At 62.3% G+C, this 68537-nt stretch overlaps 1 protein-coding gene across 4 annotated transcripts; it reads right to left on the bottom strand.

Annotated features, from left to right (window-relative positions):
* Positions 1 to 20372: 20372 nt before the first annotated feature.
* Positions 20373 to 57841, bottom strand: TNS1 (tensin 1). 4 transcript variants are annotated; one of them, XM_032189604.1, is made up of 31 exons: positions 57764 to 57841; positions 51112 to 51150; positions 49684 to 49725; positions 48030 to 48079; positions 47680 to 47851; positions 47426 to 47476; positions 47161 to 47283; positions 46904 to 46968; positions 46705 to 46788; positions 46481 to 46593; positions 46176 to 46236; positions 45240 to 45315; positions 45022 to 45151; positions 44685 to 44750; positions 44219 to 44380; positions 35538 to 37235; positions 31180 to 31358; positions 30862 to 30937; positions 29019 to 29111; positions 28361 to 28396; positions 25888 to 26062; positions 24903 to 25771; positions 23842 to 23928; positions 23309 to 23440; positions 22837 to 22929; positions 22491 to 22568; positions 22086 to 22151; positions 21833 to 22001; positions 21563 to 21631; positions 21263 to 21295; positions 20373 to 20648 (listed from the first exon to the last, which is right to left on the bottom strand). In XM_032189604.1, exons 1-31 carry the CDS (start codon positions 57788 to 57790, stop codon positions 20504 to 20506), a joined length of 5259 nt encoding a protein of 1752 aa, XP_032045495.1. In that variant the 5' UTR covers positions 57791 to 57841; the 3' UTR covers positions 20373 to 20503. The 4 variants fall into 4 exon arrangements, with proteins under 4 accessions (XP_032045495.1, XP_032045494.1, XP_032045496.1 ...); XM_032189603.1 differs by having other exon boundaries at positions 22080 to 22151; positions 57764 to 57840; XM_032189605.1 differs by lacking the exon at positions 28361 to 28396 and having other exon boundaries at positions 22080 to 22151; positions 57764 to 57840.
* Positions 57842 to 68537: the final 10696 nt, after the last annotated feature.

Here is a 68537-nt window from a genome sequence, read left to right as displayed (position 1 = left end):
AACCAGGCACATGAGATCACAGCGTCTTTTAGCCTGCCAATGCATTTGTCTGGTCCTTCTTCATAACTTTTTAACTTACAGGCCAGTTTTAAGAAAATATAACCAGGGTCTCCAAAATAGTATCTTTCTATTAGTTTCATGAAAATTATTGGCCAAACTGAACAAAAAATAGAGGTCTAATAAAAACACCCACTGCTGTGTGAACTCAAAGCTTTACAAGGCATCAGAGAACCCACAAAGATGCTCACCTTCAAGGCAGATGAGAAACAAAGCTTCCTTTTCCACACAATGACTTAGGGCATCCTTAAGCAGGAGATGAATAAAGAGGTGCCCCTCTCATCTCCTTTATCATGCAGTGCATCTGTCTGTTCAGATCAGGCCAGAGATGGATTAAACCTTCCCAAAAAATGTTACAGTGCAGGACATGCAAGGTCATAAACAGGTGAGGCTTGTGGAGCCCATGCTCAGAAAGGAGCAAGGGAAAAATCCATATAATTCTTAAACTCCAAAAGAACGATGCAGATTTGGGCACACTCATCTCATTTTTGCGTTTGAATTTTGTTTGCTTTTCATCCCGCAAGCTCTAATGTAAAGGAATCTATTTGCCTAGAAAACATGTACTTACACATGCAGTGCAATTTCCTTTGGAACAAAAAGCAGTATTTAAAAAAAAAAAAAAAAAAAAAAAAAAAAAAGAACTTAAATAAGGCTGAAAAAGAGATCTCAAAATGGATGCTGCCATCGTTCTTAGAAGCACCGTGCCATCCTAACACAAGCACACGTGTGCACGTGCACACCAACACACAGCTATTGGTACAAATGGTGGCCTGGGTAGTGAGGAAGGAAACGTGGGAAACTGAGCAAAAGCTGCAAACCCAAGATGACCAGAGCGGTGTTAATGACTGTAGCTGGTGCTAACACAGGAACACTGAAGCACAACTCTCATGGTAGCATCTGGCATGATATGTCTGGGGAGGTGCCAGAGCACTGATGCCAAACAAAATTCTTTCCTAGCTTTTAAAGCAGGCACAATCCCCCCTCTCCCCTTCTTGGCACCCCTTTTTCCACCAATGAGGTCGTTGGCGTGGCAGACAGGTTCAGCTTCCCCCAGTTTCCCCTCCAGAGTCTGATGCAAGAGGAGACCCACCAGAATTAGTGTGTGGCCATATACAGCAGAGGACTTGATCCCCTTTTTGCACCTGCTGCTTCTCATCACAAACCCGATCCTCCTCGCGTGTTAATGTCTGGAATGCCACCTCTGCTACTTTATCCTGGGCTTCCTCGTGCAGCTATGCCAAGTGCGACAAGCCTTTTCCTTCCCTGATCTCCTTATGGACCTGGAACATATGGGTGTAAAGAGAAGGAGTGATGGGGAAGGCTTTTTTCTTCTTTCTTCTTTTTTTATTTTTTTTATTTTTCTTGCCCTTTGCTTTGTATCATCTAAAGATTTTGATGATGAAAGAAACTCTGGCAATGTGTGCTGTGAGTTAAGAAGTGTAGTGTAATCTGTGAGCAGAGAGCAAGCTGTGGTTACTGTCCCCTGCCAGCTGGGACTTGCACGTCCTATCCTATTTATTGGCCAGCCATCCTCTGTCATCTCCCCCTTCCTACTTGCCCCATCATCCAGCTGCTGCCTCTCATCTTTTAGAGCTGTGGGACACAGAGATTCAATCAGGATGGTTATGGCCATGTAGGAGTGCCCGGCTGCCTCCTCATATACATATTAGTAATCATGTTTCTGTGCTCTTTTCTACTCAAAGGCTCCATATGCTGATATATGTAAGTGGAAAGTTAGAGCTCTACCCAGGGCTCAACAGCCCAAGGAACAAGGAGTTAAAGAACTGTAAAGCACAGCTTCACACCACCACCAGTGACGTACCCTGAAACAGTTTGGGCACATCTTGAGTGCCTGAGGATGAACGGGTCAGCCTGCATATGCTTTAGAAAACCCTTTGAACCTACATTAAAATATTCTAACGATGTTATACATCAAAATCAGATGTTAGTCTTTTTCAGTAAGGAAATTCCTAGAGGAACTCCTGGCAAGTACTCATTCAGATTGTTACAAGAACCGTAAATAAGATAGAAAAGCACTTTGCATATTGTTTCCCTTTACACTGAAACAATTAATCACGTGGGGGGCCTTTTGTGATCGTCTCTGAGCAAATAATGAAACAAGAGCAGTTTGTTCTAGATGTAAACTTCTGATTTATTTAAGTATTTATTTTTCTCAAACCAGTATTTAAGAAGCTTAGTTTCCCATGATGACATCCCATTTGATTGCTGGAAATTTCCTATATAAATTCTTTATGTTCCGGTGAATTTTGTTTCTAGAATAATACACTTTCTTTGTTCCTCACACATTATATCCTCACTGCACGGGTAATTCAGAACTTGTCTCAATTTTAGCTCTATCTCTATTCCATTTCTACAGGAAGAAAGAAAGAAAAATGCTTCTGGACATTGATCTGGAGATGCCTTGAGCCTGCACAGATACTGCTGGCCTGAGGCATTCAGCAGGGCTCTACAAGTTTGCAGCAGGTTATCTAGCAAATGTTTTCCCACAGTTGGTCCTGAGGGACAAAGTTCTTCTGAAGTGAGCACAAGAGGCAGGAAAGGAACCATAGCAAAGAAGGCGGTGGGGATTCAGCCCTCATCATAGCTGTGAAGAAGCAGGGGTAATGTGAGTGGTATTTTGCGGGCAATATTCATTTGAAAGAATTTTCCCAAAGGCAGCCAGCCTTCTGATATACCCAGATCTCCACATGGCCAAGAGATGTAGGCTGAATATCTGAGAGCTAAGGGGTGATACAGCTCCACAAGGAGTCCACGAGCAGGAGATGTTGATAGCTGTCAAAGGAGGTCCTCCACTCCGTAGTTGGGAGATAGCCCAACAGGGCACGATGCTGAGTCCAGGGCAACCCAGAGATCTCAACCTAGGTATTGCTCTTCAGCTTTCTTCATTCCAAGAATTCACGTCACCAATATAGACCAAAGACAGGTAATGAAAAAATAAAATAAAATAAAATAAAATAAAATAAAATAAAATAAAATAAAATAAAATAAAATAAAATAAAATAAAATAAAATATAAAATAAAATAATAAAATTAAATTAAATTAAATTAAATTAAATTAAATTAAACTAAACAACCCCCACCACTTTAAATGCCACATCTTGCAATACATGCAAGAAACAAAGCAGCTGATGACTCAACCTTTACTGGAGCACATAAACCTGGATGTGTCTGAACACTCAGGAGTTTTTTGTTTGTTTTTTATGTCCACAGAACACCCCACATGCTGCTGGACCTCTTCTCCCACATATCAGCTCATGCCTTTCCCTTTTGAGAACTGCCCTAGTTGTTCCTACGAGTTGCCTCCTATTTGCTGTCTTCCTATCCCTTCCCCATCTCTCCCCATCTCTTATTGCCCACGCAGCACTTTATCTCTGAGGGAGGAGGCCAGGCATGCGTGGAGCTAACCCAGGTACAAAAGACTTTTACTTTTGGACAGCCTTAATCCACGTTTGGGTCTCGGGGCACAGCTTCCCCTTTCTGCCTCTGGACCCGCTGCAGCGCCTCCATCCCGGAGGAGGCGGAGGAGGAAAGGGAGGTGTTTTCCTCCCCGAGTCATGCTTTGGAAGACATCCTGCACCCATTCACCGTGCTCCCCTCCTCCCCGCCATCCCTCCCCCAGGGTTGCTCCTGGTGGCCACAATAAGAGGTTAGCCAGCCTATTTCAATTAGTGGCAAACCATGTGGCGTGACTCCAGGGCCTCCATATGTTCATAACTATATGCAACCGCACTTTCCTTGACGCATTCCTCATTCCAGGGAAAGGCCACATCTCCGCAGCGTGCTGGCACAAGTCACACAGGCAACTGCAGAGGGGACGGGATAATAAATACACGCTCCCATACACATACACACACACATACGTCGGAAAACTTGGCACCCTCCCACCCTCTCCCGTGTTGACTGCCACATGGTCCCCATCAATTTTTGTCAGAGCCAGCCAGCCAGCCACTCGTGGATGCTGACGAGGCAGTTTCAGTAACTGGAGGGACTTCTCTGCTTTCTTCCCCCAGCCTGTAGGATTTGGGTTGGGCTTGTTTTGTTTTGCTCATTTTTTTGTGTTTTGTTTTGTTTTGTTTTTCTTTAAAGGCATCTGCTGCCGGGAGACATGTCACAGCCGTGACTTTGCCAGCTTCCCAGGTACTTCTAGGCTAGGGGGTGCTTCTCTGAAGCTGGGCACCAACAGCTCCTCTTTGTCCTATGTGGGGATGGGATGGGTTTTGAAACAAAGAGGCGAGGTCCTCGCAATACACCACCTCTACCATCCCAAGCATCCCCAGAGGAGACTGAAGGACTCCCAACCATTTTTCCCATATCAGCTATGAGGGAGGACTGCACATGCCATGTACTCCCTCTCTACCTTGATCGTGACTGCTATCCTCACTCTTCCATCCGCAATATCCTTAGCACCTATCCCTCTGTCCTTCCTTTGACACTGATCTTTCTATCATTTCCTGACTGCTAGTTCTCCTTTACACCATGCTGTGCCCTGAAAATGTTGCTTTTACCCATGACCTCGTTATCTTCATTTACATTTACGTCTCGTGATCTTTCCTTAGTTTATAGTGGGGTTTTCAACAATGCCTGAGAAAGTGATGAAAATAAGATTTTCTTCAGCCTTTTGAGCACTTGGAGGCACTTCACACCACTTGACTCTGAAGCACCCTTCCCAACCTGCCAGGAGCCTGCTGTACTGCCTCAGCTCAGGATAAATGGGCTGTGCTCGGCACCTGCCCCCTGAAGGGCTCGCACTTGCCCTGGCCATGCAATCAGATGAAGAGTCTAAGCAGGAAATCCTGATTCCTTTTGCATTAATAACTTGAATCCTTGCCTCTTGGGGACTGTGGAAAGATTTCCCCAAATCTCTTCTTTGTCACTGTATTGATGCAACACTCAAAGACTTTGGTGGGCACTGAGGACACACCTCAGTGTTTGGGATCTCCTCCTGTGAGGCCCTCCTCCCTCCATGTGATGTTTTTAGGACTTACTGTAGGTGATCAGCAGTTTCTGTCTAGAGTTAAAGTCAGGCTTGAATTAATGCAGGTCTCCAGGAAGATATTTGACAGATGTCGATATATTTGCTAATAATTAATGACACAACACGTGCTGCAATGGCCTCTAGGCTAGGCTGGAAGGGCAGAAACTGTGCTCAAGGGAAAGGAGCACAAAAAGAAAAGGAAAAAGAAGGAGGATAGCAGAACCGGGGTGACTGGACTTCCACAGAAGCAGGTCTGAGTGCTAGGGGTGGAGACCTGGTTAGTTCAGGGCCTGCTCTAGGGACAGCAATTGATGGAGGATGCAGGGCTCCCCATGAGACACAGGGGGAGTCCCAGGAGGTTTCATACATGCTTCAGTCTTGTATTTCTCCGTAGGCTGCCCTTGTAATCAAGGAGGCAAGAGAGAGAGGGGGTAGTGCCACCTCCTAGCCAAATAAACCATCTGCTCTGGCTTTGATTGAACGTGTAGGTTGTGGCTGGGGGTTACTGCTACATCTATCCTGGGAATGAAACTTTTCTACCAAGTATCCATGAGTTTTCCTGCACTTTTGAGACAGGGATTCAGACCACTGGTCCCAGCTAGAGTTTTGGGCAGGCCATCACACAAGCCACCAGCACGCTGGGAGTCAGGCTTCGGTTGCAGCCTTGGGGTTTGGCTTGATACATGCTCTCCAGGAACTTCCTCACATGGCTGTCTAAGAAATGCCATTTAAAAAATGTCTCATCGTAATAACACAGAGATGCCGCAGGAACACAGGCACCTTTGCAACCGAGAGGCCTCAATGAGCAGCTCCTTCACTGCCAGGTTTGTCTTCTTCCTCTCTACAGCTACCATGCTTCCAATGGACGGGACAACCCAAACCTCTCCTGCATTGCTAGGTCATGTCCGCCCTCTCCATGCAGCCGAAGGAAACCACATTACTCAAGCAGATCCATTTCTTAGAGCTGGAGGCAGCTGAGCCGAGAAGATGCTTCAGGAAATGTGGAGTTCAGTGAGGTCTCGGGCCTGATCGGGGTCACGGGTAGAGTGAAGGCAATTACGAGGAAGTGCTCTGACCACGAGCCCACACGGCCTGTCAGATCCACTAAGAGGCACATCTTCTGACATGAACAGGGATCCTGTTAGTAGAACAGACCCTGAAAAACATCCAAAGCTGATGAACCTTTTCCAAACCACTAGCCTGGGCTCAAGATGCAGCATCATGGGATTTCCCTATACCTATATTATGGTATTGCTCAATTATATGCATTATAATATTTTTATCTCTCCCTCAGAAGCCCTGGGTGTTGATCACGAGTGATGACAAGAGAGTGAGCAAGGACAAACATCAGCTTGGAGCTTGAGACTACAAGCTTTGGGAAGCAGGCTAGGCAGCCTGACCTCACAAAACAAAATATCACCATGTCCAAGGATGTGCAAAGTGAAAGATGAAATAAGGAGCTGGGAGGATCGAGAATCCTTGCGACACTCTGCATTTGGCTTCACTGCTCTGTCACGTCTTAGCTTTGTGACCCACACAGTCTCACTGGGACTACAACTAGAAAAGGAGCTGGAGGGGGAAAGCCGTGGAGACCTCATCGATGTGCAGGATTTAGGCAGCTTCCTTGAGCCCTCTGTTGGATTGCTTGCTGTCTTTTCAGGCCAAACTCAGGTGCATCGGCTGTGATTTGAGATGGATGAACATGGCACAGGTTTCTGACAGCCATCTCAAAGAGTCCCAGCGAGTCACCATGGGGAGTGTCATCTCCTGAGAATGGTTCCTGCACTGGAAAGATCTCTGGATCACAGCTGACCTCAACAAATATCATCCGCAGGGAAGGAGGCAAAAGGCAAGGAATAATCTGAATTATCAGCTTTGTCGAGCTGATCAAAGGCTGATTGTCCCTGTATCTGCCTGCATCAGAGCTAAACCTCATCACCAGTTTGAAGTCTCAATTTCTGGCCTGCTGGAGAACAGGGGCATGCAGACAGTTGGAAAGGCCTCCAAGCAGAGCGCAGAGAAAGATCTAGAGTTTCACTGCTGGTTGAATGAAATGAGCTGATTTTGCCAGTTGTCGGGCAGCGATCACAGCCCTGACGAATGACAGAATAAACCAAGTTCCTTCCGCAGCCAAATTCCATTGACACCTCCACAGAGCTGGCTTTCACCATCCATCACGACATCTGCTGAGGTCCACGGGAAGGGGAGAGGGTGTAGCTCTCTGTCCCACCCTGGGTTATTTTCACAGCTGGGAAAGGAGGTGGTGAACCTGGATGGGAAGGTTGGAGACTTTTCCAAGGCAGCTCACAAAAGCTGTGAAACCAGAACCAGAGCTTACAAGGCCTCAGATCCCCAGATCAGCAGCTCCAAAAGTGCCCCAGAAAGGAATTTCCCTGGTTCTGCCCAAGCAGGATTTTTCTGCACATGCATAAAATCTCAGAGTACATAAGGAGGACACAGCCTGAGGAGGGACAAGCAGGACAGTAGCCGCAGAAAGACCATGACATGCATGACTTTTCCTTGCCCAGATACAAGACTTTTGGAAAATAACCCAACCAAGCAAGGATGGAGCTATTTTGATTTACATCAGATGACGATGAGTCCCTTGAAAATCAGTTCCAGGTGAGCTATGTGGAGCTGCCCAGAAGTTGCTCGCTCGTTTCTCCCTCCCTCTGCCTCCACATTCCTCGGTGCCAAAACACGTTGGAGCTGAGGATTCACAGGCCACGCAGAACAGCTCCCCCGGGAGGAGCCGTTCCACACATGCCTTCCCAATCAGCTCTCCCAGCAGAGTGGCAATGTGTAGAAACCAAATTGGTCATCACTGGCAATTGCAGCACTGGACAAAAATAGCAGAAAAAAAAAAAAATTTCACAATTTCCTGCACATTTTTTTCTGATTGTTCCACAAAAAAAAAAAAAAAAAAAAAAAAAGATGTTGGGTTGTCCAAAAGAGAAGAATGGTTTTAGCAAGCAAAACAACAGTAATCACCTGCTTTGCTAAGTGTTTGCAAATACCATAAACTGTTTTTCTTAGCCAAATATCATTCCTTTCCGCCACCATCAGCCACTTCACCCACTTACTCACTGTGACTAATGGGAGGGGAAAGAAATTGTTGCCCTTTTTTTTTTTTTTTCCAATGGAAAAAAATTAAAATGTTAAAAAAAGAAAAAAAAAAAAAAAAAAAAAGGACAATTTTAACTCTCAAACTTTCATTTTAGTTGGAAGTGCTCTCCTTGCCTCTTCTTTGCCCCCCACCCCCCGGATGGGTGACACCGTCCCATCTGTGGCATGAAATCATTTGGCTTTGGTCACTTAAACATTTAGCAGTAGAAGATAGCATCTAGCTTTATCCTCTCTGGCAGTCGGTGGTGGGACAGGACCTTTAAGTTCAAAACACTTGTCCAAGACAGCCAATGTTCCTGGGCGCATCCTTCATTACATTCTTAATTCTGCTAATTGAGCTATCAAAGCTGTGTTGGAGGGGGGAATTGTTTATATTTATTTCTTTCTGGGTTGGAGACATTGCCAGTAGAGTCTTCAAAATAAGAAAAGAAAAACCCTCTGACTCGCTGCCCAGAAACTCAATCCCAAAAGCCTCCTCCCAACCTCTGTTTACAAAATTATAAGCTTTCTTTGTCCTAACCATTTTCCTGTTACAATAATATTCTTCATCTTCTATCTGACTTTTTTTTTTTTTTTTTTTGGAGCATGGAAAATATGATTTCATTGTGAAAGGATTTCTTATGAATCAATATAGCAAAGAGAACACGGAGATGTTTGCAGTAAATCACCCTTGAAGCAGAGACATGTAGAAAATGAGTTACAAGAACAAGTAGATAATCCCAAGCCATTTCCAGATGGAAGGAGGTTATATTTTCCATACACTGTATCTGGTTTTTGTGTCACAAAACACACCGGTATTTATTTAAAGTTTGTGTGTTTTTTTTCTTGTACCGTAGGGTTATGATTACATGAAACGAGTTTCCAAAAATTACAGAAATTGGCCTCCTTCAGGTTACAAATGGAAGAACTGAGATACTGAGTTCAAACCAGCTAAGGTTTTTGGAGTTAGGAGCCGAGCCCAGCAGCAGAAGGCTGACTTCCACCCAGCGAGGTTCCCTCTGCTGCTGGAACGGCCACGACCAGCGCAGAGCTCTGATTTTCCAGTGCTTTGAAACTTGGTTCACCCACTTCTCCCTGGCTGGCAGGGACCACGTTTGGAGCTAGGCAGGTTTGCTTCTCCCCTTCTGTAAAGTGAACTCTGTCATCACCATCTCCTCGGAGAAGGCTTGGCAGGACCGAGCTCCTGGCGACCAGAGGAAGCCGCTGGATCGCTGAGTTCTTGGAAGCACTGGACAGGGAGCAGCCTGTCTGAGCCGTGCACCAAACTGGGTGTTAGGTACCGAGCTGTCCTCCTCAAGGGGGGACATCTGAAAGCCATTTGAAGGGCGTCTGGCTGGAATCAGGGCTGGCTGCTACCCAAGGGACTGAGGCACATCCTCCAAGCAATCCACTCCACCTGAAACCTAGACAGGTAAAAATTAGGGAGCTACCACATCACCCTTCCGAGAACTCCCTGAGACCTGAGAAGCTGGTGGAAAATCATCCCATGGGCTCCTTGTTTAACTGTGGTTTATGAACGCTGCAAGGCAGCCGAGAAACCAATGGCTGTGGTAGATGCAACCTCAGATGTGCGAGCAAACAAGCAACCTGTGAAGAAATAAATGTAAAAGCAGACTCCTCGAAGCTGAGCCTAACTGTGGGCAGGCAGCACACAAAACCCCCTGTGCAGACATTTTGGGTGTCATGTTCCAGAAAGGGGAGAGGGGCCCTGAGTTTTACCTCCCGTTAATGCAATGTTCCCAGTAAAACTGTCACCTTCTGCTCACAGTTCTGCTGGGTTGGAGGGGGTCTCCAGACAGTGCCCACGGTCTAATGGTGATCTGACACCTCCTGTGCCCTCACCAGCAGCACAGAGCATTCAGCCCAGCTGCAGGGTGTGCCACGCCAGCCTCTTCCCTTACTCTGTAGATGGAGAGAAATGAGCAAAACGGGGGCTGGATCTGCAGTAAGCCCCCTGGCCATTCCCCTGCTGTGAATTCCTAGTCCTAATTGCACTGACAGCGGGTGGGACCTGCACCTGCTGGAGATCAGGGGTGTCACACTCAGTGCAAGCTCCTGGGGGCACGACAAGAAGCCTCCAGTCCCAACGGGTCACCGAGCAATGGGAATAGCGCAACCAGTGCCAAGACCCCTCTCCATGAGGCTGAGGGGAGACCCTTCACCTTTCCAACAGCTGGGCTGCCAGGGCTCTGTGTGCACTGGCTGACTGCTTGAACCCTTTTATTTTTTTTCTTTTTTTGTTTTTTTTTTTTTCCAGGAAAAGCTGGCACTCCAGTTATCCCAGCGCTCCCCTGCCCTTCAAAACCTGCCTTTCTTCTAGCGTGTCAAATACACCGCTCTATATGAGGAGCAGCAGCAAGCCTGGAAAGCTGGCCTGGGGCCGGGAGAAATGTCAATAGGAGAGGAAGTATCTGTCACACACACACACACACACACACACACACACGAGGCTCCATCAGCCAAGTCATCTTTGGCCTGCTGCTCCCTCCTCCTGCTCTCATCAGTCCCATCGGTAGGGACCGGCCGACCTCTAGTGGTGTGAGCCCACAGTGCTACCAACAGCACCCAGGAGGCTGGATCCACAGCACAGCACCTTACAAGTGCAGGGTTTTCTCCCCTGAAGAATGCAAGGTCCCACATGGCTGGAGATGTATGGGGAGAAGCAGGAGAAGCTGGCACTGGACCTCCAGAGACAGCAGCAAAGGGATAAAATGGGTGGGAGAGGAACTGGGGGAAACAGCCCCAAGGGCTTGGGTCACCAGCGTTGCCTTGGGACCAACCCCTCAGCATCTCCACCTGGTGCTCCCCAAGGTCTGGTGGCCCTGAGATGACTTTTGGTGAAAATGATGCAGGAGAGAGCAGAGACTGGGTGGCAGGGTGCTGACGCTGGAGGGGGGTTGTAGGCCAAGTGGCCTGGTCATTGGTGCCCTTCATTCTCGTCCTGCGCTGCGCGTGGTCACTCTTCTTCTGCTTGGGCAGCAGTTTCTGAAGTGGCTGCAGAGGGGAAGTCCCCCTGCTTCCCAGCAGTGTGAAGAGGAAAAAAAATCCAGGAATGGGTACCAGGGCCCTGTTAAATCTCACAGATGAGCTCTTTTTCTTGCTGGAGAGTGATCACCCTCTCGCCGGGCTAGGGCTGGAGCCAGGAGCCCTTGGGAACGAGGGACAGACTTTGCTGCAACCCATCAGGCTGAGGTGGAGAGCAGCCTGCTGCCTGAGCAAGGCTGAGGTTTCTCTCACATGGAAGTGTGAGCTATAAAGATGTGTGAAACCCTATCCCCAGCACTATCCATATCAAAGGGTTCAAGGGGGGTCTGCTTTAAAATAGGACCTTGGCACGGGTTCCTGCTTCTCCTCACGTCTTACTGAGCCAACACCGTGCCAAAATGTCAGTTTGGCTGCTCCACATGTCCCAGGCATCCCTGGCATCTCCTGCAAAGCTTTCCGGTGTTCCCAGGGAGATTGCTGCCTCCACCACCAGCCTCTCCCCGCTCCTCTCAGTGAAGGCCCTGAGCTCCATCTCCACAGCCGAGGAGCGAGTCTTGGCTGAGGTGCCAGGAACAAGGACTGGGGACACGCACGTAAAGGTATTTTGAGGACAGCGTTGGCCAAACCGTGGGCTCAACTCAGGTTGTCTCAAAGGGAAGGGACTGCAAAGACTAAATCCTGAGTCACCACAACCATTTTCTCCCACCCCACCCAGGATTTTTTTTCCTTGGTTTTGCCCATCTGATCTTAGTGCACTTGCAAAATCCCAGCCCGGAAAGGGAGCCCACATGAGCCTTTCCAGATTGCCCCGAGGCTGGTGGACGAAGTTGCCCTGTGCTCTCCCAGCGGGAAGGAGATGCTCAGCAGAGATACCTGGCAGCCCTGAAAAAAATATATATAAATAAATAAAAAATAAAAATAATAAAGATCTCTTTAAAACCAAACATGGTTGCCAAGCATCTCCAAATAAGACAGACCGCTCTCACACAAGCCACCCCACAGGCAGCAAGGAGTCTGGACACCCAGTTCCAGCCAGAAATCACTCTTTTCCTCTCCCCCCTATCTCTGTCAAGCAGCTGCAGTGTGTCCCGGCAGAGCTCTGCTGCAGAGGAGCCGAGGGCGCTGCCGAATTCTTGCTCCGACTCAAACGCCGGCTCCCTGCCGCATGCGGATCTCATTAGAGCCTGGCTCTTCTGGCAAGGGCTCTGTGCACAGTCACGAGAAGCTGCTCACTGGTGACTCGTTTCATCCAGTTGTTGGAGGCTTGAAATAATGAGCTTGCAAATATTGCATTCCTCCCCTTCTCCTTTTCTTTCTTTCTCGCTCTCTTTAAAAAAAAAAATAAAAAAATTGGGGAATGAAGGGGGAAGTCAAGAGTGGGTAGCACTGGAGGGTGGTGTTAGCAGAGATGGGAGAAAAAAGATCAGAGGGGTGTTTCTGCCCTGCAGTGAGTAGAGATGCCTGTGAGTGTACCTGTGAGTGCCTCACAATGTCCCTTTTTGGGAACTGTCACCATTACCAGCTCCTCCTATAATTACAGACTCCCTGACTCAGGGAGGAAAACCGGGAGCAGGACCCCCAGCACCACCACCAGAAAGCTGCCACAAAGCACATGGCACGGCCACACAGCTGTCCCACTGTCCCCAGGACAGGCACATCCCCCCTTCCCTTCAGCCCTTTTTCTCTCCTGAGCGTGTGAATGAGGCTGCCTTGCTAAGACACCCCCCTGATTTCACTTTGCCTGCTGGATAGGTCAGCCCCCTGGGGACTCCTCTGGGCTCCAGCCCTGAACGTGCACCCAGGACCTTGTGTCTGTCCCCCTCATCCCCAATGGCCAAAATCGTCTGCTGGGAGCCGTGGTCCTGCGGGATCCAAGGCTGCACGGTGCTGCTGGAGGGGTGCAAAGGGTCTCACAGGGACATTTTGCTCAGGTGAGAGGCAGGCAGGGTCTGGCAGAGGCTCTGAAGACCATGCAAGCCCGGGGCCAGCACCCTCAAGGTGCCCCTGGGGCTGGGACACGGGGCAAGCTCCAAGCCCCTTGACCCCACCAACACCCAACCCCACCTGCACCTGAGCTTGCCCCAGCACCGCCGAGGAAGAGGAGCAAAATCTGGAGGTGGGCTGCAGGAGGTGAGCTACGGGAGAAGCTGGCTGCAGGCGAGGAGGCCTCACCTCCTGCTCGGCCCTCTTTGGGCATGCGTCAGTCCCAGGCCTCCATCACTTGGAGGCACATCCCTGTAGATGGAGCCAGAACCTCACAAGGCAGAAGGACAGACCCGTCCTGCCCTTCTCCAAGGCACAGCCCAGACCTCCTCCAGGCCACCCTGCTCTAGCTCAGCCCCTCTTTCCCCTCCAAGACCTCCAGGGTTTCCACTCCGCTCTCTAAGTAACCCCATCATGGCACACCGGCCCTTTTTGTTCACTATTTAACCCCAAATCCCTTTGTTGCCTTTCTCCGTCCACCGTGGACATGGAGAATGGGAAAGTGCTGCCCCACAGACCTCCCACCAAGCAGCAACACCCCCCCGAGATGATGACCGTGCCCCATAGCTATTTCTGGGGTGGCTTTTCCCACCCACAGCCCCGTGATGGACCTCCCCAGGCCCTGCTGGGATGGGTGGTGGCACTCAGCCACGGTGTCTCCGGAAGCCATCCTGGTCACCTCCCAGGGAAGGCCACGGGGCATTTTTGGGGTGCTGTGCTGCTCAGACCCAGTCTGTGTGTCCAGAGGAGCCCCGTGCACTTGGGCAAGGACGCAGTGCCCCTCTGCCCGTGGGCTGTGGTGTCACCATCACTCACATGTGTGCACGCACACATGTGTTGGTGCCAGGGCAGGCTTTCTAGCACCTTCCAGTGAACTCAGCACCCCAAAGCTCCCCAAAGCACCCCAAAAGGTCTTCGGGTCGCATCCCAGTTCATCCTGCCCGTGACACCGCAGAGCCTGGGCCAGGCTGGGAAATGGGATGTGGGTGCTTGCAAGGCAAGGATTTGGCATCATCCCTGTGGACAAATCCCTTTCTTTACCGTGCTGTGTGTGTTGGGTGGCAAATGCAGGCTCAGGCTGGCAGGGGATGCTTGGCTTCAGGGGTTGCAACAAGAACGGGGACAGACAGGGGCCACTCTTTGCCAAGCAGGGTGAGGACGTGAGCGTGTTTGCCCCAGCCCGAACTTGAGGTTGGCTTTTGCCTGCATTGGATCCTTTCCATTCGTCCCACCCCAGGGATGCTGGCTGGCCCTGGCTTTTGCCCATACACGATGCTGATGGAAAGCTGGACTGTCACACCTTCTGTCCCCTCGGGGTCACTCCTGAGGGGCCCCAGCACCCTTGGCAAGCCTGGGAGAGGGTGAAAGTGAAAGAAGAGGAGACTGCCCCATCCCCACCACTGGCTGCCCGGTGCCTGACCATGTCTCCAAGCAAGCCAGCTGGAAATATGTGCCCCCTGTGAAGGCTTGGTGCCCTGAGCCCACTCATGGCTTCCCAACAGCTCAGCTGTCCAGCATCAAGCTCTCTTCTGGAGGTGGGTGGGTGACAGGGGGGGCTGAGAGCCCTCAGCTCTCCCACAGCCCCTCCAGAACCACTCCCTGGGTGGCCCTGAGCCTCCAGAGCAGGGACTGAAAAGAGAAAAAAAAAATAATAATAAAAACTTTCTGCTTTAGGTACGTGAAGGAAGGGACTGGATAGGAACAGGGAGAGGCGATGGGGGCTCCTGGCGTGGAGCTGGTGGGACCTGTCCCTGCTGGTGGCACCACTGGCCTGGCCTGGGGACAGCGGCGAGCTGCAGAGAGGGAGCCCCCGAAGCGCCTGCGCTGCACAGCCCGGTGAGGGAGCGCGGGTGGCAGATAAGAACATGTTGAGGAAAAACACAAACCAGAAGCTCCCGAGGAATTTTGGAAAGGAAATGGGGAATTAACTGCAGAAGAAAAGGGGGTGGGTAGGGAGGGGAGGAGGGCAGGCACGGCGTTTTCTGGCTCGCAGCAAGCAGCCTGCCCGTGCCACTTCGGCACCCCTCGGTGCCTCCCGAGGTCCCCCCGAGCAGCCTGGCTCCGGTGCACATCGCCTGGTGCCCACCCACAGCCCCACGGCTGGATTTGGGGGGTCCAGAAAACATCCCCTTTCCTCCCCTTTGCTTTTTTTTTTTTTTTTTTTACCCCTCCCGCCTTTGCGCAAGCCCCCCAGCACGGGGTCCCCTCCGAGCAGCCCCCTCCATCCGCTCCTCGCCCCGCAGCTATTTTGGAGAGAGGCAGGAGGTATTTTTAGTGCTCCCGGCTCCCAGGAGAAGCTCCGAGCCTCTGAGCCGCAGCAGCGCTGGCGCCAGAGAAACTGCCGCTGCTCTGGCTGATATTTCTTGTATAATTAAACTCAATCCATCCCGGGGGCCGGGTCTTGGCCACCAACTCAGCGAGGAGGGGAAGGAGCGGAGCCAGGGAGCTGGGGGCTGAGGGCTCCGCCAGATGCTGGGAATTGCTCCGGCAGCAGCGCGGGAAAAGCCGGGGCTGCAGCTTCGGGGGGGAGTCGCTTTGTTTTAGCAGGCAGGATGGCTCCAAAAGGAGCAGCACGTAGGGTCTGAGGGGTGCAGAGCTCAGCCCAAACCATGGCCCTGGCAAAGGTGAAAGACCCCCGTGGGGTCGGCAGGGACCAGAGAGCGGCTCGCAGGGGCGCATCATCCATCACCCCCTCGGTGCCTGGGACAACCTGGGACGAAGCAGCGGGATGTGAAGAGCACCCAGTGCTGGCAGGGGCTCCCAGAAAGATGGAGATGTCCCTCATGGCTAACGAAGGCCATAAAGCAGAGCTGGAGCCCTGTAGGCAGCCCTCGGGCTCCCCGGTGAAGCAGCATCTGGAGAGCAGCGGCTGCGGCTAAGGCTGATGTGGAGCAGCACAGCCCCATCTTCCCACACCCACTGCCAGCCCCGAGCCTGCCATCGAGGAATGGGGTGGAGGGGCAGAGCTGTCGGGCTTTTTGTTGTTGGTGGTGGGTTTTTTTGTTTGTTTGTTTCCCCCTGTGCAAAAAGAACAGAGCGTTTCTTCCTGCACTCCCTGAAATTTCAGGATATATCCCCAGCGATGCAGACACCGAGCTGGCATTCCAAGCAACAGTATATTTTATATAACTGATTTTCGTTTTTACCACTTTATAAAGCCATACAATGAACTGCAGAGAATCAGACGTCTGTACAAAGGGGAAGACGAAAGCGGAGTCACATTCACACGCAGACACGGTGCGACCGAAGTCACCTTTACACGCGCGACGACATCATGGGCACAGAGATACAAAATATAACGTATTTTTCCATCTATATAAATACACAGAAATGGGCAAGTCTGAAAGTTTTAAACTGTTCATTAACACTGATTAGCAAATAAATCTGTAACGTTCCCAAAGTAACGAAGACAACAACAGGGGGAAAAAAAAAAAAATAACATACAAAACACGGGATCCGCCAACAGAAACATTGGGTTGCTTCCTTTTTTCTTTTCTTTTTTTTTTTTTTCCTTTTTAAGGAAAAGAAAAAAAAAATAGTAACCCCAAACCAACCTCGCAATTTGCAAAACAAACGAACGAAATCAAACAAGCCCCTGCGGGCTCCTTTGCTGTCTGATCTCCCTGCCTGCTCCAACGGGAAGGTATGACTTTTGCTGATGCTGCCGTCTGGGTTTTTGGGGCAACTGGTTTGTTACCTGCCCGACCTGCTGGGTGGGGATCTGCTCAGCGCCGTCACACTTTGCGCTTCAGCTCGGGCTGCTGAACGGGCTGGAAAAAGAAAAAAAAATTGATGCCTGGCGGCTGCAGCCAAATCCAGGTGGGACCTGGGGGCTGGGACAACCCCTGGGGCTGATCCCCCAAAATAGGGATTGGAGGCAGCGAGTTGAATGGGAGCCCTGCTGCAGGTCCCCAGTGCCAGCTCTGCTTGGGGGTCCCCATTTGGGGACAGGCAAGAAGCTGAATCCCACGGGGAGCCTTTGTGAATGGGCAGCAAAAGGGACAGCAAAGGGAGGAGGAGGGGGGGTTCCTCTCCGAAGAACGAACCGACACAAAAAGGGCACGTACAACAAATTTACACAAACAGAAAAAAAAAATTATATATATATATATATATATATATGGGGAAAAGTGCGTTTTTAAGGATATCTTTGGCAAGAATATATGCAGTTCTTTGTGCAGGAAGGAGGGATGTGTTGGTGTGTGTGTGTGTGAGAGAGATAACATCCGGCTGCTGAACACGGCAGTGTGATTACAACGAAACATATGCTGGGCTTAACTCGCACAAGCTCGGCTCTCAAATACCAGGACTGCATCGAAAAGCCAAAGAAAAACCAAAGAACCTTTTCCGTCCCTTTCATAAGGAAAAATATCACCGCGGTGCTGGGTCCCCGCTGGCCCCAGGCAACGTGAACTGGGGACAGAAAGGGGAGCTGCACCTAAAAACATAACTTTTTTTTTAAAAAAAAAGGAGCTAAAAGAAGAAAAGTGCCTTTAAAGGTAGCTGACAAACACCCGGCTACATCATCGGAAGCTCTGTGTTAAAAAAAAAAAACGAGATAACCGTCGGGCGATTTTGTTAGGGTCCGAGGTTGGGATGCGGTGTAAATCTCTGGCTTCAGCGAGTGGGTTAGTGCGGGAGCCGTGAGGTCCCAGCTGGAAGCAGGCGTGATGCTGCCGGCAGGTATCTGCTGTGCTCGACATCTCTGGGGTGCTTTAATCTGCTTCCTTGGACGGGGAGGGAGGGGAGGATGAATGGGAGTTTCAAGCACCGGTTTCCGAGGCAGCAGATTAAAATAAAGTTACAGCATTAGCATCTCTTCTCTTTCTTAGCAGTGAGAAAACGAAGTCTGAAAAATAGAGACTTTCAAAAAATATATATTTATATATCTATAGACACAGTGTTTTCTCTAATTGGTTAACGGCAGGGTGAGGAGATTACGGGTGAGATCGTCTCTCGTCTCGCTTGAATTTCGCAGAAGGAGGGAATCGCTTTTGAAACACCAAAAATAATATATATATATATGAAAAGGTCTCCGCATCCGTGCGGGCAGAGGGGGGAGCCGGGAGGGGGGAGAAAACCCCCCCCTGGCCGCCTTCCCCCCCTTATCCCACCGCAGTCTCGCACCCAAAATCCCCGCTACGCATCCAACGCTCGCCATACACCAGCCTCCGGCCACGCCGGCCCCCTCCGCGCGCCCACGCCGCTCGCTCTGTCACGCACACACACACGCACACGCACGCGCCCCCGGTCACACGCATGTCACCCGCACGCCCCCCCCGACCACCACCACCAAGTGGGGACCCCCCCACGCCCGACCCCGGCGTTTTTCTTCGCACCTGGTTTGCTTTCAACGTGTTGGGTGGTTGTTTTTTTCTCCAGGGCTGGGGGGGAAGGCGGATCTAATGGGGGAGATAACGATGCGCGGAAAGCAATATGGCAAAAATAAATATTTTTTGGAGTGTAAATTTAACCTTTGTTCCTCCTTAAAATTCTGTTAGCTTACAGTATTTCGTCGGTATAGCTCCTATATATATTATAGCTATCAAGGCAAGGGTGGTCCGAGGGAGGCGAGCTCGCCGGGGGGACTGCACTACTAAGTTTCTAAATTTTGCCCCCAACAGGCTATCTGGGCCACTTTGCACTGAAACTTCTCCAAAAAAATACTACAAAAATAAAATGCTCTCGGCTTTTGCGCTCACCGTGCTCCTGCCCCGTGCAGAGCTGGAGAATCAGCTGCTGCCCCGCAGCCCCCCGCTCGGAGGGGATGCTCGCAGCCTGGGGCTGGGACCTCTGCTCCCCAAAACCGTGACACCCTGCCTCAAGGGCACAGGGACCCTTGGCCAGCAGCTCGGCTCCCAGCGAGGGCTGGCTCTCATCACACCCCCAGGCAAAGGGCAGAGCCTCAGCTGCTGCAAAACCCGCTGTGCATCGGGGGGCACGAGCCTTCGGCCGTGGGGGAAGGCGGAGGGTGGCTCTCAGAGGACCTGGGGCCTCCCCACCGAGCCAAAGTAGCCCAGCAACTGCTGGTCCATTCCATTCCTTTCCTTTCCTTTTTTTTTTTTTTTTTTTTTAATATGTTTTCTTCCTTCTTTTTTCTTTTTTTTTTAACGTGGCCTCCAAAATAAAAATGAGAAAAAGCGCCTGAGTTACTTGTAGTCATTCGCCTTTCGTGCAACTTGAACGTCCATGCAATTTAAAAACTGCTTGCACGTCTCCGAAGAGAGATAGGGCCAGCCACGGGTCCGCTGCTCTGCACAGGAAACTGTGCAAGCATCCGCTATTATTATTATAATTATTATTATTACTACAGTATTTTTCTTTCCTTTTTTTTTTTTTTTTGTTGTTGTTGTTATGAGAATGTGTGACAGGCCGCAGGATAAGACTGCCAAAGAGGACTGGTGATGGGAGGGAAAAGGGGAAGGCGGGAGAGGAGGCGACTTTCTCCACCAGCCCGGGATGTCCCTGGGGAGCATCCTCCTGCCCCCAGGCGTGGAGCAGCAGGAGCACCCACGGGTTTGGGCTGCCTGGGTACCAGCACCCCAGGAGGCGTGGAGAGGCTGCGGTGCCCCTCTCCAGGTGGATTCGTGCTGCCTCACCTGTGAGCGGTGCTGGAATCGGAGCAGGCTCTGGGCCAGCTGCTGAGGTCAGCCCAAAGCCGAGCTCCCAGGGCGTAAGAGGGTTTGGGATCAAGCCCTCAGATGCCCCAGCGAGGCAGCCAGCAGGTTTCGGGCTCGGCACAGTGGCTGGCAAGACCCTCCGCTGCAGCACGGCAAGGGAATGTTTCCAAGGGCATCTCCTCCGGCGTCCTGCAGACCTGTCCCACATTGCGGCAGGGCGTTACTCCTACGGGTTGCATCAAACACACAGCAGGCATGCGCCGATGAAGCTTCTTCCGTGGCTTTTGCCGGTTTGTTTCTTCTTTTTTTTTTTTTTTTTTCTTTCCAGATAGAAGATATCAGTCATGATCCCGCCTTCGGTCCAGAGCGAGCATCACCGCTCGGTGCAGCCTCAGGACCTGCGATGCCGAAAGCTGGAACACCTCTCACCGCCGCCTTCGCCTTGGTCACCTTCCCTGTTTGGCGTGACTTCGTGGCTCTGGTACGTAGGTGCATGGCTTTGATTCCTCTACGTGTGTGTTTGGCTTGTGTTGAGTTTTTAGGGGTTTTGTTCTTTTTTTTTTTTCTTCTTTTTTTTTTTTGGTTGCTGTTGTTTGCTGTTTTCCTCCAAAATTCCAACCCTTTCCCCCCCCCCCCCCGATTCACTTCCCTCTTCCACAATGCACTTCCTCACGCTCCTTCTCGGATCAGCTCCAAGTCCTTCTCCAAAATTCAAGAATCACCCGCGAGCGCCGGCTCATCTTTTCTGGCCGGAGCCAAGCATGACCCTGGAGACAAAGTTGACGATGGCTGCAGCCGGCTGCTCCGGGTCCAGCTCCGCGAAGAGGTGGCAGACGTTGTCCGTGGTGCTCCCTTGCTTCCTGGCCACGAAGCCGAAGAGCCTGGGTGGGGAGAAGGCGAGAGGTTTGCCAGCGTTCCTCACCCAAAGGACACCACCACCCTCGCCACCCTCCCCATCACCGTCCCCCCAGGGAGGGACCTTGGGGCGCGCAACTGAGCTGGGAAGGCCACGCGGGGACACGGGGCGAGCAGACCCACGCGCTGCCGCCCACAACCCTGGATGAGGCCATGTGGTTATTTCCGTCAGTCTCACCCCCCAGTAAAGAAAATGCCCTTCTTATTATGTTATTTTTTTTTTTTTAATTAGAACATGCAAAACTCCAGTTATAAATACAGGGGAACAGAATGTGAGACAGGCCCAGGCTGCGGCGTTTCTAATTGGAGAGGGGAAATATCCCGGCAGCTGGACATCCTAATAAAAACCCCTTCGCTAACACAATGGCTAAAATTAGGGGGAATTAACCCCTGGAACTGGGCACAGCTCCTGGGGCTGCGCTCTCGTGCTTGGGTGAGATGTTCCTGCAGCAAGGAGGCGAGCCCACCCCTCGGGTGACCATGGGGCCACCAGGCACGGTTCTCCTGGGGGTGATGCTCACACAGCGGTGGGACCCACCCCAACAGCGGCCGGGAGGAACCGAGCACAGCAAGCACTTACTTGGCTGGGCCACTGCCGTCAGTTTTAGTCCACCTGCAAGGAGAAGAGGAGGTGTGAGGGACGGTGCCTCCTGCACACCGCAGAGACAGGGACCTACGGCTACCTGGTGCATGAAGGTGTTTGGGGACACCAAGAAGTCACCAGAGATGCTGGCGTTTGCCCAGGGTATCCACCAGGACCCTCCATTGCTGCCCTCCTCAGGAGTAAGGGGAGGCAGAGCAAGCAAAGCCCCTGCTCCAAGCAGCCTGGGGGAGGGAAAGGGGCAGGGGACACGCGCTCCCCACACGTTAGGGCACCTACTTTCGTTCCTGGGGGTCCAGGTCGCAGAAGGTGACGGTGTTGAGAGGGTAGTGCCGTCGGAAGAACAACCTGAAACACAAGGCAGGGGTGTTACGGCCAGCGAGCCCCCCACCTCTGCCCACCGCAGCTGCCCCAGGGTCCCCTGGGCACCCCAGGACTGCTCCACGCCCAGGCCCACGCCACCCTGGGGACATCCTTCCAGCAGGACACACACACCTGACGTGTGCCCAGGCTTTGGGGACATGGGGAGGTGTTGTGGGGGGCTCTTACTTCCTCTGGTTGTCAGTCAAGGTGATGCCTTGCGCGGAGACTTTGAAGTGGACGATCGTGGCGGTGGGCGTGGGGTCGGCCACCAGCGTCTCAGCCACAGCCTTGGAGATGGCCTGGGGGCCCGTGAGCGACTCCATCTCCACCGAGTTGATGAAAAGGACGTTGCAGGCTGGAAAAGGAGAAGCAGACGTGGGGTCAGCCACCTCCCCGGGCCGCATTCGCCTCACTGCAGCCTCTCTCTACTCACCCGCACCCTGTTTGAGAAGGTCTGTGGCCGAGTTGCTGGCGGATGCGGCGTCTTTCTTTTCCTCCATGGGATCTAGAAGAGATGGGACGTTACTGCTGCTCCCTGCTTGGAAACCCAGCGGACGGTGGGGGCACACGCACTGTCCCCTTTCCAGCTGCTGAGCATCGTGTGCCAGTGCTGAAGGGGCACCGAGGATAAAGAGTAAAACCCAGCCTGGCTCTCAACCAGCTGAGCACAGGAACCAGCGGGAGGCACAGCCCGTAGCATGGAGAGGAGAGGGATGTGTCCCCAAGGGCTGGCCCCGCAGGGCAAACCCAGCCCCAAGCGTGGCTCCTGGCTGGCAGGGAAGCCCCCAGCACACCCGAAGGTGGCAGTCCAATGCCACCTCATGCTGCTGGCCGTGGCTCTTACCTCGGTCAGGAATGACCAGCTTGCAGGGCAGGGCCAAGGGCATGATGGAGTGCTGGTAGACCAGAGCCGAGAGGCAGCCTGGGGAGAGAGGGAGACAGTCAGCACGGAGCCTGCCCTGTCAGGCTGATGCTCTGGGTGGACAGGACCACATGGGGCTCTTCCTGAAGCCCCTGTGCCCACTGGGGCTCGTCTTCACCCTGCCCAGCATCATTTCTTCTCCTCTTCTCACTCTGCCCCCAGGAAGCTGGGGCAGGGGCTCTCCCAGACACCTGATTGCTCTGCTCAGACAGCCCAGCAAAGGCAAGGCTTCCAAAGGGCTGGGTGGGAACCACACCTGGGCACTCACCGAAATTAGGCTCGTTGGGGCATCCTTTTAGTTTCACACCCCGTGGGCTGGTCTCGATGAGGAAATGTCTCACCAGCTCGTTGGTGATGTCTCCTGGGAAGGGATGGGACATCGTCACACCACAGCCACCCTCCTCCTCCTCCCTAGGCCATCCCAAAGCAATCCTCCAGGGAAACCAGTCCTCCTGCTCACCCCCAGCTCGAGGGAGGGCTCTCCACTGGAATCAGACCCTTTGCACTGGGTCCACCCCAAGCCACGGTGCTGGGGGGCCGGGGAGGCTGTGCCAGTTTCCCCGTGCCAAAGCCCAGCTGCAGATGCCCCCCAGGGGCTGGCAGGGGCTGGCAGGGAGGGATGCTGCCACATCAGCGCATACTCAAGGGCACGTCTGGCTCAGCAGAGCCGCCTGCCCGCTCGTCCAGGGCTTGAACAATAGCAAGCATCCCGGCGTGGGAAGCAGGAGGGCGCACAATACCTTTCTTGTTCTGCTGCATGACCGTGGGAGGCGGGGAGGCTACTTTCATGGCGAGGCCGTAGGCTCCCCGGAAAGAGTGGCTGTCGCGGATGATGAAAGCCCCCGGCTCCCTGTCCTTCAGCAGCGCGATGGCTGTGGGAGAGAAGGGCAAACCTGAGACCTGGCACAGCCGGAGGCAGCGTGCCCTCCCAAACCAGTGACGTGGGTCGGGACGGGGTGCCCACGCTGGGCACCACGACGTTACCAGCTGGGTCGGGGACCCGAGTGGGTCTGTGGCTAGGAAGGGGCACATCTCACCCTTCTCAGTGCAAGATTTGCGCCCCAAAGGGCACAGCCCCACTGCTCCTGCCCAGCGGGGAGGTTTGGGGAGCCCACATTACACGAGCCAGCAGCTGAGCCAGGCTCCATCCACAGTGCTTCACTCCTAGCCCAGCCCCTAAGGAAAACCCTCGCTAAACCCCACAGAGCTGCAGCTCTCTCAGCCCCAGGCACACCCCAGCTCCCGAGTCCTTCATCCCGTGCCATTTATGCACCTTGCTCCCTGGAGATCTCCGGCTTGTACCAGTACTTGGAAGTGTCCTGCACAAACTTGACGTTGGCACGAGTCTCGGGGCTGATGTCTGCAGGAGGAAAGAAGGAAAGAAATCAAAAGAGGCTGTATCTAAAACCCTGCATGAGTTCTCAGCAAATCCTGCCTGCAGAGCAGCACGGCTGGTTGACCTTGGTACCTTCACCTCCTTTCAGCCCCAGCATGCTGTGTTAACCTCAACCTGCTGCTCGGTACAGGGCCAGGTTGGGCTTCACCTGGAGCGCACGGCACCCCTGGGCATGTACAGCTCACCCTCGAAGGGCTGGGAAGAGCCCCTCTGCCCCACAGGCAGAAACAAAACAGGGCTTCAACATTTAAAAGGGAGCTGGCCCTTCGCAATCCAGGCTTATGGCTTCGCCCCAGCGCTCCCAGTTCCGAGGTCCCCACTCCCCTGGTGGCTCCCAGCCACCGCGAGTCACGGGGCTGGCACAGGCGCCGGCGAGCCCACAAAGGGCCACCTGCCTGGCAGCCAAACCGGAGAGGCAGCTGGAGCCACGGCTGCCCCGGCGCTTTATTCCCCGGCTCCTATCAGCCCGATCTTGGCGTCACGGAGGCGTCTCGTAACGGGAGCAGGGGGCAGCGCTTCAGGCGCAGCAGCACGCAGGGCACGGCACCCCTTTGGAAACGAGGAGGGGGCACGGAGCGCGGCCGCAGGGGCTCCCCAGGGTGCAAACACCAGGAACGGGGCCAGGAGGTCGGCGCGTCCCCACGGCAGAGAAAAGCCAGGCGGATGCGAGCTGCCTCCGGGAGCTTTGATCTTCCCTGTACACAAATCCCTGCGCTGTTTACACCAGCACGATGGTCCCGGTGCCGAGCCGGTATTTTTCCTGTTTGGATTCACTGGTTTTGAAAAGCAGAAGAAGCAGGAAATGGCCCTAGCCCCGGCAGTGCCGCGGGCTCGCAGACAGACAGGAGTAAATCAGGACACAACCCCTTCCTCGTGGGACGCAGAAGAGAAGGGGACAGGGGGTGGCGAGGAGCCAGGGAGGCGACGGCATCGCTCACCTGGCATGGAAAACTTGGAGAAATCCGGCAGGGTGTGGGAGAAAGCCACGGCGCTGCCGCTGCTGGGGCTGGACATGCCGCTGGAGAGAGGCGAGGAGGCCTTGCCGTTGACGGTGGCGTAGTTGGGCAGGCTGTTGGCGCGCTCCCCGGCCGACATCCGCCTCTTCTCGGGCAGCGCTGGCTGCGGCGTGGGGCTGCCCTGCCGGTAGGCGGCCGAATCCGGTGAGGAGGAGTGCGGCGTGCTGGTGCCCGGGTAGTACGCCGGCGACACAGGGAAGGACGGCGTGGAAGGAGGCTGGTAGCCGGACGAGCTGCTCTGCCGGGACAACGTCGGGCGCCTCTCCTCCGGGCTGGAGTAGCCGTAAACGGGGCTGCCGGGTGGCACCGCCGCCACCGCCGCTTGGTGCCGGGCGAGGCTTGGGCTCCCTGGTGGCACAGCCAGGTTGCCGTGGGGGGCTACGGCGTGCCGGCCCAGCCCGGGGCTGCCGGGAGCACCGCCGACAGCGGGGTTGACGGCTCTTCGCCCAAATCCAGGGCTGGGAGGCGTGTTGGTAGCCACTGTCCGGTGGAGGGTGCGGGGGCTCCCCGGCAGCGCGTGGACGCCCACCACGTTGACCTGCTGCTGCTGCTGCGGCCGCGTTTGGGGGTCCGGCTGGAAGCCGGCTCGGCCATCGGGGTAGTCGGGGCTGGCGTAGAGCGAGCCCGGGGTGGCCGCTTGGTAGGATGAAGGAGACGGGGTTTGGTAGCTGCTGTGAGCAGAGGGCATCTGGGAGGCGACGGGCGAGCGGTAGGCTGGCTCGGCCGCGGCGTGGGGAGGCGTCACCGTGCCGTGGGGGCTGCCCTCGGAGGGGTAGCTGTGCAGGGAGGCACTGGGGAGAGATGGGGAGAGGAGGATTCAGCCCCACAGCGGTTCCCACAGCTGGCTGGCACCCCTCTTCCACGCACACCGAGGGAAACCGAGGCACGGCACCAGCAGGCTGCTTACCCGTCCACGCTGTGAATGGGGCTGCTGGTGGAGACGGGGCTGGGGGCGGTGAAGGAGTTGCCGAAGGCGCCGTTCCTGGTGGGCACCTCCAGGCCCCCGGGCTGGGCGGCCGGCAGGGTCCCCCCCCTGCCCGTCGTGGCCGTCCGGGCCACCGACTCGACATAGCTCCTGGGCTCTGAGGAGAAAGAGAAAGGGAAAGGGATGAGCTGACAGCTCACACCGCCGGCAACGGCATGGGAACGGGGCCGTGCCCTTATCCCCATTTTAGGGGACACTGCCTCACTCGGTGCCACACCACGACCCCCCCCACCCAGCTCTGAATCAGTGTCCCTGCCCAGACAGGACACCACATGGCACACAGCGTGCTCCGTGCTCATCTTCAGCCCCTAAAAATAGAGCCGGCGACACGGCCCAGCCTGCGCTGACTCACGGGGGGACGGAGGGTGACGTCCTGCACAGCCACCTCTCCCAGCCACCTCCAGCAGCGGCGACCAGAGAGCAGCTCCAGCTATTTCCACGGAGCCATCCAACGCCTTCCCCAATCCCTGCTTGGAACTGCAGCCCGTGAGCGCTCCCAACAAAAGCAATTTTCCTTTGGAGCCGCCGAGCTGGCCCGTGCCAGGAGCAGCCGTCACCCCAGCCCTCCCTCCTTGCCTCCTCCCTTTCCCCGCGAGTTTCTCCCCCGTTTTTGGTGCAGAGCAGGGGGGAAAATGATGGGATCCATCCCTAGCAATGCTCCCGGAGCACCCCAAGGGAGATTTGCTGGCACACCTTGCAGGTCCCCAGCTCCAAAAGCTCCTTGCAGGGCCGGCTCCAGGCTGGCCGTGCCCGAGGCGGCTCCGCAGCAGTAATTAGCATTACAAACATTATTATTATTATTAGTCATAACAGGCAGGCTCTGGCTATGCCCGCAGGCAAGACGGCCCCGCTGACAGCCAGCAAGGCCAACGCAAAGCTCTGTGCTCGGGGCTGCAAGGAAAAAAGACGGTCACGGGTCCCCCCTGAGCCTCGCCACGTCTCTGCGCGAGTATCCCCTCCACCTGCAGACACAGGAATCGATCCCGTGGGGCTGCTCTCGCCGCCCAGCCCTGCTCAACCACCCACCCCAGGAAAGAGCTGAGCCAAAAACAGAGCGAGGACATCAGAGGGGGCCGAGCAGCCGGCCGGACACGGGGTGAGAGCGACAGGGACAAGGCGGTGCCCAAGGGGGACAGCCAGGGCAGCTGCGAGAAACACATCGCCCGCTTGGGCAATTAAATTAATTTCACAGCTACTCACATCTCCCACCCGTCTCCCCACCCCAGCCTAAAATTAGCCAGACAGCACATATGAGTCAGCCTGCAAGAGGTTAAGACCAAAACGGCTGCAAAAATACCGGCCCCTCCTGCAAACGGGGAGGCTGAAACGGGGCAGGGGCAGGGGCTCGGGGGCGAGGGCAGCGGGGGGAGAGCCCACGTGTAAGCACGGACGTGTGCCACCGTGGGCACGTGCTTGAGTTGTTTGGTTCAACATGAGGGGAAAAAAAAGTACTGGGAAGATTCAGGAGGGATTTATTTTTTAGGTTGAAAACTCAGATCTGGCCTCCTGGTGTTTTCTTGGAAGAGGCTGCGGAGACGGGAAGACAGCGGGGGAACGGAGAGGCCGTGAGTCACTGGGGGTGCAAGCGTCCTCCCCAGACAATGCCCACGGACTCTTTGACCAGTTTTGGAGTGGCACAGCCTGCCTGACACATCTCCTGCCTGGGGGATCCCCGTCCCAACCTGGGCACCTCTGGGAGCTCCCAGCGAAGTGCCCTGATGGTCACAGGCATCCCCGATTCCCGTGTGTGGAGCAAACAAATGGGAAACCAGGAGGCTGCTGCCCACGGGTAGGTGCTGTCTGAGCCCTCAGGCTCTCCAAAGCTGGCAATCTGAGCTCCTGAGGGGCTGGTGGGAAGGAGAGGGCTAGGGGGAAAAAGCCTGGTTTTATCCCAGCTTTTCTTCCTCTGGGGTATCCAAGAAGCCATCCCTGAAAAATCGGCTCTGGAAACAGGACGTTTGTGCTGTTTTCCTCAAGCAAACGCTCTCCCCAGCGTTACACAACGTGCAGGTTGGGGTTGTTTGCCTGTTGAGGAACTCCGAGGGAGAAACGCTGACTGGCGGAGCTGCAGGAAGCACAGCAAACACCCAGGGAAGAGCCGTCCTCTCCCTGGGAAGGATCTTGAACAAACAGCTCCCCAACCTGGCCCCGAGGGCCCAAAGTTTCATTAAAGAAGAAAGCAACACCACCCAACGACTGCTAGATAGCAGGAGGCACACGGGGGAGCTGGAGGTGCCCTGTCCCCTGGCCAGGGGACACCCCAGAGCTCGCAGCACCCTATGGGTACCTGGGCACCCACGGCCAGACCAGGGCATCCTCAGGTGCTCCGAGTGCTGGGCACGGAGAGCCAGACGAGCAGGGAAGAGAGAGAGAGAGAAGGAAAAGCCTTCCTTACCTTCCGCAGAGGCAGCTCCCGCCTCCCCTTCTAGCTCTGAGAGACGGAGGGGGGCAGAGATGGAAGAGAGGCGTGAGGCAGAGAGAAAGAGAAATCCGAGTTAAGCAGCTTTGCCTGGCTGGGACGGCGCGCAGAGAGCAAAGGAGAGCCCCACGGCACCCCAGACACCTCCAGCGCCCAACCTGGGCACCCCAGAGGTGACGTCCAGAGCCCAGGCTTGGGGTGGGGACGAGGGAACAGCCCAGCGAGGAGCCAGCACGAAGGGCTGCTCCCAGAAACCCGGCAAGCAACACAAAAAAAAGAAGACAGGGAGCGCTTTATGGGATGGAGAGGGCTCTGGATACTGTTCTGGCTGACAGGCCTGGATGGCGGGGCTGCAAACCCAGCTGCGCTGGGAGGAGAAGGGATGAAAGGAGGAGGAAGGGTGAGGAAGAGCCAGGACCTTGACGTTTTCCAGCCTCCACCACCAGACAGCCTCCCCTGCTGGGAGGTTGCTCGGCACGTCCCCGTATCCCGATGGGAAGAGACGAGGTCCCCAGAGCCACCTGGCCAAAGCAGGGAGGCAAAAAGCGCCTCCTCCAGCCACGGGACCCTCCCAAGGGGCTCCTCGCGGATGTCCCCCAAGGAAAACCACCCGCAGCCCCTGCCCTGCACTCACCTCCCACCGGGTGCAGCAGGATCTCGGCCGGGTTATGGGGTTTCAGCCCCAGCGCTGAGAGCGGGGTCTTGGCCAGGCCGGGCGGGGAGCGCACTGTTGGCACCGGGGAGGGAAAGGAGAGCGTTAAAGGGGGGTGAAGCTGCACGAGGGCTGGAGCTGTCGCCGCCCTGGATGCCCCATCCCACCCGCCAGCTGCAGCCGGGGGCTGCCAGGAGGAGGAGATGCCCCCGTTTGAAGCGACACCCCGGGGAGCAGCGCCGGTCCCCATCTCCACCCGAGGACGCACACAGGGCAGCGCACAAGCAGCCTGCCCCGTTTTAGGGTTGGCAGGACGGAAAGTGGGCAATTCCCAGCAGAGCAGGCCCAGCCCCCACCTCTCAAGGTTGTTCCCATAAGGGAACGGTCCCACTGTAGGCACAGAGCCTCCTTCCTCACCCCATTTCCCCCCCAAGCTCTCCCACCCCACCAGCCCCCTCTGGCGATCCCCACACCCAGCTGAGCTGGGCTGTCCCACCGCCCCATAAAAAGGGCAGCAGGGCTGCCAAAAACCCCACTCCACCCCCAGAACAGCTCGACGGGCAGATGAGGATGTTGGTACAGAGCACGTTCCCCGAAGGGTGGCCACGCACAGGTGAGCTCTGTACCCCCGTGCCCATACATACATACCCGGGGAGCCGCCTATGCATGTATGGCGATGGCATGGTTGTAGGGTGACGAGGGTTTGTAGGGCATGGCCGCACCTCCCATCCCCTCCCGCCCCATGGGTCTGACCCATCGCCCCGATGCTGTGTTTCAGCAGCACCGTGAGCAGCCCTGCCTGCCAGCCCCCCTGGAGACACCTCCAGGACTCGTCCTACAGAATTCACCCTACAGGATTCATCCTACAGGATTCATTTCGGGACACCATCAGCCAGGCTGTTCTGTCACCTCTCCGAGTGCCTCATCCCCAAAATGAGTCACTGTCCCTCTGCCAAGGAGCTGCTGCCCCGGCCGGAGCCCTCGGGTCTCCAGGAACAAGGGAGCCACTTTGGGGCTGCCAAGTGCCCCAGGGATGCTCCCACACAGGTGGTTTGTTTTTTTTGGGGGGGGGGCGTAGGGAGGCTGACAACTTTTTGATGGGTTTCCCAGCTGACCGGCGGCTCCGTGGCACCGATCCAACCCGTGAGGCTGCACATCAGGGCTCGCCGCCAGCCCCGGTCACACAAACCCGGTCCCCACAAACCCACCGCGACTGGGGTTAGTCAGGAAGGAGCCAGAGGGGCAGAGACAGGCGGCAAGCAAAGTCCCACGCTGGCACCTCCCTGCTCTGTGCCCCCCCTGGGAACAGCAAGTGAGAAGTGGATCAGCATGCAAGGGGTCACCCCAAGACCCTGCTCCTGTCTGCGCCTCCTCCTGCCCCCTATAACCTGCCCTACAGCAGCAGCGCTGCCCTTCTGCCACGCCAGGAGGAAAGGTGGGGATGTGCCCGAAGGGGATGGGGCAAAAACGATGCAGCCTTTCAGACCCTGCCTCCTCTCTCCTCATCCCGCTCCCTGATCCCTTTTGGAGAAACACCCCAGAGAAAGGAGGACGGGGAAAAGCCGAGAGGAGGGTGGCGAGCGTGGGATGCAGAGGGCGGCGTGGAGAGGTGGGATGCGAAGGAGGGAAGAGGAGGGAGAGGAGGAGTGATTCTCGTGGCGGTGGGTGTGTGGAGCCCGGAGCTGTCTGACCCTTGGCGACTTTCTGGCTGGACAAGAGCCACCCACCAAGCCCCTCAGCCTCCCGGAGCCGCGGCACTTACGGGGGTCAGAGTAAGGGGTTTGTGGCGAGACGGGGAAGGCTGGGGTGGGGGGAGAAATCTCACCGCCGCCGGAGGTTGGGCTGCTGGGGGAGGCACCGTCCAGCTCCTCGAAGGCTTCCTTGTAGCTGTGGAGGTGAGGCTGGGGGGGAGAGCAGGGCGAAGGGTTGGCCCCGTCCATACAACGGGCGCAAACCTCCGGGATCCCCCCCCCCGAGGAGGAAAGCTTTCACCTCCTCCCAGCTATCCAAAAAGCAGCATTCATCCCCAATACCGCTGAGGATGCCACAAGTCCCAGAGCCGTCTCCAAGCCTTCCCCCTCCCCGGAGGCAGCCTCCTTTCCCCGCCAGCCTCCCTGAGCAGCAGCACCCGGTGCGCACACACCTCCTTGGGCCTCCCTCCGGGGTTGGCCGCGATGGTGCTGACCACCTCGGGCGAGAGGATGGTGGGGCTGCGGGGCGAGCTGGGCTCCGGCGAGCTCTTCTCATAGTGGCTGTCGCTTGGGGTTCGCCGTCGGGCGGGGACGGAGCTCTCCTCCGGGGGCTTCTCCCGGGACTGCACCCCTGCGGGCAAGCACAGGGCGGTGAGAGAGGGGGCCAGCGGGATGGGGACCAGTGGGAGATGCTCCGGGGCTGATCCAAAAGGGTCTGGAAAGGGAGATCTGCCCAGCAGAGGTGGCAGCTTCAGCACTCACCTGCTCCTGTCCCGTAGCAGCACCAAACCCCTGGGCCAGCTGCTTTTAAGCTGGCTCAGATCTGGCGCGGGGACAAGGGAAAAAGCAAGCCAGGTTTGTGGCTAGTGGCCGGCTCGTTGCGTTAGCCCTACCAAGCACCACGAGCCCTGAGCTCGGGGACAGAGCATCCCCGCAGCAGCGGGTGTGAGGGGTGCGAGCATCCTGCGAGCATCCTGTGAGTATCCTGTGAGCAGCCCGGGGAGCCAGCCCCGCTAGCGAGGGGAAGGGGACGCTGCTCAGCAGAGCACTCGGGGTCTCGCAGAGCAGACAAAGAGAAGGGAGCAAGTCACCGCGGGTTTGTGCTGGCTGCCTGGGGCTGGGTGGCTCACCCCAGTGATGGGAGAAAGCTGAGGAATGGGGGCAGAGGTACAGGTGACAGCACCGTCCCCTCCGCCTTTCCCATGCGCCCTGCTCAGAGAGGCGTCGCGGTGGAGAAGGGAGAAAAAAAAAAAAAAAAGTGAGAGAAAAGGAGACAAAAAAAAAAAAAAGGAAAGAAAGAGGCCAGCAGCACGCTCCAGGAAATGCACTTCTCAAACACCAACTCCTTTCCCACGGGCTCGCAGAGGACGACCGGCCGTCAGCTGCTCCCCCTGCCCTGCAGGGCTCCGCGCCTCGCACCCGCTGACCTCTCCTCCAGCCACCCCTGCGCCCGCTCAGCGCCGCGGATGCGGCCTCACAGCTCCGCTGGCAGGGAGAGAGGGAGGAGGGGTAGGAGGGAGGGAGGGAGGGAGGGAGGGAGGGAAGGAGGTGGCCCGGGTGCGTTTCGAACTAATCAGCGCAGTTAATGGCAGCAACAATAAAATCACCGCTCTGGGGAGCAGCGGCCCGGCTGAGAGGCGGGGGCCGCGAGCCAACGGGGCTGGCTCGAGCCGCGGAGGCGGCCTGGAAAATTCCACTAAGAGCAGCTTTGAAACACAACTCCCCGATCCCTTCTGCAGGTGCTCGGGGGCCAGCAGCTCAAAGAGACGTTGGTGGGGACGGGGGGGACCCGGAGGGTCTCCGGGAAGCCGTGCGGCAGGCGTGCGTGGTGAAGGGGCACCCCAAACCTTCTGCCCTGCTCCTCGCGTCGCGGAGAGGCAGGGGTTGGGCTCCTCCACTCGCTCACGCCTGCACTGGTTGGCTTTTTTAATTTGGGGAGCCCATTGCTCCCCGGGGCTGTGCCGTGCCGGGGTGTCCCCAGGTCCCCAGGCTGCTGCGGGGGACAAGGGGCGGCACGGGGCCAGCCTCGGTGGCCAAGCTCCTGCCCCAGTGCCCAGGACGCCCGGCAGCTCACGGGATTTTCGCTGCTCCACTCCCCAGAAATGGAAAGCAGACGGGGACGGCGGGGAGGGGAGGGAGGAGGGGAAAAAAAAGGGACTCATTGTTCGGGAGCGGAGAGTGGGAAACTTCACAGGCTGCTCGGAGCGAAGCCTGGAGGAAACCCAGGCTCTGCGCACAGCCTCGCCGACCCCCAGGTGATTTATGTGCTGGAAACTACGCCTGAAAAGTAAACCCTCCTTTCCCCCCACGCTGTGCCCCCTTGCAGATGTACAGCCCGGCTCGGCCGAGCACCAGCTCCCCAAGGACGCCTCGCTGGGCTGCGGCACCGGGGTGTCCCCATCACGGCGCACCCAGAGCGGCCAAACTGGGGGACAGCAGCATCCCCCCGTGCGGCCCACGCTGCCAGCCCTTCCCCAAGCTCCCCCCTCTCCATCCTGGGGTGCCTCATGGATGTGAATGCCCATGTTTCACCCCAAAAAAGCACTGCGGGGCTGAGGCACGGTCCCTGCTGCAAGCCGTGCGCTCCAGGGTGCGCCTTCAATTTCCCAACCCGTCCCTGGCCACGCCACGGACCAGAGTCCAGCCCAGCCAGGGACAGCCCCAGGAGCATTTTGGTCACGTTACTCTATGCCAAGGACTTGGAGGCTTCGAACCTCTTCAGAGAGGATGTGCCAGACACAAAGCCATGGGAACGAGGCACAAACCCAGGGCCAGGGGCTCCCCAGTCCACCAGGGGAGGCGGAGGGGGGCCCTGAGTATCGTCCTCCCTCCATCCCACGTCCATGCAACACACGGAGCACTCGGCATGCGGGGAAGGAGGGCGAGAGGGGAGGGAGGAGGGAGCAGGGAAGAGAAGGAAGAAGGGAGGAGAAGGAAAGGAGGAAGAAGGGAGAAGGAGGAAGGCGTGAGGAGAGGGAAGGAGGGAGGTGGACTGAACGAACCGGAGGAGGAGAAGGACCGTTGCTGTTTCAGAGGAGGACGGGGGGCTTTGGTGCTCTTGTTGAGGTCCCTGAGCTTGGCGTTGTACTCTGCCAGCGTACCAGGACAGGGTGCAAGGAGGGTGGGGGGGGTCACAGGGGACAGACACAGCCCCCCACGGGGAGAGGAGAGGGCAGACAGGACAAATGTCACGAGATACAAAAGGGAGACAGAGAGAGAGAGAAAACAAGAGAAAATTAGTTGGGCTCCGGAAGACGAGCCCGGGGTTGCTCGGGGTCCAAGGGAGCTCAGGCCCCACTTGGACGTGCTGTCACATCACCCAGAGCGCAGGGACATTGCTTCACCTCTGCTTAAACCCCCAGGGGGAAGAAACGGTGGCTCCCAGCCACACGTGGCCTTGTGCAACGCCGCTGGTGCCCTGCCATCGTCCCCCCTGGGCACGGCACCGGGCAGGGCCCCCCCCGTCATAAGACGAAGGAACGGCTGCCTGGCTGAAGGGGACGGGGACATCGGGGTGGCAGGACGGAGGGGATGCAGGACGCTCCTCCTGGCTGCGCCGGGTCCTGCGGGCAGTTTTTAGCAGCAGGGAATGCAAAACAAACCCGGCCGTGCCCCGCTCCCGTCAGCCGTCCCCTCCAGCTCCACGCTGCTGCCTCGGGGACACCTCGTTCCTGCCAGAGGGCAGGCCGGCCACCCGCCCTGTCCCCGCTGGCACAGACGGACAGGCTCCAACGGGGACAGTTGGACATGGGCTGGGGCCATCCCCGCACGCCGCTCCTGCCCGGGACACCCGGCGGCTGTGGGGTGGGACCGAGCCCAGCACCGCACCCAGGACCCTTCCCCGGCCCCAGCACGGCGGGCAGGATTTTCAGCAGACACCAAGCGACCCTTTCCCACTCGTTCCAAAGCCTCTTTTCAGGGCTCTCCTTTTTTTCCATCCTACTTTTTCCCCTCCCCGTAGCTGTTCGATGGGTTTGGGGGCGTGCGGGATCTTCTCCTTACAACATCCAGCCCCGACACCCAGCGCCGTTTGGGCATCCCGGTATCCTTGGGTTTGCTGGCTCGCCCTGGCTCCCTGAACCCCTCTGTGGGCCTGAACCCCCCAAAACGGGGTTCGGATGGATGCAAACCGCCCCCACCGCCCCCAGCGCCCCCCATCCTGCCCCGTGGCGCTGCCCCCCCCTCCTGGGGCAGCGGTGACTCAGCCGCAGCGCCGGGTGGGTTGGTGCTGTCGGATTTTTCCAGCCGAGCCTCTTCCCCCTCCCTCTAATACCGGGCGAGTTTCTGGACTGAGCGCAGAGCTGGAACGGACGGAGCTGCCAAGCCCCAGCATCACGAGCTGGCCCCGAGCCTGGACACATCCCCGAACCCTTCCCAAATGTCGCTCCGCAATTAAACAACTGCTCGCTAAGAGAACGGGAGGGAGGGCACCCGCGGTGCCGCAGAGCCTCAGCAGCTCCTTCCCAGGGAGCTGGGACCCTCCGTGGCCCTGAAAACCCCAAATCAGAGCCTAGGGAGGGCAGGGAGCTGGAACGCAGCCTCCCCTCCGCGGCACGGAGCCATCGCCGCCAGCAAGGTGCCGCTGCCCGTTCCTGCCCTGTTGTAGGGTGAGGGGGCTGCATCATTCCCCCAGAAACGGCGAGCTGCACCGGGGTTCTCCACCAGCCCTCCGTGGGCTCCGCCTGGGTCTGGCACAGCCGAGGTGTCACCGTCCCCCGTCCCTGTCACCACCACGCATGGTGCCACCGCCGAGCTGGCCCCCGCGCCACCTCCCACCCGCCCCCCACCCCGAGGAATCAAAGCGTCCTACCTGCCACCCTGTGGGCCACCAGGCCCTCCAGATTCAAGGGTTCTTCCGCTGATCTCGACAGGTCTTCGTAGCTCTCCAATCCCTTGGGGGGCATCTGGCTTTGTGCGGGGACGGTGGGGGACGGCGGGGAGGAGCCGAGGAGCTGCTGGGACCCCACGGGGCTATACGAGGTGCTGAGCGGGTGGACGCTCGCCGGCGCAACAGCGTGGCTGTAACTCCTGGGCTCCGGCACCGGCTGGTAGCTGTAGGGCGTATAGGTTTCCCGGTACTCGTGCACGGTGTAGTCTGGCTCCATCGCGCCTCGTCCCACGGGAGCCAGCGGGCCGGGAGAGTAGGCTTTGGCCAGGGGATCGGAGCCCACAGGGGTGCCAAAGGACCTCGGTTGGGCCACCTGCGGGGCCGGCTGGGCGTAGTGGCTGGCAAGCGGCTGCGCCGAGAGCGAGGAGAGCAAGGCGGCCGGTTTATCCGGGCGGGTGGCCGTGGGGACGCTCTGCGACTTGTGGACGGCGGGCGCGAGGTCCAGCATGAGGACGTCGAGCGCTTCGATGGACTGCTCGATCTCCCGGCGGGAGGGAGCCCGGGGGAATTCGGGCATGCTGTGGCTGTGCGGGGGCACCGGCTGCAGCGGGCTGGGCTGGGGGCTGCAGCTGGACAAGCTGGGGCTGTGGCTCTCCAAGCCGCCGTCCTGCAGCCGGGAAGGGGGCCGGCTGCCTCCTTGCTGCTGCCAGGAATTCAAGCCCCGCTGCACGGCCTCCCGGCTGCTGGTGCTGCGAGCTGGGGCTTGTGGCAGCGCCGGGTTCGCTTCGTATTTGGCCGTCCCGACGGCTGGGAAGGACTGCGAGCGGTGGGCGCCGGGCAGGTCGTAGCCGTACACGTAGGACTGGGGTGCCGGGGGCTGCAGCCAGCCTGGGGAGGCCGTGGCTGGTGGCCGCTGCGGGTACGCGGCCAGGTGCTCCTGCGCGGATGCCGAGGGCCGCAAGTGAGCCAGCGGGTCGCGGAGGTGGTGGCCCACCAGGGCGTTCTGGTTGCCGTAGGGGTAGGTGCCGTTGGAGAGCGGCTCGGCCTCGTAGAGCCCCTCCTTGAGCATCTTCTCGGCCCCGTTGTAGCTCGCCGGCCCGTTGGGCAGGGAGGAGAGGCTGCCCACCCGCGGCGCCTCGTGGTAGCCGGCCTCGCTGGCGGTGGTGGTGCCGTCCAAGGAGGAGAGCGTGCCCAGGCTGCCCACGCTGTGCCCGTCCTGGTTGGGCAGCTCGTCGTCCAAGATATCCGTCTCCCGCTCGGCCACCAGCGGCGCGGCGCCGCCGTTGACGTGCACTTGGGCGGGCACCACGTGGCGGCCCGGCACGGCGGGCGCGCGGGCGGGCACGGGGCCGGGCGCGTGGTTGTGCATGGGCGCCGCGCTCTCCAAGCCGAAGCCGACGAGGAGACGGTCCAGCTCCCGCTTCTCCTCGGGGCTCAGCACCGCGTGGCCGCCGGGCGCCCCGGGCGCCCCCGGCTCATCCGTCCGGTCGGTTTTGGTGGAGGCGGTGGAGTTGCCCGAGTCGCTGCTCACCGACAGCGTGTGCTCGACGTGGTTGGGAGTAGCCGAAAGAGGGAGGCGGGCGGCGGTGTTGACGGCGCCGGTGCTGCCGTGCAGGGAGTCTTTCTTCTTCACTTTAGCGTAGAGGCTCCCGTCCAGGGGCCCTTGCGTGTGCCCAACCTCTGCAAGGGGAGAAACGAACACGAGAGCCCAGATCAATGGCTGGCTCGCTGCACGGAGCTAATGGGTCCCATTAGCCGGTGGTTTCGATCTCTTCCGTGCCGCCGTAACGCAGAGCTACCGGCATCGCCGTCTCCTCTGCACCCTCCGCAATCCCGCAGGCGCCACCATGCACAGACACCGGGGCCGGACCCCCTCCCCGTGCCCCCGCACGGCCCTGGCTCCGCGCGCCGTCCTTCCCTGACCCCGCAAGCACCGCATGCTCCGCCGCCATCCAGCAAACACCCCCCCCGGGGCCGTGCAAAGTCCGTGCAGTTCTCCTCCTGGGCCCGTCGACGGGGAGGGTCAGGGCTGCCGGTACCGTGGGCTGTTGCCTAAGCGCTGCCCCGTGGCTCTGCGGGGCGCAGCCTGCACCCAAAGGGCCACAGGGCATCGGGGAGGGGGGAACGGGGGCTGTGGCAGCGCAGAGGGTGGGGGCGATGCACGCACACAAGCCTCAGGAGATGGGGGAGCAGTGGGGAGCTGGCCTCACGGGTCTCCGTGCCTCCAGCTGGGTGGATGTTCTCGGCCCAGGGATGGAGGGCAGATGAGCCAAGGACCCACTTTTCCCCTCCCCGCCTGCTCCAACCTCCCACTCCCCTCCCGGACGAGGCAGGGACCCAGCCAGCCACCCATCCTTGACATTTTCTTCCCTGGCTGCAGACAGGCTCCCACCCTTTCTGTTCTTTCAGGGTGGGTGGATCTGCTCCGGACCTTCCCTCACGGCCGGACGCTTCCCCAGAGCTCCCCCACAAGCAGCATTTCTGCCCAGCCCTGGGCACACGGCGTCTCCTCCCCGGGGAGCCACCGGACACCCCACAGCTCGAAGCAACGCCACCCACCAACAACCCCACCGGGACACCCCACAACCAGCTCCGCAGGGCACGCGTCCTGCTCCGAGCTCCCCAGCTCCCACAGCCACTAGTTTCACCCTTTAAAGCTTCCCAAAGGGGTTGCCCAGCTTTTGGGAACGCAGCGAGGTCCCCAGGAGCCCAGCCACCGGGGTGGCATCGAGGACAGCCCCCCCCTCGCCGTGCCCGCTCTTCCCCCCCCCCCCAGCAGCACGCACGGCACCGGCTGGGCTGCAGACTCTTGTTTTTCCAGCTCCCCGCCGAGGTTTCCTGGAAGGGGCTGCGAGCAGCATTAAACACTTTCTTTTGGAGGAAAAAATGACTCTTCTCTGGCCGGGGGCCAGGCGGCTGACTCAGGAACGGAAGACGGCCCTAATGCGATAGTGTGAAATCAGAGCGCTCCTATCTGCGAGCAAAACACTTCCGAAAGCCAGCCCCCGAGCCGGGGTGCGGGGACGGCTTACCGGGTCCCTGCCTGCCCGCGGGGACGCCCTCGCCCCCCTACCACCACCCCTCCTCGCCAGAAATACCGCCCGGCACACCACCTACCCAGCCGGCCTGTTCCCGCCCCGGAAAGAGCCCCCTTGACGCCGATTTTCCGTTCCCGGCTCCCTGCTGGCAGCCCAGGGAGCCCCGGCCTCGAAGATGCCCCAGGGCAGCAGGGACAGCGGGGTCTCCTGCGGGCACCCAGCGTGGAGGGATGAGGAGGTGTCGGTGACTTCTGCCGGGGGCTCGGCGCTCCTCGGTGCGCCCTGCGTAGCCAGGAACCGGCAGCGGTCGACTCGGCCACCCCTCCCGTAGCAGGGAAAGGGAGAATGAGAGGGAGGGAATCCCTTCCAGGGGAGGGAGAAAGGAAAAAAGCAGCGTGTCCAGGGGCCGCGTCAACGCCGGAGAGGCTGAGACATCGCCTGGAGTCGGGACATCGCCCAGCCCTCCCGTCTGATGTGCTGGCCGGTCCCGGGAAATAGGGCAAGAGCCGGGGGGGGGCTGGGATAAATAGGGCAAGGGAATGGAAAGGAAAAAGGGAATAAATAAATATAAATGAAAGCACGTGGCTCCGAGGGGAAAAAAAAATAGAGGAGAAAGGCTTTAATTAGGCTGGAGGCTGGGAACCGCCCCCCGGCTGGGCGAAACGTCTCGAAAGCGGGGTCAGCGTGGGGCACAGCCCGCAGCGGGGCAAAGGATCTCCAAGTGCCCGGCCCTACCCATCCTGGACCCTCCAGTTAAACGGGGAAACAGGGATTTGGTGACCCCCAAGAGCAGCACCAAGCGAGGAAGGGGCCTTTGGTCAGGCCCCCTCGGGTCCCCCGTTCCACGGTTGTTCCGCCCCATACCAGCCTGTGCTCCCCGTCCTTGTCCCCACGCATCCCCTGGGCTCTGGTGACACGAGGTGACTGCCCGCTGCCCCCTGCCACCTCCCCATGCCACCCCTGGGCCACGCTGTGACAGCTGCCCGTCACTGTCACCTGAGAAGTTGAGCAAACTGCCCCAAAAAGCACCAAGGGAAGGGGCACAGGCTGCCACACGCAGTGCGGATGTCCCCAGAACAGCGGGGCACCAGGTCCCCGTTTGCAGCGTGCTTGCAGCTCCCCGCAAGGTCAGGCTCTGTCCCTGAAGGTCAGTGCAGCTCCAGCCTGCCAGGGCCAGGTTTGCCCGGGCTCAGCCCCCGCAGCAGCTCGGGGAGAGTTTTGGGGAGCCGCCGAGCCCGGCCCTATGGCCCCGCTCCCCTCCCCGGCACCCCGCAGCTCAAACCGGGAGAAAAACCCCAAACCCGGTCTACAACAAGTGGCAAGAGGATGGGGGGTCAGCCCAGTGGGTGGAAGAAGGAGCCCAGTTCCCAAATCTCTCACGCATCTCGCAGCAAATCCTGCCCAGGGCTCTGCGCCCTTGGAGAGGATGAGGCTGGGGCACCGCCGCAGCCCCCCTGGTCCAGCAGCATCCCACCTGCTGCCTCTGCCTCCGGGCAGGTCTGTGGGGTCTCAGGACCCTCCAGAGGATGGAGGAGCCAGGTTGAGTCCCACGGGAAGAGCTCAGCACCACCCCCCCAGCTCTGGTTTCATCGTGTGCCCCGATAAGATGGCAAGAAGTAATTCCAGCCCCTGAGCCAAGGGGTCACCGCGGCCATAAATCCCACCCTGCCCCTGCCCTCCCCCCCCCTCAGCCCCTCCGGCTGAAAGAAAAGCAGAATCGGGACTTACCAAAGGGCACAGGGAAGAAAAGATCCCAGGCGAAGAGAAGGAGCGGGCGGCAAAATCCCTTTCCTTCGCTCCTTCCAGCACCAGAGCCTTCCAGGGGAGCTCGAGCGGCGTCCGCAGCCGGCTCCGTGCGTCCGTCCAGGACAGGAGCCGACGGCTGGGGCTGGCTTTGGCTGGCGTTTGTCCCTTTGGCTTTGCTTTCCCTCTCGCCGAGCTATCCCCTCCCCAGCGCCGCGTCCCCGGGGCCAACTTCGGGGCACCCCGAGCGCAAAAGGGGGGGACCGGAGGGGGGGCTCAGCCCCGGGAGCTGGGCGCAGCGGCGGCCGGCGGGGGAGCGAGGGGAGGACGGAGGAGAGGAGGCAGCGGGACGGGGACGGAGGAGGCTGGAGGCGAGGACGGAGGAGGCTGGAGGCGAGGAGGTGTCGGATCCCTCCCCTCCGCCCAGACCACACCGGGGAGAGGCAGCGGGGAGGCGGCCGGGGGCTGCCGGCACCGAGCCCCAGCCCCGGTTAACCCGGCGAGGGGCGAGACGCCACGGAGGGAGGGCAGGGAGGGCAGGGAGGACGGCCGGACAGACAGAGGGCTCCTAGTTATGAATATTAATTCCTAGTTATGAATATTAACTACTTCCTCCAAGGGCAGCGCTGCGTTAACCATTTCTTAGGCACCGCGGACAGACGGACGGATGGACGGCCCCCCCCCAGCCTGGCACAGAGCGCATCACCCCGCTGAAGGGGACCCCAGCCCCTTGGGGACCCCCCAGGCTGAGCCCCCCAGCCCTGCCCAGCTCCCACGCTGTGTCACACCTGTCCCCAGGAAGCCAGGACGCATTTTGGGTGGGAGGGGGATGTCCTTTCGGGCCCCACGGGGTGCTTTGAGGGGGCTGGAGTCCCGAGTTTCTCCGTCATAAACGCCCAGCTCAAGAGGAGCAGAAACCCCTCACGGCCAAGCCCCTCTCCCCTTGCAGTGGCCACGCTCCAGCTCCATCCAAAATGCAAGTTCTGCGCTCTCTTCCCCCCAAAATGACCGTTTCCCACCTTCCCTTTTCCAGCCAGGCCCCCGACTCAGAGCCCCATATCCTCCAGACAGCGGCAGGCACCAAGCTAGCATCCTTGCAAACCTTGTTTGCCCCGTTTTACACCTTTTTCTTCTTTTCCCCCAGGTCCCACAGCCCTGGGCACCCACGGGAGGGCAGGCCAAGGACCCCAAAAACGCACACCTGACCCCAGCGGGTTTGGACTTTAAGGACTCTTTAAAGGAGAAGGAGAAGGGGCTGAGCTTCCAGTGCCTGCCGGGCACCCAGCCCACATCCCTGCTGTGCGCCCTGCTGGCCCGGAGCCCCGCAGTCCCCGCTTCTCCACCCCAAAATATCAGGTCAGAGGACGGCCCCTGCCTCGGGAGCAGCTGCCGGCTCGCCTGCCCAGCCCAAACATCCAGCCGAGCCCACGGATGCTCCAGCATTTCCCCCTTTCGGGGAATAACCCGACAGAAAGGAGGACAGCCTCCCCGCCCACCCAGCTCCAGCCTAGCCGGGTCCCCGCTGCCCAGGAGCAGGGTGCGAGCCCCGCGTGCCCCCACCCCAAAATCCCACCCGCCGAGCCCTTACCTCGCGGCGGTCGGAGCGCAGGGCGGCGGAGATGGGCGGGCTGGGGAGGGGGAAGCGGATTCCTTCGGCTTTAGTCAGCTGGCGAAGGCGAGAGCAGAGCCAGCGGCTCCCCTCCCCGCACAGCCCGGCCAGGGGACGGAGCCAGCCGCGGGGGGAGCGCCGCAGCCCGGCAGCTCCACTCCGATGGCTTTAACAGCCCCGGCCTGGCCCCGGGTGGCTCCCCGCTCCTCCGCGCTCCCCGTCCGTCCTGGCGGCCCCCCTGGAGGCAGGATCCAGCCCCGCAAACAAACCCGGGGGGGGACAAACCCGTGGCGGTGACCCCAGCTGGGGACGCGGTGACCCGCGGAAAGGTGCGCTGGTGTCCGCCACCCTGCTCCCAGCACGGGATGGGGAGATCAGGCGGGAGGAGGAGGGCACCAGCATAACCCCAGGAGGTTTCCCAGCCAGGGCTGACCTTGGGGAGGTGGTGTCCCCCTCTCTGTGCCCCCCCCGGGTACATCCAGTCCCCTCCGAGCCAGCCGAAGGGTACATCAATCAGGAGGGGAGCGCACACGCGTGAGCGCAGCCGAGCGCGGCGCCAGCAGCATTACTCAGGTGGGGATTTAGCAAGTCCCCTGCAGATGTTGGGCTTGGCCCGGCCTCGGCAGCACAAAGCGGGGCCGGGCAGGGCTGGCCCCAGGGCTGGTACGGAGGAGGGAGGCAGGGGAAGGATGGACAAGGGGTGCAGCGGGGCGAGTGGGTCCAAGGGGCTGTGGTTAATGGGTTGGAGACACATCCGTGGCCCTTTGGCATCACCTCGCGCTGCCCCAGGGCTGTCCCGAGCCCGGTGTCCCCCCTCTCTGCACCGTCACGGATCCAGCTTTGCCCACCTGCCCCAAAAACAGCCACGGGGAAGAGCCAGGACGCTGGTGGGAACTCGGCACGGAGCCGGCACCAAGCCCACAACCCCTCTGAGGAGGACGAAGGAGGGCAGGCGGAGCCACGCGGGGGCAGATGAGGTGTGGCAGGATGGGGACGGGGGTGTCCCCCGCACCCCGACCTCACAGACACCCACGGGGCAGCAGGGACCTGGAGAAGGCCAGCAGGGGGGCTCGCAGGGCAGCCCGTGCCTGGGTACCCTCCGTGCCAAAAAATCCAGTCCTGGGGGTTCAAACCCCCTCCCTCACCATCCTCCTGCCCCTTGGGGCCCTTCCTCCCATCCCACCCAGCTCAGCACCCCCCTCGCTGCCCAGCCGGGTCCCCAAGCAGAGCCACGGCGAGGGTGGCGGGCACGGGGGGGGCGGCGGAGACGCGGCGCGGGGCGGGGGGAACCCACCGGATCGCGGGCGATCCCGAATTCCCTGGCTGCCACCTCCTCGGGGAGCCTTCGCCGGGCGGCGGCGAGCGGCAGTGGCACAGGAGCGGCGCGGCGGCTGATCCCACCCCGGGGCTCTGGTCCCGTCCCCCCCCCACGCCTCGTGCCAGCCTCGGTCCCCCCCCCCCCCCCTCCCTCCCTTCTCACCCCTCCGCCCCACCGCTGCCGCCGCCACCGCCGCCGCCGCCGCTCGCTCGCTCGCGCCTGGTGTGCCAAAAAATGCCGGCGTGCGATTCCCTGCCCAAATAAGGCCAGAACAACCATAAACACCGACCCCTCGCACCGCATGGCCCCGATCCCGGCCCCATGGCGCACGTGGGCCCCCGCGGCCGCCCCGCCGGCCTGCCCACCCGCTGGAGAGCGAGGGAGGAAGGAAACCGAGCTGGAGAGGGGGGGGGGGAAAGAGACAGCAAAACTGCCAGGTCCCCCGCTGCCAAGCAGACAGGAGGCTCGCCACCAAAAGCCAGCGGGAAGAGGATCGTGGAGGGGTCCCCCTTCTCCGTGGAGACCCCACATGGGGCAGAGCTGTGCGCCCCCACCCCAAAGGCAGCCTGCCAGGACGAGACCCCTGCGGGGACGGGGCAGGCGAAGCCACTCAGGTTCCCATCCGGCACAGCCGGTGACCTTCAGGGACGCCGGGCACCGCAGCTGTCCCTGCCCTGGGGACGGCCAGGAAAATTCAGGCATCTGCTCGGCCACAGGTGCTTTGGCCACCAGGACGCGGGCTCGGCACCCTCAATATGTATAAAATACAAGCACGCCCTGTCCCTGGTGAGCAGGCGAGGGCAGCCAGCATGCAGCAGCCAAGCGGGGGGCTCGGGGACCTTCTCCCAGCTCCAAGCAGACAGCGAGGGGACAGCGAGGCGTCCTCGTCCCCGGCATGGGGAAACCGAGGCACGGCAACATCCCGGTGGCCCCGGCAGCCGCCCGCGGCCCTGACCTTTCTCCAGGTGCTTGGCAGGCAGCGGCGGCTCGGCCCAGGCTCCCTCGGCGCTGTCCTCGCGCTGGATGTTGAAGTTCTCGTAGGAATCCCAGCGGATGAGCGGGTCGGAGGTGTTGTAGTCCACGGAGACGCTGGGCCCGTTCTCCAGGTGCTCCATGCCTGGGAGGATGAGCGCACGTGTGGGATGGGGCGAGGGAAAAATGGGGAGGCACACGGGGTAAGGGAGGAGAGTCACGGATGGGGCTTTCTCCCGCTTTTGGGAGAGAAGTGGGGGGTGTAGATATAGGAACGGGGGCACCAAGAGGGACGGGTGGGCTGGGGGGTGCAGCAGGACGCACAGACGAGGTGTACGTGGCTGGCTGGGGCTTTTGGGGTCGCCTGGGGACAGGCGGCTGGACTGACAGAGTGTGCCCAGGGCTGGGCTTTTTGGGGCAGGGAGCGCTCCCCGCGGGGTGAGCCGTACCTTGGATCTTCTCGGGGCCGTAGGAGAACACGAACTCCACCTTCCCGTACTCGGGGAAGCGGTCATCTGGCAGGGAGAGAGCAAAGGAACCGTCCCCATCCATCCCTCCAACCAAAATGTGCCCAAAGCTGCCCCGGCCAGCTCAGGGAGAGGAGCTGGTAAAGGATTTCCTTGGGCAACAATGCCCGGATTTGGGGTGATGCTGCCAGGACGGGTCGCGCTCCCCACCAGCGGGGTGCCCAGGCATCCCAGCAACGGGAGCAGCCTCGGGGCCGCAGGAGGAGCTGAAAACTGGCAGGAGGGAGGAGGGAGGCGGCGCGGCGGGCAGCGGGGTTACCTCGGAAAGCCTCGTCCAGGTCCTCCTTGCCGAAAACGATGTCCAGGTCGTGCACGGCGCACGTGTGGAACTGCACGCGGAAAATCACGTCGCGGGTCGGGCTGCGAAACTTCTTGTGGTAGCACTTGAGCTGCGGGAGGAACGGGGATGAGGACGAGTCCTCCCCAGCTACCGGGGTCCCCCGGGACACGAGGAGCAGCCGGGGACGGGCTCCTTACCAAGATATCGCCCTTCAGCAGCAGCCCGGGCTCGATGGTGATGCAGATGCCTGTCTGGCTGTCCCCTTGCACGTTGCTGCGGAGAGGGACGGCACGTGGACACGGGTGGCAGCGCAGAAACCCCGCAGCACCCTGCCTCCTCCTGCCCCTTTCCATCCCAGCAGCTGCCCCCCTGCCTCAGTTTCCCCTCCTGCACCCCACAAACACCCCGGGGGCCACCTGCGAGCGGTGGCGTCGACGTTTGGCACTGGGGGACGCGGGAAGAAGGGGGCCAGGTGCTGGGGGGACCCGCAGTGGGAATTGGGCAGCTGGGGAAATGAGCTCCTTGGCCTTCCCCTGTGCCTGCTCCTTGGGATCCTGGTGCTGGTGGGGCTGGGAATGGGGGCACAGACCCTGCCCCGGGTGGCAGCAGCGGGACATGGTGTGGGGGTGAAGAGTGGGGAGGTGAAATCGTGGGGAGCTCTTCTTCGGGATGAAGAAGGCCCCCGGGGGGGCTCTTCACGGCGATCTCTGCACCCAAGGGATGGGGATGAGGGACGGGGGGCTGGCAGGGTGTCAGCCCTATAGGATTGCTATAGGGAGGGTGCCTCGTGTCACGGCACATCGCTCTGTAGCCCCACAGGGGGAGCATCCCTCCGGCCCCAACGCCTCCGTGTCCCCAGGGAGGGCGAGGTGTCCCCGGCCCCAGACCCCAGGCTCCCTCTGCTGATGTGCAGAGTCACTACAGCCCCCCCCCCACAGCAACGCTGCCCAGGCCAGCCCAGTACGGCCCAGTATAACCAGTTACAGCCTCTAAGAAAACGGGGAGCCTCTTTTTTTTCTCTCCCGAGGCTGGTGGGAACCAAAAGGGCTGAGCAGCGGAACCGCAGGGGGCTTGGTCTTGGACGTCTCCATCACCCCCCCAAAATGCGAGCCCCCCTTCCCCAGGATAATTACTAGATCCCCGAGGTGTAGACGGGCTGCATGGCCTGGTAGATCTTGAGGAAGGGCCGGCAACCTGGAAGACATCAGCGGGGGAGAGAAGGCGCACGTTGTTAGCCGGCGGGGCGGAGGGGCCGGGGCAGGGCTTAGTCACGGGGGAGAAATCCAAACAGGGAAGGAGCCAAGGCAAACAGCCGCTCCCCGCTGGGGCCACCGGCCGCGGGCAACAGCCGGGGCTGCGCTGGGGTGGGCAGAAAGGGATGCTCGGGGTCTGGATGGGGCTGGATGGATGGGGATGGATGGGGCTGGGGGCAACGTACCGCCTTTGGACTCGAAGTTGGGGATGCCGTGCATGATGACGTGGTGCAGGAAGAGGGGCTTGTTGTTCATCTTGATGCTGCCGGACAGCAGCCCGCTGAAGTAGTGGATGTACCTGCGAGGAGGGGACGGGATGGGGAGGTCGGGGGCTGTGCCGCAGCCCTCGCCGCCCCCTGGCACAACCACGGGGTGAAAGCCGGGCTGTGGACGCCCCCCCAGGACCCACCTCCTCTGGGAGGGCTGGCCCACCGGCACCACCTTGTCCTCGTAGAAACGCTTCATGGCAAACCTGTCCAGAGCCTGGTCGGCGCTGCGGGGACGAGGAGACGGTGAGGGGAGAAGGGAGGCGGTGGCACCGTCCCTGTCCCCATGTGGGGGCAGCGGGTCGGGATTCCCGGTGCCCCGGGGCCGGGTATGGCTCTCACCTGGCTGAGATGTTGCTGTAGTGCATGTAGGCTGCCACCACCACCCCCAGCCGGCCGCGGTTCCCCTGTGACAGCAAAAAGGGACAGCACGGGGGTTGGGGTCACCCCCCAGCACCCACGCTCCATCCCGTATAACCGTGCACCCACAGGATGCTGGCACACCGAGCCACGAGCCACCGGCTCCCTGCATCCCTCGGCGTGCTCAGGACCCCTCCCCATCGTGTCCCTCCCCGTTTTGGGGACGGGCCGCAGCCCACCTTGTTGTGCAGCACCACCACGTTGTGCGCCCCCGCGTTCAGCCACGTGTCCATGGCTTTGCAAATGCTGCAGATCTTCTCCAGCGCCGGGGTGTGCAGGTCGGGCCAGCCGAAATCCAGCACCTGGGTGAGGAATTGGGGAGGTGGGGGGGGGGTGGGACACAGCCGGGGGTCACATCCGCGCCCCCAGCAGCTTGCAGCAGGAGCTGGTCCCACAGATTTCCCCAGCCCCCAAAGCCCCGTGCCCCCCGCAGGCACGACCCACCTTGGGGTGCAGCTTGCTGATGTCGTGTCTCCGCTCGGACAGATTGAAAAGCTTCAGGGAAGAGGAAAGACAGAGTGAGGGAACACCTTCCTCCCCGGTAACCCTCCCACAAAAAAAAACAAAAAAACCTCCACCTCCGTGCAAAGAGCCTCCCCCTCTCCGGCTCAGCACACCGGCATCGAGACCAGCCGGCGGCGAGGACGCAGCACCTTAATCCTCTCAAAACCCCGGCCCCTTTTCCCAGGGCCCCTCACCACGTAGTTGTCCCCGTGCTTGGACTTCAGCATGTGGGCCACCTCGCGCAGGTTGCTGCGGAAGCTCTGCTCCTCGGCCGCGCTGGGGTAGGAGACGGCGATGATGCGCTCCGTGATGTACACCAGGTCCAGCTCGCAGCTGCTCTCCATCGCCGCCGTCACGCTCATGCTCCTGGGCGAGGGAAGGGGACCGCCCTCAGGACGTGGCACCCAGGGGACGCGGTGACACTGCCCACCCGGCACGGTTGGGGTCGGGCTTCCCGTGGTTTTTTTTTTTTCCCCGCTCCCAGGTGTCGTTGTGGCCCCACCACCGCAGGTCCCCGTCCCCACACGGACCACGCGGACTCTACCTGGACGTTTTGCGGCGTGACTGCCCGCCCCTGGGGGATTTCGTGGTGTCCTAAAAAAAACAGAGAGGAAAACCGAGTTACTGCCGTGGCTCTGGAGGGGCCGAACGTCCCCAGGGGCAACGCCAAGGCCGGCGCATCCATCCCCGGCACACCAAGCCCCATCCCGGTGCCACCAAGCACCCCATCGCGCTGCCACCCCCGCCACGGGCACAGCAACGAGCAGCAGCACCGGGCACGACGGGGACAGTGCGATGGCACCAGGGGACAGCAGGGGACGGGGCGGGCTTGCAGCCCGCGGGAGGCTCGCGTGGCCGGGCACCGCCGTTTGCTTTGGCCCCGGCTGCACCACGCCGAACGCCGGGAGGAAATGTTTGAGCTCTGCGAGCAGGAAACTTCTATTTATGCGTGTTCTCCGGCCTCAAGAATTTCATCTGCAGCCGGTTTGTTGGGCGACTGCGTGACCTCAGCCGAAAAACAAAGCAGGGTTTCCAAAAAAAAAACCCGCTCAGGGAAAACACACTCACACCTCATTAGTTTTAGTATCTCCCGCTAACGAGCAGGAGGCCTTTAAAGACTCATCTCGCACGGGCAGCACCTCCCGAGCCCCGGGAAGGACCCGAACCCCATCCACCGGCCGATGCAGAGCTGCAGGACGTGCCACCACCCCGTGGGGTCCCAAAACATGACCCAGCCTGGGGCAGGTTTGGCGGCGTGCAACCAACATCACCTCCCGCTGCGGCTCCTGCGTCCCCAGCCGGTCCCGTCAAGGTCACGGTGCCCGGTGGAGCTCCGTGGGAGGCTTGGGGTGGCCGACGGCCTCCCCGATGAGCTGCCTGGGGGCTCAGCATCCCTGCCCAAGCCCCTCTGGGTGCCCTGGTGGAATTGGTGCCGCGGAGACCCCCGGGAGCGGGGACCTGGGGTCCCCATCCCAAGCTGCCTCCTCTCCTGTCACCTCAGCATGTCCCCAGGCTCTTGGCACCATCCGAAACCCACAGGTCCCACCTGCCCCCAGCCGCTTCAGGGCAATGTGAGCAGCAAGGAAGGGCGCAGGAAGACCAGGAAACTCCCCAGGAGAAGCAAAGCCGACGAAGAGCGCTCCTGGCTCCCCGCTGGACTTTCCCAGCCCTGGGTTCCCTCTCTCCTGTTCATCAAGAGCTGGAGACGTGACCTGAAACCACCACAGGGACGGGACAAGCAGCCTCCCAGGTGAGGAAGGCTCTCGTCTCCTCTTCCTCACGGCCAATCTCCATCCTCCATCCCCACCGGGGCCTGCTCCATCCCAGCCCCGGTGCGCGCGGAGGCAGGCGAGCAGGGGGAAGCCGTCTGCGTTGACTTTGGCAGGGCGTTTGTCTACACTGTCTTAGCAATTTCATGTCCACAGATTAAATAACGTATCCCCAGCTCTTGGGCAGGAAAGCCGGCTTTGCGGCAAAAAACCCGGCCTCCTCTCCAGGGCCTCTCCACCGGGCTCTGCCACCTCCACCTCCGCTGCTCGCCCCGGGCACGGCCCCGGGCATGGGGGGGTCCCCGCGGCACCGGGGGGGACCTCGGGAGCAGGCTGAGGGGTTGTGGCTTGAGGCGAGAGGACAGGCACGAGGGATCCCCAGCGATGTCTCCAGGAGGAGGCCAGGCCCCCCCGGCACGGGGCACTTACCGGGGTGTCCGCCTGCTGGGTGATGCTCTCCCCCGGGGACGGCTGCGGGCGGACAGGGAGGAGGAGAAGGGGGGGAACGAGGGAAAGGAGACAGGGAGAGGGAGAGAACGGGAGAGAGAGAGGGTGAGAGCCGCGCGCACACGCACACAGAGTGGAGGCCGGGGTCAGAAGTTCCCCCCCCCGGCTATTTCTGGCCCTTCCTAGGAAGCGCTCCGCCGTGCCGTTTCCTTCCCTGCCCGCCTCCCCGTGGGAAGGACGTGTCCGTTCTTCCTCAAAGCCGGGAATCCCTCGAAACCCAAGCGTGGCACGGGGGTGACACGGAGCCCTGATGGGGGCCGAGGGCACTGTCCCCCTGCCTCGCAGCAGCTTGCCCCCTACGGGGCCGCAGTCACGGACGGAGAGCACCCACACCCCAACACCCCTCCTGCGTCCCCCAGGGCCAAATCCCCCAAAAGGGCTGGATGCTTCCCACATCCCTCCTCACCCCACAACCCACGGGGGGGGGGGGGGGAGCGCTGCGGTGATTTACAAGAAGAAAAGCAGCCCCCAGACTCCGCCGTGGCCCCCCAAAGCAGGCGCTGGGCGTTGTAGGGCCGCGCTGCAACGGGGAAAACAACGGCACTGCCTGGCCGGGGGTCACCCCGGGGGGGTCACCCCACGGGGCAGGGGATGCTGAGGAAGGGGTACATTTGGTGAGACGTCTCCTGCGGCCTCTGGAGCTTTGAAAAAGGGCCGGGGCCAGGGGCCAGCAGTGCCCAGACCCCAAGGACAGGGGCAGCGCTGCCACCTCCAGCCCTGGCAGCGGGGCAAAGCCCTCTCGATTTCCTCCCGAAGCCGCAGTAACGGTCCCAGCTGGGAGCCAACACGTTTCTGCCAACGATAAGTGCCCGAGGCGGTGCAGGCGGAGATTAAACCCGGGGCAGATAACCACGGAGGGGGCCCTGCTCACGCGCTGCCCTTGTGAGCTGGCAGGGGCCCTGCCGAGCATCCTCTGTGCCACGGGGTGCCCGGTCGGGGCCCCTGGGGGGGGCGCAGGCACCCGGCACCGTGCCAGGCTGCCCAAAGCCCTGCCACGCTGGGTTCACGTCACCCCAGACGCCCCCCAGCCTCCATCCAGCTCTGTGCACATCCGTCTGCTCATAAACGGCCCCGAGAGGGACAAAAGAAAGGGGTGACAATAGCAAGGGATGCTAACGTGCGGCCTTGGGCGCCCGCAGCCAAAGGCACATCTGCTAGAGCCATCTCCGGGCGTGCAAGAAACCCGCTCCAAGCCGGGAGGGGAGGCCCCCGGCTCCAGGGGACACCAGAGCCTGAGCTGGTCACGTCCCACCCGCCTGTCCTCCTCAGGGCCCGTGCCAGCCCTCTCCCCAAAAAGCCCCAGCTCTGGGGATCCAGGGACGGCTCCACGCGGGGTGGGGGGGCACTTACCAGCTCATAGTTGACCGCGGGGGCGCACGGGGTGGCAGCCTGCAAGGGAACAGAGAGGGCACGAATTAATCCCGGCACGGGAAGGGGACAGGGCGCAGCATCCCCCGGGGCAGAGCCAGCACCCAGCAGGGAGCGATGGGGACACCAAACCCACGGGCAGGAGCACAGGCACCGTCCCGAGGTCACGTCCCGAGGGCTCCTGTAGTGACAGGGGAGGACTAGGGGACACCCCACGCCCTGTGCCGGGGGCAGTGCCACGCGTCCTCAGGCCGGGCAGGGGCAGCCCCAGCCCCAGGTTTTTGGAACAAAACCCAGCCCGGCCTCGTGAGCGCTTCTGCAGACGCCAGACGAACAGCCCAGCTATTGTTACCTTAATTACCAGCGGCAATTACTGCCAATTAACCTTGGGTTTTGCGTGCGCCCCAGCGCGCTGGGAAGCAGCAGCACGCCGCGCTGGGAGAGGCAGCGCCTTGTTTGTCGGGGCCGGGAGCAGCACCAGGAGCTGCTGCAGCCCCGTGGAGGACTGGGGATGCTGGTGGTGGTGAGAGGCTGCGATTCAGGGCAGCTCGTCCCCTTTACTCCCCACATGTGTCCCCGGGAAGCAGTGATCCCATTAAGCCACCCCCTGCCCTGTCCCAGGCACTGATGCCTCGAGGTGATGAGCTCTGGCACCCAACACCACACCGGGGCCGGTCCCCAAGCACCACGGCACGGGAACCCCTTGCACCCCACTCTTCCTCCCTTGCCACGGGCTGCAAAAAGCAGGTTTTGGGGCAAAACCCCACTGTGAGCAGCCAGATCCTAAAGGTGCCCCCTCCCTCTCCAGCCGCCGGAGCGTTCCCGTCCCGCCTTCGTGTTTTGTTCGGGGGTTCCTCCTCCTCCTCCTCCTCCTCCTCCTCCTCCTCCTCCCGCTCCCTTCCCCTGCGCATTATTATTATGATTTTATTCTAATGCAGAAACGCTTCCATAAAAGGCCCCTTTCCCTGCCCCGCGGCGCTGGCCCCACGCCAGCCTCCCTGGAATGTTCTCCGGCAGCGAGCCGCCGCGGACGGGGCCGGCACGGGGCCGCGCTGCGCCCCACGCTGCGCCCCACACACGCCCCCCCCCCCACCCCAAGGGATGCTCACACAGGTTCCCCCACACCCCAGCAACCCCAGAACCCCAATTCCTGAGGCTCACGATGGGGGGAACAGGGGGAGCCGCTCCGCTCCCCCCGCCACGGGACACAAGGGCGCTGAGGACAGGTAGGGCGCGTGCCCACCCGCCCTCGGGTTTCCGCGCCAAGCTTTCAGGCTCCAGATGCTCCTTCAGCTGCAGAAGCTTCAAGGGGGTGTCCGTGGTCATAATTCCCTGCCCCAGTGGATTCTCCGATGACTAATATGGGGTTGTGCTCAGCCGGCACCTCTCCTCCCATTCACAGGAGGCACCGCCACCGCCTGTCTCTCTCTCATCCCAGAAAGGCAGTTTTAGGAGGCCGGCGGGAGCCCAACACCATTTTAAGTTTCTGCCCCTCTCCAGCTTGGCTAAAACGAGCTTTTGGGTTGAAGGAGAAGAGAGCAGCCCCCCGAGCCGGGCAGCACAGCCCTTCCTTCGGAAGCCGAGCTCCCGACCCAGCGGCACAGCAGCATCCCTCCTGTCCCCGAGGCACCCCAGCTGGTGGCAGCGGGGCTGCGAGCAAGGGGCTGAGCTTTCAGCCGGGCTTGGCAACGCCGAGCCCTGCTCCCATCCCCTCATCCCTCTGCCCCTCGCTGCCTGTCCTGCCCCTGCGCCCGTGAGACGAAGGGAAACGCTCAGGGACCACGCAGGTGACGGCGCCACCGCCATCCCCAGGGACCCCCACGTCCCCTGCTGCCGGGGTTTGGGGGATAAGGCAGGGGGTCTCGTGCACCCCCAGGCCAGGTTTGCCGGGCTGCAGCAGACACAGCCGCCTTTCTTCTCCCCCCCCCCGGCCGGTGTTTGCATTCCTGCCGCCCGGCTCCCTCCGCCGCGACCCCTCCGCCCGGCAGCCCTGCCCAGGAATGCGAGGAACGAGGCGCAGCGGGGCGGCCGCCCACCCCCAAGCCCTGCGCCCCCCCAGGTCGCAGCCCTTCCAAAAGGTCCCCGCCGTGAGACCCCGGCCTCTCCTCGAAGGTGAAGCCCAGCCCAAGTTTCCAACACGCCCCGTGGGGGCTCCCTGATGTCTCCTCAAGGGTTGGGCACCGAGCACATCCTGCACTTGGGGGGTGCCAAGGGGCTCCCCCTGCCTCCAGCCGCCTGCTGGCACAACATCTGCAGAAACTTCACGCCCCTGGGACATCCAGCAACCAGCAAACACCCGCGGTGACTCCGAGGGTCCCCTGGCTGGGCTGCGGGACGCGAGGATGCTGAGCTGTTGCTCCCGGGGCCGGGCAAGCACTGGCCCTCGGCCCGTGGCACAGCCCGCCCAGCTGCCGGTGGGTTACACAGGCCCATCGCTGACGCATATCCCTTCCTTTGGGTGGCGGTTTTTGTTTTTCCCTTCCCCAGGAGCTCTGATAAACAAGCCCGAGCCGTCTGATATCCGGGCCGGTGCTGACCCTTGCGGTGCCAGGAGTAGCGGCGGGAGCCAGAGCGCACCCAGTGTGCTCCCTGGCACCGTGGAGACACGCAGAGGGGAGACACATGGCCTCCCCCGGGGCCATGGGGAGGATGATCCCCTCCCGTGAAGCCACAAGAGCTGGGCAGAGGGTGGGACGTGCAGTTGCCAAAGAGGGCAGTGACTCAGTGGCTCAGTGGCTCAGTCACTGTCCCGCAGAACACCGCCGGGGTGGCACCAGAGGATGCGTGGAGAGGAGTCACCCCGGCCCACCCCTTGCATCCAGCGCCGTGTCACCCCGCAGGGGACCTCAGTCCCCCTAGGACAGTCACCTGAGCTGTGCGTCACCCCACGTCCCAGCTGTGCATCACCTCCCCGAAAGGACAAGGCTGAGAGCGGTGGCACCCCCGCATCCGAAGGGGAGCGACCCCGGGGCTCAGCGCCCCTCCGGCCACCTGCCCGCTCCCTGCTCCCACCCCAAATTTCACAGCGTGCGTTTCTCGCCGCCGCAGCCCATCTCCTGTTTATGCAACAAGTCCCCCGCACGTTTCCAGCCACGCTCCCCCCCTCGGCCCAGCCCCACCCTGCCCAGGCTCGGTGCGCTGCGGGCACCCCGTTGTGCCAGCCTCGGGGCGCCCGCACCCAGCCGCTCGCGGGGGGATCCCGAGAAACGGGGCTCAGCGCCCCAGAACGGCAAGTGCTCGGCTGCTTTTCGGGTTTCTGCCCCTCAGCCGGGTCCCGCAAAGCTGCGGGCAGGACGTGCCGGGAGCCCCAGTTTGGCCGGGATGAGTCAGGAGCTGGGGGTGAGTCAGGAGCTGGGCGGACGCCGGAGCGCAGAGGTCCCGCAGCTCCCAGGCTTTGCTCCGAGCATCCCCTTCCCAGAGCCACGGCCCCGCCACGTGCCCGGCCCCGAGGCACTCCCAGAGCAGGGCAGAGGCCACGGGCTGGGCGTCACCGTGTCCCTGCAGCCGTTGCACAAGAGATGCTGGCGGTACCCGGGGAGGGAAGCGCTCTCCTCCGATCCCCAGCCCGGAGGCTCGCTGCGGGGCGAACCCTTTGCAGCACCCGCACGCCCTGCTCCTGTTTCTCCCTTGCACGCCTCCTCGATTCAGGCCACTAAAACCCCACAGGAGCCACAAGGAGGGCTCAGGAACAGAAAGGATTCACCCTGTGCCCAGGCACAGGGGAAGGATGAGCACCAACCCCGGGGCAGGGCGAAGGCAAGGGGACGCCGTCCCCAAGCGCCCCACCACAGCCACCCCAAACCCCCAAAACCCCAGCAGCGCCCTTCCTTGGGGTCAGCACTGATTTCCACCAGCACCCGCAGTGCTCCAAGAGCCGTGGCACCGCGGCACAGCCCGGGGACATCCCCAGCTGCCCTGCTGCAGCCAGAGGCCACCAGCCACCCCGGTGACACGCGGGTGCCTGGTTAAGCTCACGGCAGGGGACGTGCGCCCGGCCCAGCACCAGCGCAGGATCCCTCCCCTCCCACCACCCCCTGCTATTTCCAACAAACACCTCCGGGCGCTGGCCCCGTAAACACCCTCGTGGCAACAAGTCCTCGTCCCCTGGCAGCGCCGTGGCTCGGGGCAGCAAACCCGAGGGGACCATGTAAGGGAAGGCAGCGGAGAGCTGCCGGGACGCCGCGCAGCCGCCCCACGGTGCTGAGCCTGGATGGGGTGGACCCTGCCCCGGTGTCCCACCAGGAAGGTGGCAATAGGGGCAGGGAGGGTGGCAGCCCCAAGGGCTCCCGGTGGCGTGTCACTTGTCAGGCTGTGGGGACCGAGCCGGGAAGGGGACGCGCGGGAAAGTTGCGGGGCCTCCAACTCCGGCTGGTTTCGATTGAACCAAAATAGCCGGGTTTAACCCAAATAAGGGCAGCTCCTGGCTCCGGAGGGCTTCGAGCAATCGGCCCAGGGGTTGCAGCGGCCGGACTGGGAGAAGGAGGAGAAGCCGTGCCCTTGGACATTCTTGGGATGTAAAAGGGCTCTTTGGGGTCGGCAGCACGGCACGGGCACCTCGGCGTGCCCCGGAGCGGGGCCGGCCCTGCTCTGCCTCCTCCTGCGGGCGCCGGGCTCGGCACGGGGCCGGCCACGGGCAGGGCCCTGCTGTGCTCCAGCACCTAAAAAGGCAACGTTTCGGCACCGGCCGCCCCGCCAGGCCAGCGCCTGCCTGGCTGCGGCCCCAGCGCCCGTCCCGTGGCCGCTCTCCCAGCCTGGCCGCCACCCGTGGGTGCTGCCACCCGTGGGTGCTGCCACCCGTGGGCGCAGGGGTGTCCGTCCCCAGGGTGCCACCTGCCCTGGCATGGGGACCCCGGATAGGAGCGGGGTCACTGCGCCCTGCTCCAGCCACGGGGGCGGGGGGACCCCAGGGCTCTGGTCCCACCCCGGGGACCCCGATAGGCCCCGGGGATCGACTGGGATGGAGAGGTCCTCGCGCGGGATTGGCCAGCGAGTGGATTCTTGCAGGGATTGGTCGGTGAGTGGATCCTCGCTGTCTGCACGTGGATCCCCCCGTGGCATTGGTTGGATCCCCGATACTCACATGGGATTGGCCAGGGCAGGGATCCCAGCATAGGATTGGTCGCTGAGTGGATCCCCGTGTGGGTGCCCCCCGGTCCCCGTGGAACCGCGCTCCCCGTGCCCAAACCGTCCCCTCCTGTGCCACCTGGGGGGCTCTGCCACCGTTTTGGGGTGCCACGTGCCCCTGCGCCACCGTTTTGGGGTGCCATGGGGACAGGGCGCACGAGGCTGGCCACGGGGCACAGCAAAGCCAGCGGGAGGCTGGCACCAGCCGAACCCTCCGGCTCTGCTCCCCCGAACAAACCGGGGTGCAAACAGAGCCACCGGCCCTCGGCGTTTGGGGAGAGGCCCCGCATGGGGCTCAGGACCCCAAAAGTCTGTGACACGGGCGAGCACAGCCCCGAGGAGCGGGGCCCCACGAAGCGTCACCGCCGGCCCTGCCCTTCCTGGCGCAGGGGCCCGCGGAGAGGCTGCCCTAGGGAGGCTCCAAAGCGGACACCGGGGGCTGGTGTCCCCCAGGGGTGCCACCACGGGGGTGGCATTGACCAGGGAGGCGTGGGACGAGCAGGGGGCCGCCGGCAGCGCCGTGCCCCAGCAGGGACAGCGCAGCCCTCTCCGTGTCCCCACACTGCAGGGGCACGGGGTGCGTGCTCGGGTCCCCCCTGGCTCCCCAAAACGCGTCCCCAAACCCGAGGGCACCCTCCACGAGCACCCAGGGGACGCAGCCACCGCTGCCCCCCTGCCAGCTCTGTCCCCACCACCCACAGCCGGGGGGGGACACCCGGGGACGGACCCCGGCCCCGCGCAGGGCTGCGCAGTTCTCCTTTTTTTCTTTTTTTTTTTATTTTTGTTGTTTTCCCCTTAAAAACAAAACGGCTGATGCCTCGCTCGGCCGTTTCCTCTCCCAGGAACACAGCCCAAAAACATCTGCGCCGCCGGGACCTGCCCTGGCGAATTTAACCCTCTGCCTGCCCGGGCGGCGGCGGGGTGGGAAGGGGGGGGCCAGGAGGCCACCGTGGTGTCCCCCCCCCCCCTCCCCAAGGCCCCTCACCACTCATTAACCCGGGGTTTAACCATTGACGGTCCCGCAGGAGGACGGGGAGGGGGGATTAACCCCTGCGCTGCCCGGCTGTCCCCACACACACGCAGCCCACCCCGTGACCCCCCCGGTGAGGGGACACGGCTGCCAAACCCCCCCGGTCCAGTGTGGGGACACGTCCGTGGAGAGGGGGCACGGGGTGCCCAGGAGGGACCCCCCCACACCCTGCACCCCCTCCCTGGCCCCCTCCCTTGACGCTGCTCCCCGTGTTGCCCCCTCCGAGCCCCCCACCCCCTGCGGGACCCCCTCCGGGCACCGACCCCCAGCAGCGTCCCCAAACCCGGAGTGTGCAGGGGGGCGCAGGAGGGGGTCCCCCAGCCACGCAGCACCCTCCCCGCACGGCTGTCACGCTCGGACCCCCCCCCACGCCCCCAGGAGATGCCGCCCCGCGCAGCGTTTGTCCCCCTAACGGGGTTTTGGGGGAGGAAAAGGGGGGGGGGGGCAAAGACCCCCGCGTGCCGTGGCACCCGGCTGTACCTGGTTCATGACGCTCCCGAAATCCATCCGGGGTCTCGCCTGCCTACATCCGAGGGGGACGGCAGCGCAGCCTCACCTGGCCGGGGGGCTCTGGGGGTGGCTGGGGTTGGGGTTGGGGGGGGGGGGTTTGCCGGGGAGGGAGGGGGGGGGGCCTGGGGCAGGCGGGAGCCCAGCGTCGCCCGGGCGGGCAGGCGTGAAGGCGGACTGCAGGCAGAGCCCCCCTCCCTCCCCGGGACAAGCCCGGAGAAGGAAGGAAGGAAGGAGGGAGGGAGGAGGGAGGGGAGGGAGGGAAAAAAGGGGGGGGAGAGCCCAAGGGTTTCGCTCCCCGCAGGCAGGACCCCGGCGATGGAGGGGAGCCGGGGAGGGGGGCCCTGCAACCCCCCCCCCTCCTCGCCCCTCCGTACCCCCAAGGCTGCCGGGGGGGGGCCCTGGGGCACCGGCCCCCGGCCTTGGGGGAGGACAGGGGGGGGGTCCCGGGTGGCTTTTTTCCACCGCTCCCCTCCCTCCTCTCCCTTCTCCCTCTCTTTCTTCTCCTCTTCCCTCTCTCCGGCGCGCTCCAAGTCGGACGCACACGCCCAGCCCCGCTCCCCTCGCCTCCCCCAAAAACGCCCTTAAAGGCAACCGGGAGCCGAGCCCCCGGGGCGAGGGGCGCTGGCGAGGGGGGGACACACACCCCCCTCCCCGACCCCCAAATCCAAATTTTGCCCCCCTCCCCGAGCAGCCCAGCCCAGCGCCTCGCACGTCCCCGTGCCAAGGGGCCCCGGGCGGGCGGCGGGGTCGGGGCCTTATCGCCCCGCGTGACGCTGGTGGCGTCCCCGTGCCCTTGGCGGGGGGGTGGCAGGGGCACAGGGGCACAGGCACGGGGCTCGGCTTGGGGTCTTTCTGTTTGGCCCCCCCAAACAGGGGACAGCTCGGTCCCCCACCCTGCATGCCCGAAAAATGGCTCTCGGGTACCCCGCTGGTGCCGGAGCGGGGGCAGCGAAGCTTTGCCCCCAAAAATGCCAAAAAAAGGATGGGGAAGCACTGACTGCCGGCGCTGTCCCGTGGCACGCGACACCCTGCCAGCCCCCCCACTGGCCTGTCCTAAAACCGGGGCACACCCAACGTCCCCCTGGCCTTCCTCCCACCTCCCTCCAGCCTCCTCCTCCTCCTCGGGGTGCCGGCAGCGGCGTGCGAGCAAGTGGTCAGTGCCAGGACACCCGGGCGCAGAGGGGCCGTGGTGTAAGGAAACCCCGGCCGCAGCGGGGCCGGGGGCGAGCCCACAGAAAGGCAAACAGGCCGGGGGGGGGCCACGAGCCAGCCGCCGGGCCCAGCACTGTTGACATTTTCTCGCCCAACACCTCCCCGTTCCTGTTTGCGTTTCCGTCCTCGCGCCGCGGGCCCAGCCAAAAAAACTCCAGGGCTGGCTCTGCCTGGAGCCAGGGGCTGGGATGGGGTGGGATGGGGTGGGATGGGGTGGGATGGGACGGGATGGCAGCGAGGGGCTCGCCCTCTGCCTTCTCCCCCCGGGGCCACACAGCTTTCCACGTCCGACCCGAGCATCCCGCTGATCGCATCCCCTGCGCCACGCCGGGGCCGCTCCTCCTCAGCCCCACGCAGCCGCTGCTGGCACCTGCACCCGCTGCTCCTGGAAAGCGTGGAGAGAGCCCCCGGCGCGTGAGGAAACCGAGGCACGGGGCGGCTGCGTGCCCTCGGAGGGCTCGGGGGGCTGGGGGCTTTCCAGCAGAAAGGGGGCAGGGGAGCAACGAACGCCCCCAGCCCAGGAGCAGGGCACGGAGCCGGAGCCGGCACAAATCTCGGCTCCCCAGGACGCGGCCCCGGGGCAGCTCCCAGGCCCTGGGAAACCCCAGTGTGGGAAGAGCCGGGGCCAGATGGGAAAGGCTCGGCATCCCAGGGGGTGAGCGGAGGGCACTGACAGCTCAGCCCTGTCCCCTGCCTGCAGGAGCTGTCCCCAGGGAGGCGACGGAGCTGTCCCTCGGGGAGGTGACGCGTCCCCTCCACAGGGCGCAGCCATTCCAGTCCTTAAAGTGTCTCTGAACTCAGACCCCCGCCAGCCACCAAAAACATCCCGGAGCCAACACGGGACAGGGGGACGGGTCCAGCAGGCGGCCCAGTGTCTCCGGTGGCCTCGCGGAGCCCCCCCAGGGAAACCTGGGCCCTGTGATGGACCCCACCTGAACCAGCTCCTGCGCATCCCAAAACAGCCATCCCCATCCCAAAACAGCCATCCCCATCCCAAAACAGCCACCCCGGAGCGCACCCAGCCCGGGAGGAGCATCCCCACCCACCCCCAGGGTGGCAGAAGGAAGGGGACGTGGGGACCAGCCCTCGGGGGGGAGCCTCCCCGCGCTCCCCCCTGCCCTGAGCGCGGGCGGGCTCAGCACCCGGAGGGTGCAGGACGGGCCCCAGCTCCAGCGACCCCCCCCCACCCCCCAGAGCTGAGACAGAGGCTGAATATTTCGGCGGTGACGTAAAGAAGGGGAAAAAGGAAAGAGAAAAAAAAAAAAAAAAGAAGAAGAAGAAGGAGAAGGAAAAAAAAAAAAAAAAAAAAAAAAACAACACAACCCAAACCCCCCTCCAGGACCCGCTGCGTCAACACCAGCTGGCACAGCGGCCGGGCAGGGCTGGCCCCCCTGCAGCCCCCCGTCCCGCACCCCGGCTGGGCCCGTGCCAGGGCCAAGGACACATTCCTGCTGCATTCCTCCCCCGTGCTGTGTTGTGGAGACCATGGGTGTTGCTAATTATCTGTCCCGGAGGCAGGGTGGCTTTTAACGGGGGGCATCGGGGACAGGGATGGGACGCCCAGCGCGAGGCACGGGGCCGGGGGCAGCCCAGCAGGACAGCCGTGTGCCGCAGCAGGGTCACTGCTGTCCCCTCCCCGTGTCCCCCATTCATGGCACAGCCACAGGGCCCGGCCGTGCCCCAAACAGCACCCAGCACCCCAAATCCAGGCTGCCCGGATGCGTCCCCGCCGCGTCCCCCCCCTTCCCACAGCCCAGGACCCCGTCCCCGTGCGGGGGCACAGGAGGTGCCGCGGGCACCGGGAGCGATCGCTGTGGCCAGGACACACCTCGCTGCACGGCCCTGGCCCCGCTCCAGCGCCCGGTTTAATGATGGACAAACCCCCCCCCCTCCCCGACCCCACGGTGGGGGGCACTTTGGCAAACAAGCCGAGCCTGGAACGGGGCCAGCAGGGGATGGATCCGGCCCCCGGCACGTCCCCGGAGCACGCGCGGCCCCCCCTGCACCCAGCACCTTGGGGTCGCCCCCAGCAGCACCACCCTGGCAGGGTGGGACCCACGGGATGGGGCCCCCACCTCTGCACCACAGCCCCGGGGGGTGAGGACGGGACCTCCCCACGCACCCCCGGGGGCTCACACGTGCCCGGCCACCCCCCCGTGACTCAGTTTCCCCATTTTTGCAAAGGAAGCTGCAGCCCCCCCCCCAGCTTTGGGCTGAGGACCCCGGCACAGCGAGGGATGGAGGAGGAAGGCTGGGGGGCTTGAGCGCACGCTGGTGTCCGTCCGTCCGTCCCCCTCAGAGCGAAGGGGGGAAGGTTTGCTAAGCAAGGAAAAATCCCCCGAGCGGAGGGGCCGGGCGCGAGAAGGGCCTTACATGGGCATGGGAACGGCTTCGTGCTTCCCAGATGATGTCTGTGCGTCTGCCCCGGCCCCCCCAGTGCCGCCCACGGGCTGCGGGCACCCCGCCAGCCTCGCCTGGCACCGCGGGGGCACGGCCACTTCGCCGCCCCCAGGTCCCCCTCGGTGCCACCAGCACCTCCGCATCCCCCTTCCCACCGTAGCCCGTCCATTTGGGGCTTTTACATGGGGTTTTTTCCCCAGATGGGGCCAGGAGGAATCCAGGGGGCTGCGGGAGGGCTCGGGGCAGGGCCCCTGGGGAAACCACAGGGAGGGGACACGAAGGCAGCGGGGACAGGAGCAGCCGAGGGGGGGGCGTCACGAGCTCAGCAGCATCTCCAGGGCAGCAGGAGGAAGCGTTGGGGCGAACAGCACCAAGCACCTCGGGGGGGGGGGGGGATCCCGTTTCCCCACTCCCCGAGCATCCAGGGGGCGCAGGGGTTAAAGGCGAGGGGCTTCAGGTGGACACGAGGCCATTTTCACCCTGAGCTGAGCCCCCTCCCCGCACGCTCCCTCCCTGGAGACCCTAAAGGAACGAGCTGGCGTGAGCCCGCTGGCTGCTCGCCTGGCCGCAGCAGCCCCTCCCTGGGCGCTGGCCCAGCGGAGCCGCGGAGAAGGCCCCTGGCCCCGGCCCCACGCACGCACCCCCCCGCCCCAGCAGCACCCCCGCAGGGGGGAAGCTCCAGCCCCCGACGAGCGTGGGAAGGGGGAGGGAGGCCGACCGACTGCAGCGGGTTTCCCTCACGCACCCAGCCGGCGCCCCGGGTGCAAGGCCCTGCGGGCGCGCAACCCCGTAGCAGACAGCGGAGAATCCCCACCAGCCGCTTCCTCCCGCCTGCAAACGCTGGCAGACGCTCCCCGCCACCGCGTGCCGTGTTGTAGGCATCCCCGTTCCCTCTCCCCATCACCAGGGCACGCTGCCTCCCCCAGCTCAGCCCCAGGGCGCTTGGCAGAGGGTCCCCGGGGTGACGCAGGGTCCCCAGATTGTCACTGGGTCCCCACAGGGTCCCCACAGCCCTGCCGAGCCTCCCAGCCACCTCTACCCTGCCCGCTCGGGACCCGGGGTGCCGGGCACATCCCAAAGGTTCCCCTGCAGCCCCTTGAGCCCCCGGCGTGGTGCCAGGGCTGCTCCAGCACCACCCACACCGCGGCACGCTGCGAAGCGCCACGCGTGCCCGGCCCCTGGCACGGCCGCCTCGGGGCTCCGGAGCCAATTCTCTCCCTCCCTGCCCAGCCGGGCACGGGCACGGGCACGGGCACGGGCACGGGCACGTCCCAGCCCACGCTGCCCGCCCGGGGCGCGCCAGCCTCTTCCCGCCAGAGATGCCAGCCCCGGAGCCGCCTGGCACCCGTCCCTCCCCGGGGGCTCGGGAATGCGCAGCCCAAAACCCAGCCCCGCTGGCAGGGCAGGCACGGGCAGCGGGGTGGCACGCCGCCGCTTTGGCACTGGTGACAGCGGTGCCGCCGTCAGCAGGCAGCAATCCGGGTGCCCGCCCGGTTGGGGATGGCCGGCGTGGATCCCAAAACCCCTGCTCAAGCCCCCAGACCCCCCCCTTCCTGGATAAAAGGGGACCAGCCTTACCTTGGCTTGGCACTTGGTGTGGCAGGAGAGCTTGCAGCCTGCGGGAGGGGACAGGGCGTTAGAGGGGACACATGGGGGCAGCCCGCGGTGACCCCACACGCAGGGTTGCACCCACGAGGGGGCACGGACCACACCAGCCCCCCAGGACTGCGGGAGCACCCACAGAGATGCACAAACCCTGCCCCCGTGCGCCCCACATGTGGGACACGTCCCCCCCCGTGGTGCCAACGTGCCGGGGGCGCGTGTGCCTGTGCGCACCGCGGTGCCTGGAGGTAGGGGGCACGGATGGAGAGCGCGTGGTGCCAACTCTGCTTGTGAGCTCTTGCACACCCACGCACACCCACGCAGCTGTGCACACTCACTGCACGTCTCCGTGCAGGACGCCAACCCATCAGCGGGGCAACACCAGGCGCACCCCGGCGCGCCGCCCCCAGGGGACGCCAGGGTCCCCACGCAGCGTGGCCGCAGCTGCACGGCCCCCCCCAAAGACCCCGTCCCCCCCGGGATGGTTTCCTGCAGCGCAGGGAACACAGGAAGGCGCATTGTTCCCGCGGCCGGGAGCGTTTCCTCCCGCCGCCCCTCGCACGGGGCTCGGCGTCACCGCACACGTGCGAGGGGCCACGTCACCGCGTGTCCCACCGGGCGCCCCGGCCTCGCCAAGGGGGGACAGCGGCCACCAGGAAAGCGAAGGGGAGGAGCAGGCAGCGGGGCCGTGAGCGTGCCCGTGCCCGCACGTGCGGGGTGGCGTCGCGTGCACCAAGCGGGCAGCGTTGCACGCGTGTTGCACGCTTGTTGCACGCTTGTTGCACGCTTGGTGCACGCTCGGCCACGCGCGCAGACGCCCGCCCCGCTCACCTCGGCAGGTGCTGCCCTGGCGCGTGATGGCCTGCCGGCAGATCCCGCACGCCTTCACCTTCTTGAAGCTCGTCATCTTGAAGGCGTGCGCCGGGGGGGCCTCCAGGTCCTGGGGCTGGGGGGGGGGACACACGGGGACACGTCAGCAGGGCAGGGGGAGCACCGAGACCCCCGCTCCCTCACCCTGCTCCAGCTCCCCTCCGGGCACAGCCTCACCCCCCTTCCAGGGCACCCCAATTGTGCCTTCCCCGCGCCCCACCGGTGCCGGGGGGGGGGCTGCGACACCCCCCGGGCCCTATAAAGAGTCTCTGCCGCCCTCTGGCGGCGCGCACCGGGGCGGAGCACACACGTGTGAGCGCACGCAGGGTGGGTGTGCGCGCACGGGGGTGCACGCGGAGACCTGAGCACGTGCACGCGCACGGCGTGTGGCCACGTGTGGGTGTGCACACGCGTGGACACACGTGTTTGTGCGTGTACAAGCGCGTGTGTGTGTGCACAAGCGTGCACAAGTGTTGGCACGGGGGTGCCGGCACGGGGGTGCTGGCACGGCCGCGGGCAGCCGGTGCCCACCCCGACCGCCCCAGGACTAATGGGATTACACTGAGGCCCCGCAGCCCCCCCTCCTTTCACCCTGCTCCCCCCCTCCCCCGGGCACCCGAATTGTCCGTGCTGCCCCCCCCCCCACCTTGCTCCTCCTGCCTCAGTTTCCCCAGTGAGGGGTGGGGGCCCCAGATCCTGCGGCTGCAGGCAAAACGTCCCCTGGTGGTGCCCAAACCCCCCCAAGTTGTCCGTGTTGTGTCCCCCCCCCCCCAAGGGGCTCCCACTGCAGAGTTGCTGGGTGACAGCGAGGCCTAACGATGCCACGAGCTCATTTGCATATGCAAAGCAGCCTCCCCGCTGCAGGGTGCCCCGGGAAGAGGCTTTGCCCCCCGCTCCCAGGGATGCCCGGGGATGCCAGCCCGTCTCCCACACGCCACCCCCCCCCCCCAAACTCCGCCAGCCTGGCCCCGCACAGGAGCTGGGGTCTGCTTCGTTAAGGGCAATTATCCTCATTAGGGGAAGCGCAGCCCCCCCTGCTCCCACCCCTCGGAGCCCCCCTGCGCTTGTCACAGTGCCAACGCCGTCCCCGCGCCGGGGAGGTGCCCCCAGTCCCGGGAAACAATGGGATCCCAGCTCCCTGCCGGCCAGATCCGGGCACCAGCTCCCTTTTGGGGCTGGGGGGGGACACACAGGGGGGGTCTGAGCCCTTCTGGGGCTGTCACCTTGAGAGCCTGGGGTCCCCAAATCCGGCAGAGGGACCCCAAGGAGGCTGGAAGGGGACCCAGGTGTCCTGGGCTGGATGAGGCCCCAGGGAGAGGTGCCAGATGGATCAAGCGCCGGGACGCCTGGGTTCACTGCCCAGCACTGCAGAGAGCCGCGGGGGGGGGACAGCGGGGGGAATGTCCCCCCCCCACCCCGGGGAAGGGGGACACCCGCCTCCTCCATCCCCCATCCCATTTGGCTGGGGCTGCAAAGCTGAGGTGGGAGGGGGGCATTTTTGGGGTGCTGCCCCGGAGCCTCGGAGCCCGACTGGTCTGGATGGGGAGGGGGGGGCGCAGAGCCCCGAGCCCCCAGCACACACCAGAACCTCCCAGTTTGACCAGTGCCCCCCCCTCTCCTCCAAGCGCCACGGAGCCTCGAGCACAGGGCCAGGCTGCGCGTAACGGGGGGGCCCCAAACACCCCCACCGAGCCCCCCCGGCCAGCCCCGCGTCCCCCCCGCATCCTCCCCAACCCCCTCCGCCCGCTCCCCCCTTGCTGCAGCCGTCCCGGTCCGGTGCCCCCCCCACCCCCCCACCCCCCTTGGCCCCATCCCGGGTCCCCCCACCCCCGGAGACCCCCGTGGATACTCAAGGGGGGGGGGGGGGCACCCCGGTGCCAGCGCAGCACTTCCCCCAAACCTCTCCCACCCCTCCACCGCCCCCCCCTCCCCAAACTCCCCGCGCCCCCCCTCCTCTTTTCCAGCCGTTCCCGGTTCATCACCAACCCCCCCCCAGCTTCTCCCCACCTCCGTGCGCCCCCCACCGCCCCCCCCCAGCGCCCGGTACCCCCGGCCCCGTACCCAAAGCAGGCAGGAGAGGCACAGCCCGGTCATGCTGCCCCGGCGGCCCCGCCGCACCTCCCGCAGCCCGGCCCCGCTCGCTCCGCCCGCCCGGACCGCCCCCGACCCCCCCCCGACCCCCCCAACCCAGGACCGAGCCCCCCCCCCCCTCGGCTCCCCCCCCTCTCCAAGCTGGGGACAAAGAGAAGGGGGCAGCGCGCACCCTTCCGCAGCCCCCCTCGCAGCACCCAGGGGCAATTTGGGGGGATGTATGGGGGGCAGGCGCCTTCAGGGAGACCCCCCCCCCCCCCAAAAAAAAAAAACACACGCTGTGGAGGTGGCCTGGCCCGGGGGGGGGCCCCCCGCTTGTCCCCTGGGTGGTCCCGGGGAGGGAGCAGTGCGGTGCCAAGGCCACGCTGCGCAGAGCTGGGGGCCTCGCAGGGGGGGGGCGAGCGCTCGGCAGTGCTAATAGGGGGGGTGGGGGGGGAATTTGGGTGCCCTGGCACAACTGGGGGGGCTTGGTTGGTGGCTGGCAGCCCCCCCAAGACTCGGGGGGGGGGCTCATTTCCCTGGGGGGGCGCACAGAGCACAGGGAGCCCCCCATGGGTACCAGTGGTGAGGGCGCATCCCCCCCCCCCCCAAAAACCCCAGCCCCACAGCCCCCCAGCATTAACAGGGGCCCTCTGTGTGCCCTGTCCCCCCCCCCCAGGGCCACCGTGTCCCCCCCCCGGCACAGCCAAGTGCCACCCACGCCTGCTTCCAGCAGCGGTGCCCCCACGGTGCCCCCCCCACCCCGTGCACACACCAGGCACACGCATGACCGGGTGCGCCACGCGTCCCGTGCGTGTCACCCATGGGTGCCCCCCCGCTGGGGGCTGTCCCCCCCCCACCCTGGGTGACAACGGGGACGGGGACACTCCGTGCAGGGCAAACTTTCGGCACCGGGATCCTGCTCCCGGGGGGCACCCCGGGCCGGGGGCTTTTTGGGGACGGGGATCCTGCGCACACCGGGCACGTTCTGGGATCTCCGGGGCTGGGGGCTTTTTAGGGACAAGGCCCCCCCCCTGCAGAGGAGATGGGGGTCCCCCCGTTCTGGGTGCTGTAAGGACACGGGGACACCCCTTTTCCTCAGCACCCACTCCATAAGGGGCACGGGGATCCCAACAGATCCCTTCAGGGCAGGGGTTACAGGGTGGGGAGGGGGGGGGGGGCCCAGTGCCATGCAGTGGGGGGGGGCACACAAGGAGGGATAAATGACAAGGGCCCCCCCCCGGCACACTTTAACCCCTCGATATCTGCAGGTGGCAGGAGCAGTGCCAGGCTGCCCCCCAGCCCCACGCACCCCCAGAAGCTGCCCCAGCCCCGTGCGCCCCCCCCTTGCCATGGCACCCCCGTGGCCCCCCCCCCGGCACCCCCTTACCTCCCTGTGGCGGCGCAGGAGGCAGGACACCAGCGATCGCCCCCAGCCAACCAAGGTGGCAAAGCACCAGCGCAGCCGGGTCATGGTGCCCCTACCCGGGGGTCACCCAGGATTTGGGGGGGGGGGGACACTTTTTGGGGTTGGGGGGGGGGGGGCCCCAGCCAAATCCAGCCGTGCCCTCGGGTCGCAACAAGCTGCGGTGCCCGGGAGGTGCCCGGGAGGTGCCCTGGTGTTGGGCACGGGGCCGTGCGGTGGTGATGGGCTGGGGGCTGCGGTCCCCCCCAGGCCCTGTGTGTGTGTGTCCCCCCCCCCACTTTGGTCCCCCCAGCGTCGCCTGCGCGCTGGCAGCAGGCAGGGAGCACCGTGCCCGCCCATGTCCTGCAGTGCTTGGGTGGGAGCCAGCTCCAGCACGCTCCCCCCCCTCCTCCTCCTCCTCCTCCTCCTCCTCCTCCTTCTCCTTTTCCCCCCCCCCGTGCCCCCTGCCGGCCCCCCCTGCACCCACCGGGTCCCGCTGTGGGGTGGGTGCCAGATCCTGGCAGCACCCCCCCCTTCACCCCCTGTTATTTAGGGGATGCCTGGCTCTGATTTGCCCCCCCCACCCCCCATCCTGCCCCCCAGTTTCCCTTTGGCACCCCCCGCCAGGATCCCCCCCCAGAGCCCCCCCCAGCCGAGCCAACCCCTTCCCCACAGCCTTGGGATGATGCTTCAGGGGTGACCCCCCCCAATGGGTGCACCCCCCCCTTGGGTGCCCCCCCACAGCCCCCCGGCATTACCGGGGGGGTCTCCTCATCGCAGGGCACACCCTAAACCCCCCAATTTTTTGGGGGGGGACACATGGGATGGGGACATGGGGGGGTCCCTCATGCGCCCCACGGTGCGCAGAGGGCTGGGGGGGGGCAAGCAGGGCGCAGTGCCCCCCCCCTCGTGATGGGGGTGACATCACCGCTGGCCACGCTGTCCCCCACCCCCATTTAATTAGCAGATGGCCCCCGCCCCCCCCCCCCCAAAGCCAGGCAGCGCCAGGCCTGTGCGGGGCCATTAGCGTTATTGGCTGCGCCAGGCCCCGCTAATTGAATTGCACCCGCGCCAAGGGCGGGCAGGCGGCCCCCCCAGAGCCCCCCCCCAACCCCATCCCATCCCAAAATCCCCCCCCTTTAAGGGACGGAGGGACACAGCTGCTGGGTGGCCCCCCCAGGGGAC

The sequence above is a fragment of the Aythya fuligula genome, chromosome 6, assembly GCF_009819795.1.
Source record: "Aythya fuligula isolate bAytFul2 chromosome 6, bAytFul2.pri, whole genome shotgun sequence".
Classification (NCBI taxonomy): Eukaryota; Metazoa; Chordata; class Aves; order Anseriformes; family Anatidae; genus Aythya; species Aythya fuligula.
This window is presented reverse-complemented; position numbering and strand designations above follow the sequence as displayed.

Excerpts from the sequence above, each read along its gene's own strand:
- TNS1 (XM_032189603.1), bottom strand. The coding sequence starts at position 57,790 with ATGGATTTCGGGAGCGTCATGAACCAG. Across the intron at positions 46,789-46,903 it reads TACAGCAACATCTCAGCCAG|CGCCGACCAGGCTCTGGACA; the intron begins GTGAGAGCCATA and ends TCGTCCCCGCAG. Across the intron at positions 31,359-35,537 it reads GGTGGCCCACAGGGTGGCAG|GGGTGCAGTCCCGGGAGAAG; the intron begins GTAGGACGCTTT and ends GCTTGCCCGCAG.